The sequence below is a fragment of the Juglans microcarpa x Juglans regia genome, chromosome 6D (assembly GCF_004785595.1).
Source record: "Juglans microcarpa x Juglans regia isolate MS1-56 chromosome 6D, Jm3101_v1.0, whole genome shotgun sequence".
In the NCBI taxonomy this organism is placed as follows: domain Eukaryota; kingdom Viridiplantae; phylum Streptophyta; class Magnoliopsida; order Fagales; family Juglandaceae; genus Juglans; species Juglans microcarpa x Juglans regia.
The window spans coordinates 20,101,817-20,173,905 of record NC_054604.1 but is presented as its reverse complement, the minus strand read 5'-3'; positions in this window follow the sequence as shown (position 1 = coordinate 20,173,905).

The window sequence follows — 72,089 nt, the reverse complement described above, 5'->3', positions numbered from 1 at the left end:
ATAAAGCAAGACTGGTGGCTAAAGGTTACACACAAAAGAAAGGATTTAATTACCATGAAACTTTTAAGGCCGGTTTGGATTCAAAGATGAGATGAGATGGTTTTAGATGAAAGATGAAAGTTGAAAAAAATATTATTAGACTATTATTATTGTTTTGGGATTTGAAAAAGTTGAATTGAGATTTGAAAAAATTGAATTGTTTATTATATTTTGTGTGATAATTTGGAAAAGTTGTAATGATGAGATGAGATGAGATGTAACACTTTCTTAGGAGTCACAAACGAGGCCTTAGTCTTGTGGCCAAACTCACAACAGTTCGAATTTTTCTAGCATTGGCAGCTATTTACAATTGACACTTATATCAATTGGATGTGCATAATGCCTTTATTCATAGAAATTTGGATGAAGAAATCTACATGGATCTGTCTCCAGGTTATCAGACTCAGGGGGATTCATCACATTCTAAGGATAAGAGACTAGTTTGTAAGCTACACAAGTCTCTTTATTGGGCTTACGCAAGCCTCTTGCCAATGGTATTCAAAATTCTCCTCTTCTCTTATTTCAATTGGTTTCCAACAATCTAAGTCAGAATACTCCTTGTTTACAAGGAACGACACATCAGGATTTGTAACTCTATTAGTTATTGTGGATGACATACCTTCATTCTCAGTTTAAGGTTAAGGATCTTGGCACCTTGAAGTATTTTCTAGGCTTGGAGACTGCCATATCAGCTTCTGGTATTCATTTATGCCAAAGGAACTACAGTTTAGAAATTCTTGAACATGTTGGTCTACTTGGATGCAAACCAGCCAACAGACCAATTGAAATGAATCACAAGCTTTAGCATTCATCTTCAGATTTCTTAATTGATATCATAGGTTATTGGCGATTGATTGGAAGGTTAATTTACTTAACCATAACTCGACCAGACATTACATATGCTATTAGCACTCATAGCCAGTTCGCGGACAAGCCATCTCAGATGCACATGGTTGCAGCTCATAGGGTTCTAAGGTATCTGAATGGCTCTATAGGACAAGGCATTTTCCTCCCTCACAGTCAGCTATACACATAAAGGCCTTTAGTGATTTTGACTGCGCAGCTTGTCCAGAAACCAAAAGATCCATAATTGGTTTTTACACTTTCATTGGAGATTCCTTGATTAGTTGGAAGTTCAAGAAGTAGGCCACCATCTCTCGATTTTCTATAGAGGCAAAGCATAGGGCCTTGGCCCATACTAGTTGCGAGATTGTGTGGATAATTTATTTACTCAAGGACTTCAATATAGAACATCCTAAGCCAGCACTCTTGTATTGTGATAATCAATTAGCAATTCATTTGACCAAAAATCCAGTGTTGCACTAGAGGACTAAGCATATTGAATTGGATTGCCACTTTGTTTGGGAAAATGTGTTAGCTAAGGTCCTCACACCTGTGCACATAGCCTCTAAATTTCAACTTGCAGACATCTTCACCAAGGCTCTCCCTACTGCCACCTTCTATTTTCTATTATCCAAGCTGGGCACCTTAAACATCTATGCCCATCTTGAGAAGGAGTCACAAACTTCACTGAAGCAACCACAACCTGCAGAGACTATCCAAGAGTCAAGTCGTGCATTAGGTAGTGCACCTTGTGGAAGTGCAGCTGCTGTGATCAGGACAAAAAGAACAAAAGGCCTTGGTGGGCGCATGACATAGCAACCTCCTTGATGGAATTAGCTAGGAATGTAGTGGATAAAAGCCTGCATTTTTTTTATAGTGAGCGAAGTTGGTCTCTTTTGTTGTTTTTCCATTTTTGGCATTTATGCTTTATGTACATATCCTATATAAAAAGCTGTGTATTCTACTTATGAGGAATAAAAGTGAAACAATTTTTTTCCTTCACCATTGATCTTTGGTTTCATGCTCTCTTCTCAATCATCAAATCATTTTTCAATTCTTCAACACATGTTTGGGCCAAAAAGAACAGTATGACCTGTCTCGAATAGTGTCTTTTGTCATTTATCAAGATAATAAAAATTTTTGTAGTTTCGTGGACGTAAACATATTGTCAAACTAAGTAAATGTCTATGTTCTATGATTGATTTCTTATCTTACTTAATTTTTCTATTATTGTTTTTCACAACACTTGGCAGCTTGCAAGCAGTCCGACTCCAGCCTCACCGCCGTAGTCACCAGCGCACATTTTATATATACGAATCTTTACTTTTTTCCATTCTCGTGGATTGATTTTGTCCACTCTCATAATCCGTGCTTTTGTTTTTCATCCAGTTGCCGTGATAGACTGATATATAGTATATAATAATAAGAAACGCTATACGTCCAAATACAATTTCTACTCAATTTATTATTAAAATATTACTTTATTTTAAGTTATTTGAAAGAGAAACTATAACGTGGCGGTTGTGCATGCAGTCTCAGGTCAGCACATCAGCGTTACCTGGACAAAACACATGAACATTCAAACCACGAACAAATAATTTATTACCCAACAACTCCCAGCAAGACAAACTATTACATTGAAAGAATGACGTTCTCCTAATATTAAGTATCTTGACAGATAATAATATTTTATTATATTCTAATTATAGAGATTGATCATACAAAAATAAATAAAAATTGATGACTTGACATAATTTTTGTAATCATTTATCAAATCTTAATAAATGAAAAATAGATCAAATTAAATCATGTACTCTAATTTTTTTTCTCTATTCGAAACTAAAATATTATATCTTATCAGGAAAAAAAATAATAAATAATATTCAATTGACCTGATATGTAAGATATATAAAAAACAAGTAAAAATAGATCATGATATGGCACAATTTTAATCATCAAACCGAAATAAGGTTTATATGGGCATTACAAAATTTCTTTTAGCATATTTCAACTGTATTTACACACCCACTTGCAAGTAGCACAATTCAAATGAGTAATTCACATAAAGTAGATAAAGTTATAATGATAGTAATTATAAGAGTTAACTTTCTTACTGACTATTTATTAGGTAAAACAAGAATTTATAAATGATTATAGAAAAACCTTAAATTAGCCAAATACTTTTTAGCATTGGTATTGATTATTTTAGAATAGAATTATTATAAAATTTCGAGGAAAAAAGCTCATGTCAAAATAAACCCTCCGTCACGAACTAGAATATAAATTAAATAATAAAGTATTTTATCTCATTTTATTAATTTAAACTTTTAGAACAAGTTGTAATTTCATCTATCAGAGTAGAAAAGTCATAACTTCCCAATTTATTCTATTTCATTAAAACTCTACATATTGGATCATTTATTAAGAAGAAATTAATGTATATTTTTTGGGGAGTTATATGTGCTATATAAGAGCTGTTTACATAGCACACCGCTTAGTATGAGATCTATTACGTTCATGAAAAATGTTAAAATGTTAAGATTTTTTATATAACTTGATCATGTGATAAACTTTCACATCAATAATAAAAATAAATAAAAATAGATGACTTGACACAATTCTCATAAATCGATCAACTCTTAATAAATGAAAAATAGATAAAATTAAATGATATTCTCTAACATTTTCTCCCTTTTTGAAAATAGGTTTGCATCCTCGAACTCTAAATTATGGAAACTAAAATAGTATACCTAAGGGGAAAAAGTAATAAATAATACTCATGTGACCAAATCATTTATAAGATATAAAAAAAAAAAGCAAGTAAAAACAGATGATATGACACAATCTTAATCATCAAACCAACATAAGTTTTATATGGGCATTACAAATTTTTTATAGCTCAAAGATATAAAACGGATGTCAACATCAATAGCTTTGTGTGCAAAATGTAAACATGGTGAAATGTGTTTTTCCACTTTATAAAATGAGAATAAATCACTTTTTCAATACGTTACACTAAAACATAGAAATTGATAATTTATCAAAGAAATCGAATATAAAAGAATAGGTGATGTTTGGATGTAAGATGATTTTATGAATACAGGAATAACCTATTATTTTATATTCGATTTTTATGGGATCACAAGTCCATTTTGCTTGGAGCAATATTTAGATTAGTGTTGAGAAGTTGGAAATGTGTATTAATTATGTTTATGTGTATCAATTTTCAAATGAGAAATACTTTAGCCACAATGAGATTATACAAAACTAAACCCATAAACTGGTGTGGCTTGATACAGAACGTCAGATTGTAAAATTACTTTTATTATAAAGTAGATCTAATGGATCATATGGAGCCACATTAGTTTGTAGGTTTATTTTTGTACACTCTCTTTATATATGTAGCACTTTTCAACATAAAGTTATTTTAAGTCAATCCATTTTGTGGGTTGATATAAGTTTGTTTGTGTTAATTCAACATAATTATTTCCTTTTGAGGTGCATGATTATTTTATTATAAAGATTACTTCCTATAGTCCACAAAGTAGGCCTACCGGATTTAAAATCCCAAATGTCATGAAAATTATTTCTTAAAATCTATAAAATTTAAAACCTCAGATCATCAAAATTATTTTTAATGTATGCAAAATCCCTAAACCTCAGATTCCCTAAACTCAATCATAAAGTCTGCAGAATCTCAAACCTGGCCCTGATACTAACTATAATGCCCTGTTCCCGGAGGTCCAGAGAGTTAGTTGCTTTTATCCAAAATCATCTCTTAGAACACAAATATATATACTCGAAAAACTCCACAAAATATTAACTTATTTTCTCAATACAATTATATATTTTCTTCCACAGGGACATCAAAGAAATACCTCAACATAACAAACTAAAATCTCCATAAAGGCTTAGAAATATCCCTGTCTCAAAAATGCCCAAAACAAAAGAAAATAATAAATCTACTAAATAAGACTCTCCAATAATCATTTGTGCCCTTTGACACTTATTCCTCTGCGATCATAAAATCTTGCTTATACTTCCCACTCATGATTTCTAGTTGAACCATCAAAATTATCTGAAAAATATTGTGGAGATAAGGGGTGAGTTATTAACAATTCAGTAAGCAGATGACATATACTAGTATGTAAACATGAGCATTTACAGAGTTCAGAATGCAGAACAAAACAATTTTAGCTTCGAAATGCATAATCATAACATGATATCAAAATTATCAGAGCGAATGATCGGAAATGTTCTTATTCCAAAATATCTTTTGGCATAGCACAACTGAGCATCATCATCATGCTAGAACAAAATACCATGTTTAAGTCCCGTGGTAGGGTTGTGCATCTGCGGATAGCCAAGTAGAACATAAATCACTCTTTCACCAAAATGATGTGCACTCAAATTGTAACGCCGGTCCTTGTGGTGTGACTTTTTATAAAATGATTTTAGAAAGGACGACGGGAATTACCGTTCAATTTAAAAATTTTTACTTCCATACCCAGGGTGCAAAACTCTATGTTATAAAATAAAATATGTTTTGAGAATAAAAGAGGTTTACAGCGGAAAACACTAATCTTACAATAAAAAGTCCACTGATACAATTAAACTCTCATGCCTAGACTTCTGTGCTCTTCTCTATGGGCCATGTCCGTCCTGACGCGTACTTCAAATTCAATTCCTGTCGGGGGAGGGGCATGCATAAAAATTAAAATGAGTCGATGACTCGTAAGCATTACTTCATACAGTTAAAATATAATAACATATGTTTTCATTCATGCATTGATCATTCCATATATACTATACGTACATGCATAGTCCATTCATTTGAAAACATCACTGGACGGGATTTTTCTTTAAAAATGGGCTTTCTTTTCGTAAAACATGTCCCCCGTCAGTGCCTTCACTTCTTAAAGAATGCGATGCATTCATACATTCTTTCTTATCACTTTCATTGGCCGGTACACACTGTTATGCTCCGTGTGTTAGGGTTAGCGGTCTTTCTTCGGACCCGGACTCCGCCCATGGCCATGGGTTGGGAATCCATTTTCAGTCAGGAGGCAGTACTAGGTGCACTACCAGTACTATTTACTCGGCATTGCAATCTGCCCAGTCCTTTGGTACCCCTTTCATTCATTCATATGGCCGTTACGTATTTTCATACATTAAATGTTCAGTCCTTTTTTTCAGTTCAGTCATTTTAATCCTTTTTCAGTTCATTTCAGCTCTATCTTTTCAGTTCATTCATAGAAAAACATCGTTTAAAAGCATGAGCTTAAACATCATCTTTCATGGCATCCATAAAACATAAGTTCATAAGGACCTTTTAAAAAACTTTTTTCGCATCGTTAAAATGTTAGTTTAAAGCTCGAGGCACGAGCCTCAACATTTATTTTCTTGGGAAATACATACAATAGATACCGCGTATAGTCATTGATTCACATGAGTATAATTAATACTTTCGAATGTGTAAAAAGGGGCTGCCAAGTAGGGCCGGTACATACTAATACCTTTGAACACTTAGCGTGCTTTTCGTAAAACGTCCTTCGTGTAGCTTCGTAAGGCATCGTAAAGAGAAAGCATTTCGTTTTCTTTTTTGTATATTTTAGAAAACTTTAGAAGAGTATGAATGTAATACTTATCTGGACTCCATGCTACTATCATATCATGCAATCCATTCATGTGCGTGTCAGATGACAACCTACATGCATACACATAATCTTGACGTCATTCTCTATCTAATGCATAAACAGCTTAACTATAAATAGAGCTACACTTCACTTGGAACACTTTCCTTCTATCCCGTGCTCTTACGTGCCCTTTACTATGTTAAGACCTTCGGGGTCAACTTATGGTCACTACCTCCTCCAACTCAAGGTTTTACCTCGAGTGCTCATCCACTAAAGTGAACCTATGATTCACCTTAGGGTTAAGACACTAAGACTTTCGTCTTACTTCTCCGACTAACCCACATTCCGACGCATGATTCCAACCGACGGAATCACGCTTCCCAATCCTAGACAATACACCCGTCACTGCCTTTATGCACCTTAGCCCATACTAAATCCTCATTCCCATCCATACACGCCACACGACTCTAAGCCAACTCTGAGGCTTAAGCACCATGTAACCATGCTTAGGACAGATTACCCATTACATATGATGAATCCATCCAACACATCTGTGTCACTAGATTACACATGTACCTTACCCCTTTATTACCTAAGATCAACATATGACAGGTCGATCACATGCTCGTAGGGACAAGCTTCATACTCCGATACCAACCTTGTCTTAACCCGGCTAGCATGACTTTTCATGCTACCCGTCCCTTTTGACAATTTATCCCAACACTTAACACGACAAGACTCCATTCACAACTATGTCTTACGTCACGTCATATAGCTTGAGACTACCCTCAAGCTATACCGTGACCGTGTCACTTCACCTGACATCCCGCTACGTCATTTCTACGCTAACTCTTAACGCATCACTAGAACGGTCCCTCATGTACTCCTGTCACATCGTGACATCTCGTCACGTTCCTACTATGCCATTTATACACTAACTCCTCACCCATCACAAGCATTACTGCCAGTAACCATGTCACTTCGTGACATTCCCCAATCATGCTTCCGCTGCGCGCTCTTACACTTGTTCTGTCACTTCACACATATTTCCAGCCATAAGTCAATTACGGTGACACCTGTCACCTTAGATTACAAGCCACATATTAACTTTCTCGGGACACTATTCCACAGTTCCCGACACTACTCACCACGCTCTATGCCCATCAACTACACAACCGTCCTTATCTCTACGACACGCCACACGGTGTGTCACTGCAACACATGGAGTACACTCCACGTATACTCCCTTCACACATACTACAACCCATCACCACTACGGCATACATGTCATATGGTGCATCACTCCATCACATTGAGTATACTCCACGTGTACTCTCTTCACCCACGCTACACCTCATAGAGTACACTCCACATGTACTCTTCCCATTCCACATTATGCCAAGAGAGTATATTTTACATATACTCTCTTTATTCCACACAATGCCATGCCACCATTACAACATAGTCCACAACACTACACAGCACACTTCACAACTACTCCCAACACTTCGCATACATAGCACATCACATCACCACACTACACAGCAAACTCCACAATACTAACAACACAATCCACAACCTAACCAATCACCTAATATTTAACATAAATAACGAGGGATAGAGGGTTATACCATCGACGAGATAACCCGTGCATAACTCGCTGATCGTCATAGTCAATGACGTCAAAATGGTCGTACGTGGCAGCTAACCCACGTACAGTCGCTGTCTTGGCCATTGGAGGTGGCTAGAGATGCGGGTCTAAGCGTAGGAGGGGTGGGTCGTGGTCCTGGAGTGGTGATCTCGTGGTGGTGCCGAGGTGGCACATGTCGGAGACATGGCGACTCGTGGAGGAGTTAAGGCCGTGGGTCTAAACATGGAAATCAAAGGGAGAGCTTGGCTGGTCATGGCTAGCCATGGAGGGGCTGAGGGAGGTGCGTTGGAGTTGGTGGTGGCGTTGAGGTGGCGCCCCGGCGGCTCTATGGCAGTAGATCTAAGCCGTGAGGTGGAGAGGAGCAGTGGGAGAGTGAGAGATAGTGGGGGAGCTAGGTGGCTCGGCTGACATGGGGTGGCTAGGGGAAGTCGCCGGTGGCCAGAGGAGGCTCTGGTGGTGGTGCAGTGGCCTGGGTAGTAGCGTATGGCGGCATAAGGGCACAATATCGTAATTTTATAGTAAAGTGATGAGAGGAGTATCGTCCTCAAGGATTGGTAACTTACTTTTGACAAATATCGAAATTATACTAATCTCGACTTTATTTAGAAAAGTCAATAAGATTTTTGTAATTGCAAATTAAAATAAAATTAATTCAAAGAAAATACTCAAAGCAAAAGAAAACTGTTGTTTAAAGATCAAATCAATGAGAAAGAAAACTTCTAGGAAATCGATTTCACCTAATTCCTTACTATGCTTTACTCATCTAACTAATTGAATTTAATTCTCTCCATTTGTTAGCAAATCTCCACAAACATCCAAAAGCCTATTTCGATAGTCAATTAGAAATTATTTTTGTTCATCATTTTACACAAGAGTATGCAAATTATAAAGAAAGAAAGCAACAAGATCAATGATTTTAATACTATATAGGATCATATAAGTCTTTCGATCTCTATATTTACTTATGCTGAAATATCCAAGATCTATCCTATAATTCATTCTTTCGATAACAAATCACAGGATTAAAATCATCTAATTAATGGCCAGTTAATTAGAAGTAATAACCTCAGAATAAATTAGACAAACATAGAAGAGAATTACTTCAAATTAGAATAGAAAATCAAGCATAGTTCAGAATTAGATTATATTATTTTCCTAGAATAAAGAAAATTTAGTTCATGCTAAAAATTAAATTTTATATAAACGAATTTACCATAATTTTTTAAAAAAAAAAAATAGAAAAAAATAAACAAAAAAAATGCTCCTCACAGTCCAAGCCTCTCAATCGAAGCGTTAGTCCGTGCTCCTTCTCGGGTCTGCATCGTCTACTTCTTTTTCTTCTTCTCCTCTCTATTTCTTTTTTTTTTTTTTTTCTTCTTTCCTTTTTCGTTTCTTTTTTTTTTCTCCTGTGTTCTCTTCCTTATGAAAAGTCAAAGTTCAATTCAAATTCCCTTATCCGTGCGTCTTCCAACTTTTTCATTTTTTTTTCTTTTGAAAAGTCAAATTCAAACTGCAATTGCGCACGCGTTCCAACCTTTTGTCCCGCACGTCTGCGCAGCAACTCCCGCATAACACATTCATTCCTTCAGCTGCCTCCCTTCCGTTTCGTGCATCTTCTATACCAATTGGCCCGTATTTAATTCCAGCTTATAAAGCCAAGTCAAACTGCAGCTTTGCATATGCGAAAAAGATTCCATACGTAAATCTCTCTTGGCTTTTATTTTTCAAAGTGCCTAATTCTTCATTAAATGAAAGAGTCACCAGACAATGGGCTGCTAAAATTAAAATCTTCATTTTCTTCAAATCTGAAATAAAATTTAATGACGACAATGAAACTTAAAATCAACAAAAATAAATAAAATTAGACTAAAATTTAAAGTTAAGAAGTGATAAAACATAAGAAATTATGCAAGTAATCACTCATGGTGGTGCTCGGTGGCCGTGGGTGGCCGCGTACGGTGACGCAAGGAGGAGATAGTGGGTGAAACCCATTTCGGTTGGGGCTACCGTAGGAGGGGAGAGAGGGTGGCGTGGGTTTCACTGGTGGAGGGAAGGAGCTTGCCGGCGTGAGAGGAAGCTACCGGTGGTGGCGGTGAGACTAGGCGGCGTGTGGCGGCGCTGGGCTGGGTTGGGCAGAGGAAGAATCGGCGAGTGGGAGGGGGAGCGTGCGACGTAAGGGAGAGGGAGGAGAGAGAGAGGGAAGGGAAAAGTGAGGGAGAAGAAAGGGGGCTTGAGTATTTAATCCAGATCCTTTATCTTGGGATCTACGAGACGATCTAACGATAGGGAATTAAAACACTGATTTGAAAATGCGTAAACATTAACGTAATTAAAAGCACTAAGAGGAATTAAGGTAGAATATTATTTAAACTAAACTTTAGTTTATAAAAATAATATTCCTTCATCATTAATAAAATGATAAAGTCTTATTTAATATCTTTAAAAGAATAAACCATTTAATTAATTAGAGTTTTCAACATAATTTAAATCTCATAATATTTTGAATAGCTGAAATCATTTTAATGAATGATATTAAAATGATTTCCGACAATTATAATATTTTTGGAGCTCTTCAAGAATATTATAATTGTCTTATTTAAAATCAAACTCAGTTCAATAACACTACACCTCATATAAATATTTTCAGCGCATTTAAAACACCGGACGTACTTTAGAAATCACATAATATCTTTAGAAACATGCCACATCGAGGTTCGGCAAGCATAACGAGGCTCGCAGTAGCTAGAGAGAAGGGCAAACTGTTACATAATTTCCGTCCTCGGAATTTACTTAATGTCAGAAGGAAGGAGCGGGGTGTTACACAAATAGAGACCACTACTATCAATTGTGGCAGGGTTATATACGCCTATTATCACCTGTGGGAAGGCCGTATACCACTATTATTGCCTGTGGCAGGGCCATATTCCACTATTATTACTTGTGGCAGAGTCATATACCACTATTATCACCTGTGGTAGGGCCGTATACCACTATTATCACTGGTAGCGGGGCAGCATTAACTGAATAGAACATAAATAGAATCGGAACTAGAACAGAATCAGAAAGTCATGCCAAATGATTTTCAGATGCCGCATCATATCAACACAAAAGTATGGAATAAATTCATATCATCTTCACAAAATCAAAAACAGATTCATAGCATTTTCACTTAATCATGCAAAAGTTTTCGTATTTCATATTCGCTCCTTTATACAGAGTTTAGAAATATAATGCCAAAATAAGCTCATGTCTACACTAGTTATGACAGAAAATACTTTCTTCTTATACAAAGTTTCACGAGTAATGCAGAACACGTGACTGAGGTTGTTTTCACATTTATTTTCGAAATATATCGTGCACAGTTCTCATAAAATCAATCACAGTCCTTTCTTTTATGCAAAGTTTAGCATTAGAACCCCGCTTATCTAGACTTCTTAACTTCTTTGAATTTCCTCACACTAATGCCGATGAATATCAATCGTCAGCTATAAAATAGTCATGTAACTTGATCAAAGTTTCTAATTGAAAAACTTACTTCGTAATTGAACTTGAAATACTTAAATAACCTATTTTAATTCCTAAAAACCTAAAATTTTCATAACCCTAAATAACGTCACTGCCTCCCTCTCAATTTTTGACACTGGCAAGTTACTCTACCTCATTCACTCTCTCTCTCTCTCTCTCTCTCTCTCTCTCTCATATCTAATAGCGTCTCAATGTTGGGCTGACAACAGTGACCAACAAAGGCCATTGGAGCCAGCGTGACCCCTCCATCCTACCTAGCTCCCACACCACTCACAATGTCTCACGAAACTGCCGATAAGTCTCTCAATCCTCGTCTCCCTATCTTACTCTCTCTCTCTCTCTCTCTCTCTCAATAACTCCTTATGTCCTTGCTCAGCCCTTCATCGCAACCAATGGGGGCCACCACACCGAAAGCCCAGCGACAAGGAACCATTCAATTCGTGTTGTTCCATCACTAAGTCCAGTCAAACATTGCTTGAAGCCGCGTGAGGCACGTATCTCTTTTACTAGTGTATTTGTCGTTAACTGTTAGTACGTGGTTTGTTAATTCAGCAAACTGTTTTTGGAGGGTGTAGCGGAGTTGAGTCTATTGTTGGTTTTGTTACTATTATTGATTGATTGTTGGTAAGTTGAGGTATTGTAGGTTGGTCGCAAGGGTATCCCAATAGTGGGAGAATGATTTTGTTGGATAAGTTGCTATGGTTGTGTTGAAATGAAACAAAGAATCTAGTCATGCATGTCTCTAGTAGTCAAAAATTTAGGGTGGATGTTTTGGGCATTGAGATTGTTTGTAATTGGTTAAAGGAGCGGATTTTGGCCCTTATTGAGCTATTATTTGAGTTATAGAGTTCGGTTTGGTTGGACGTGTATTGGCATGAGTTATTAATGTTTGTGATATTTTCTAGAATAGGTCATGATACTAGTTTTGTTCGAATTTAAACCTTAGATAGTATACTGCAAAAGTCAAGTAAGTTGTACTCTTATGCTAAACTTTGACAAAAATTGAGGGAGGTTGATTTCGTGAAAAACTTGCATATTCTATTATGAAAACAACCTCAGTTATTTTCTGCACTAGTCATTGTATCTTAATTATGAAATATTACATTTTATCATGACTGGTATAAACATGAGAAATTTTTTTACTCTATTTTTCTATTGCATAAAATGTGAATATGATATATGAAGTATTTGGTCCGATTTTAGGATATTGACCTGCTCAATACTCTGTTATGATATGTTACTATATACGAAAATCCTAAGGATTATGTTCTGCTCTGATTTTGGGCCCCAACACGGGTTAAAATATTGATTTATGTCCCCACCATGAGATATAATAGTGGCCTCTCATTAACAAAACCAACAATACATTCAACTCCACTACACCTTCCAAAAATAGTCTAATTAATAAAAAAAAACCCATACTAAATATAGTTGAAATTACAAGCGCATGGGAAAAGAGGTTACCTCACCAAACTTTATGTGGTGTTTCACTAGTCATGGCTTTGGAACAACACAAATTGAATGGTGTCATGTGGTGGGCTTGTGGCACAGCAACCTCCAATCATCATGGTGGCACACGAGATATGCAAACATTGGGGAGATGAGAGAGAGAGAGAGAGAGACAAAGACGGAGAGAGAGAGAGAGTAAACAGAGAGGGAGAGGAATAGAGACATGGATCAAGGAGGCAGAGAGGTGATTGACACTTACCCCACATGCATGGAGGATGATGATGGCGGCAATGCGGTGCATAGTAATGGAAATAGTATGTTCAGTCCATACGGTGTGGTGAGGCTCATTGCGGAATGGGAGAGTTGACAGAGAGACAGATGGGTAGGGAAATAGTTATGGACATAGACGAAGGAAAAAAGATGGGTGGGGAGACCTATAGTCTTGGTGGCATGTGGCGGCACAAGGCAGACAAGAGTTGGATAGTGTAGAGAAGGGCAACAACGTGGTGTGGAGGGTGACATGAGTGGCAACAAAAATGAAAATACAAAGAATTGAGAGAGAGTGACATTGAAGAGGAGAGAAAGAGGGCATAAGAACGAGAACGATAACAAGAATGAGATGGAGGTTGAGGAGCTTACTGTTGATAAAAGGGCTACCATGGTCATGCACGACTCAGTGGAATAGTGAACAACCAGGAGGTATAGTGGGAGTGGATAGAGAGAAAGGAGAGTGAAACCAAAAGAGAGGAATCGAGAAACTGAAATACCAATGGAGAGCGACTTACTAGCAGGGGCAAGCTCATGGTGGAGCAAAGCTTGGGCAATAAGATGCAAATTTGGGAGGAGGGAGGGAGGGAGGGAGAGAGAGAGAGAGAGAACAAGAGAGGCACAGATAGATAGAGAAAGAGAGACAAACGAGATATTACTTGTGTCGAAACAAGTGTAAATTGGTGGAGGAAATGGTGGCCTATGTTATGAACTTGCCACGAGTATAAAATGGTGGCCTTTGTTATGACCTCACCATTGTTGTAAAATGGTGGCCTTTGTTTGGAGTACAATCACTTTGGTGACACAGTGATTTATGCTTTGCTTGACTATCCGCATATGCATAACCATGCCATGGGAGTTAACATGGCCCTTTTTTTAATGTTATTTCAATGATATTTATGCCTAAGGTCTTTTGTATTAATTTTTGTTATAACAAAATACTTTTGAAAGTACCACTACCTTTTTTTTAGACATATATGTTTTTGTATTTTGTAACTGGCTCATGTTTACACATTAATATAGGTTTGCTACTTATTGAATCAGTGGACTCACCCATTTGTCTCCACCATTTTAGTTTCCCTAAGAACTATGTTGGTTCTAACATTTGGAATAGATGACATGTGACATGATTAGAAGAGAAAGGTAAGATAAGTGCCAAGTTGGGTGGCACAAGTGGATTTAGGAGATTTTAGAGAACGTTTAGTGTCGAGTTTACTTTCTTTGGAAGGATTTTTTATGTATTTGATTTTGGAGGATTATTGTATCTAGGTTTTATATTTTGTAAATTTCAAGTTAAAAGGGTTCAACCCCAGGTACGAGTCATGACAGTTGGTATCAGAGTCTAGGTTTTAGATTATGCAAACTTTAAGTATGAATTTTATTAAATATGAGGTTTTAGATTCTACAGACCTTATGGAAAAAATTTTATGAAATCTAAGATTTTAGATTCTACAAACTTTGGTACATGATTTTGATAAAAATGAGGTTATTAATTAGGGCTTAGGATGAAAATGACTATGTTGGAGTATAAGTGAGTGTGTATGGATTTTGAAGACTTGAAGTTAATTTTTACCAAAGTGTGGTAAGAGTAGTCTTAGTAGGCGCCGAAATGAATTAGACTTAGCAGTGATGTATTTATGGGTCCTAGTTTTAGATATTTTGGTGTGTACAAATTATTGACTTTATGAGCCCTTTGGGAGTATCTATAGGTAGCTAGGCAAATTCCGGGGACAATTTTTACGAGGGGGAGGACTGCAATAACCTGGCCCATAGGCCCCATGCCCAGTATCATTTTCTAAATCAAAGCCCAACCCAAGACAATTCTTCTTTGATCTTATTATATGATTTTTATTATTATTATTAAAAGGGGAATTCCCTTGTTTTATTCAAGAACCTCACATTTGGCAGATGAATACCATTAATAACAAAGCACTGAAAGATCAACTTTACAAAGTGAGAACACAAACTGAAGCAAAGAAATAGAAACTAGCAACACAAACTTAAAACAGGACACCACAAGTAGAAAAAACAGATTGAACTCGTCAACGACAACGAATGGCACGGAGACCCCATTTATCAACTCTAATCAAACCACACAGCTACTTGGGCATATCTTGCATATGTTGCCACTCTGAATTACCCTCCATCGCACCATATTTTGCTAACCAATTGGCTATAGCATTTCCTTCCAAAAATATATGTGAAACTGTGTAATCCATAGTAGGAAGGATCCCTTGTAGCTCCTCCAGAAATCTTTCAAGTACCATATTCCATAGCATCCTCTCTTCAACCAAGAAATGACCACCTTCAAATCCAGCTCAATAACAACAAAGTTAAACTGTTGTTGCTTGCATTGTTTGACTCCCTACAATAATGTAGCCAATTATGCTCGATTACTCGAGCCATGTCCAAGATTAACAGAATACGCATGAAGTACATTACCCTGCATATCCTAAATGACACCACATGGCCCCAATATACCAGGATTCTCGGGGCTACTACTATTTGAATTGAGTTTAACTCAACCCTATCTTAGTTTGGACCATGAAATCAATTGAAGTGTCGACTCTGTTTTGCCTGCCATGCGTGTAGATCATCTTCTACCCCATAATCCCAAGAGAATGCAAAGCCATACTCTCTCACCCAGAGATAACAATCTCATTTTCCAACCACTAATTTTCTTGTGAACTTTACTCACCAACTCCTCCAAATCCGAAGTTTTAAGCATCCCCAAAACAATGGGGACCCCCAAATATTTGAATGGAAGTTTTAGGCCATATTCTTTTAAGAGCTCGTCTTCGAGCCATGGGAATTTTATTAGAGAAGAAGCCATTTTCTCTTTGCTAATCATTTGTCCAGACCTATCCTCATATTTAGACAAAATATTCAGTAGGCATCGAATAGATTTCCTTCCAACATTGGTAAAAATAACCACATCATCGGCATACATAAGATGAGAAATCAAGCAACTACCTCTAGCTTGTGAAAAATGTCCAAATCTCTTGACCTCCACACTTTGCTTTATAAGGCGTGAAAGAATATCCTGCAAAATAATAAACAAATAAGGGAACAAATTATCCCATTGTCTCAACCCTCTCCTGCTTTGAAAAAAACCTTTAGTCGTACCATTCATCGTAATAGAATACTAAGGTGTAGTAATGCACTCTCTAATCAATCCACAAACATGATTAGAAAAACCAAAAGAGTGAAGAACCTCCAAAAGGAAATTCCAATCAACTAGTTCATATGCCTTCGACATATCCAGTTTTAGCACAACATTTCTACCATGTGACTTCTTATGTACTGAGTGCACCATTTCATGTGTAAGGCTCATTTTCTCAAAAATGATTCTTCTCAGAATGAAAGCACCTTGCTCAAGAGAGATTATCCTTGGGAGAAGACCTATAAAACGATTCACAATCAATTTAGAGTAAATTTTATATATCACAAAACAAAGGCTTATAGGCCTGAATTTATCAAACCTCATTGGCACTTCCATCTTTAGGATTAACACAACATAAGAAGAAGTGTAGAATATAGGCAGCTTTCCTCCTTGAAAAAATTATGCAATCGCTTCCAATACATCATGTTTCACAATATCCCAACAACTTTTAAAGAATCCTGAACCAAAACAATCCGAACCTGGTGCACTATTAGAAGGAATAGAAAACAAGGCAGTATGCACATATTCAATATAGGGGGTGGCACAAATTTTTCCACATTCTTCCACTGAAGTAACTGGCAAAATAATCTGAGATAGATCCGGTAAATTCCTTTGACACTCCTTTTGCAAGAAATCTAAAATATAATTCACGGCAGTAAGATGAATATCCTTAGGCGAACTCAAATAAGTACCAACTTGTAGTCTCATATCTGAAACTCTTTTTTTTCTTTTATAAGATAAATAAGCATGGAAAAACTTTGAGTTTTGATCCCCGTCAACGCGCCATTTTAGTTTCGCCATCTGAGCAAGTTTGGTCTCCTCTCTCTGCCTCCAACTAGACAACTCCACATGTTTCTGCACAAGCTCGAGCTCAATCTCAGAGTCCCATTCATGTTGTAAATTTGAATCCAAAACTTCAATCTGATCTTCTAACTTCTGAATTTGTTTCAGTCCTCCCAAAGACACTTTTTCCATTCTCTCAAGGTCACCCTAAATTTCTTCATTTTAAAAGCCATCTTCAAAAGACCACCCCCCCCCCCCCCCCACATCCTCCTTCCAAAACATTTCCACAAAAGAGTAGAATTCTAGGTGCTCAATCCACATCTGTTGTAAACGAAAAGGAGAGGGGCCACAGGGAAAATGATTTGTTCTAAACTCAATGAGCATAGGAGAATGATCCGATGTAGTTCTCAGCATATAACAATTAGAAGCATTTGGAACAATGGACAAAAAACTAACATTCAAGAAGCATCTATCCAGTTTCGCCTAGCTCCTAGATAATCCACTATGTCCATTACACCATGAGAACCTCCTGCCCATGGACTTCATTTCAATCAGTCTACATTGGTGAATCCAAGAATTAAAATCCTTCATAGCCACTCTCGGTCGAAATCTTCCACCTTGATGTTTAGAGTAATCTCTTATGATATTAAAATCATCTGCAATGATACAAGGTTCATTGCTAAGCCTGGCTATTTAACTGCTCCCATAAAACTTTTCTTTCAGTTATAGTACACTTAACATATACAAAATGGCAAAGGAACTGATAAATGCCATCCCCTACTTGATGTGAAGTAAACTGCTCACTAATTTTAATCAATTGGACCGAAATTTCATCACGCCAAAACACCCAAATTTTTCCTGCAACCTCTTCATTTGTAATAAAATGGTCCATTTTTAACAAATGCACCAAACCATGCACCTTATCAGACAAAGCAAAAGGTTCCATCAAAGCAACTATTTTTGGTTTCATCTTAACAACCAACATTTTTAATCTACCCCTTTAAGTTCCAATACCCCTTATATTCCATGAAAGTATTGGTCCAATCATAAAGAATATTTGTTTGGTCGGGCTAGCATCCGAGACGAACACTGAACTTTTTCAAAGATTTTCTAAGCACCTCTTTTCTTAACTTCATCCCCTTTCGTTTCAGTGGCATAATCTTTATGCTTGGAAAACATCTCAACGTTTAATTCCAAATCAGGTTTAGAAATAGAATACTCCATAATTACAACCACTAAAATAGGTTCATCACCAATTTTGAAAGGACTAGCACTAGTTTCCATAGTACCCGTTACCTCCACTTCCTCACCGATTTCTGCACCCTCAAATGCAACATCACACGCCTTCTTAGTACTCTCATCTTTATGCTCATCATCATCCCTTAATAAGTCCACTATGTCATTACCTATAACCTCCAGACCCCCATTAGGCATGTCCCCATTCAAATATGGATATTTCTCCTCAGTTTCTTCAAACTAGGACTTTAGGGTATTGCTCATATTTCCATTCGCTAGGTCTGGACCAACCAAGTCCTTACCTTTCTCTACATCCTCCTTTGCAGAATTTTCATTAACTTCCTTAGTCTCAGTATCACTTAATTTCTTACGCACCCATACTTTTTTTACCATTACTCTACACCTTCACTCTACATGTGCATACATTGTGTCCTTGTAACTTGCACCGTGAACAATACGCCGGTAGGGTTTCATAGATCACTTCCTGTTTTCTACTAAATATAGACCCCGGTGTCCCAATCCAAAAATAATGAATCAATTCTTTCACAGCATCCATCTCTAGACACAAATAAGCACCATCAGTGTGTGATGCACATCTCGTTGGATTATCTCTATGAATATAACAACCAATTGATGTGGTAAGAATCCTCAAAATTTGGAGGAAGTCTTGGCAACACTTTCCAAACATGTACAAGCGACGTTTCCTCATCTTCATTAAAATTTGGTTTCCAGTGAAAGGCACGAAATGGAACACCATCCACATCACAGGCTTCACTAGAGAGAGCTTTTAGAAAATTAGATTCATTAGCCATGCGAACAAACACGTTATGAAGACGCCTCATCGTTGATACAACTGGTATTCCTTATAAACCCTAACGATTATGAATGAAAGATCTTATTGCATCCAGCGAAGGCCGCTGCCTCAGAAAATTGAGAACAAAGGACAATCGAAAAGGTTCAGCAGACCTAGCAATCTCCTCCTTAGAAAACTGAAAACAAAGTTCTCCATCAACATATTTCAGCGCACGAAAGGACATAGGCATCTCTAGCAAGGGTTGAGGCACTGTCGAGATGAGATCAACATACGAACGTCGACCTACACTGGATCAGCAGCTGCAATGCAGCCTCACGACGTAGACCTAGCAACGTTATTTTAAAAAAGAAAACCCTAATAGAGAAAAACCTTTTTTGCTTCCTCCTGTTTCAACAACAATTCCTAAATGCTACTAATCATTTACTTATTATATGATAGTATCTATTAAATATACATTTATGTTTTTGCATTATATTTGAAAACCCTTAGGCATAAGATTTTGTTATGCTTTGGTCACGGGCCCTACCAAGGGTTATAATTGTGGCCTCTATTTTGGCCTTATCACAAGTATATAATGTGGCCTCTATATCACAACCCCATCCCAGGAAGGACGGGATCCTGACTTACATGCCTTTTCTTTCTTTTTCATCATTTTCTTTTTCTAATAACATGCGATTGGTATGGACATGACATTCGTGCATTCTAAATTTTTCATTTAATAAAAGGAAACACCTAATGGACATTCTATTTGAACATTCATCCATAAGGGACTCTTAGAGTCCATCCCAAAATATGCATAACATAACCTATCATTCGTAACATAACTGTCCTTGTTAGGAAAGGTCCTAAGCGTTTGCCTCTCTCTTTGCAGTAATGCCTTGCTCCCCAGCCTTTTCATCGTTACTTGGACGTTTAAAACATTTAACACAAAATGAGTCAAATACTCAGTAAGTAGTACACCATGCAGTGAACATACTAGGCATCTATTATTTTCTTTTGAAACATGCATACATAAACATTTTCGCTATTATTGACAATGCTTTCATGCATGACTGTTTAAGGAATAAGCCATACTTTCATGCATAAACATTCTTGGGAAGTAAACCATACTTTCATGCATAAAGATGCTTTTCATGCTTTTCATCTTTTCACTTTCATAGGCCATTGCACACTGTTACGCCCCGCATGCTAGGGTTAGCGGCCCTGTGGCCAATGGATTCGCTCGTGGCCACGGGTTGGAATCCCATTCCGTTAGGGTGCAGCACTGGGTGCACTACCAGATACTACTACCCGGCATTGCCATCTGCCCATTCATTCATTTGGGTACCCATTTTCATTCACTCTTGTGGCCATTACGTATTTTCATACAATAAAACGTTCATTCATTCAGTCCTTTCTTTCTTTCATTCATTCATAGCAGTCCTTTCAGTACTTTCTTTTCAGTGCTTTTCATTTAACAATGCATTCAAGGGAAAACTTCATTTAAAGTATGAACTTAAACATTATCTTTTCATTTAACAGTACATTCATGAAGAAACATTATTTTAAAAGCATGAGCTTAAACATCATTTTTCATGGCATCCATAAAACATAAGTTCATAGGAACATTTAACGTCAGTTCATAGGGACATTTAACGTCAGTTCATCGGGACATTTAAAACACTTTCCTCACATCATTTAAAAGCATAAGTTCATAGGGGCATTTTAAAACTCATTTAAAGCATCACTTGAAGCATAAGACATGAGACATTCATTTCATTTCCTTTGCAATCAAAACATTTTCATCATCTTTCTTACTTCAATGCACATGCATTTTTATGAACAAGATACATTTTCATGCTATACTACATATAGGAATAATCAACAAGATTATTGAGAGAGCATGTATGGAAACCTCATGACTTAGAACCTACGTGCATGCATTACCTTATACACATACACACAATTATAATCGATAGGGTGCTTAACAGGGGCTATCAAGAAAGGGTTTGTACATACTATATTTATTTACCATTTTCTTTAGAAGAACATTTGCAATAAGAGAGAGAGACATTCTTTCATAAAGAGAACTTGGTGTAAGAAGTATGGTCATAGCTACTTACCTCGATGCTCCTCGATACTTCCATCGTCAATATAGATCCTATTCCAATAAATACCATAAGCGTGTTAATATTATAAAATATTATTTAGCCCTCCCTTTAAAAGAGAAAGCCACAATATTATAATCTAACGTCCCTTCTATGCTTAACATTAACCCAAATGACTACTCCTCACCTCGACTTACAAAAGAAATAACTTAAATATTAATACATGCTAGCTATCTATAGAAAGATTATTTTGAAAGCTTATATGAAAAATAACTAAGAATTCACAGGCTTCAAGCAAGGTCTCTTTGGTTCAAGCTCACTTTGAGTTATGGACACTAGGAGATAAAATCTAGAATTCTCGACAATGAGCTTTAAAATAGATTTAGGCATCTCAAGTAGGCTAACAAGCTTAGAAAACATGCCTTTTAATCAACTTGTAGTCCCTCATCATAAAAAAGGTTAGCTTATCAACCTTTTGGACTCTCGGGTTAGGTAGGATTAAACCAACGAGGGACAACATAAGTGGGCCACTTTTACATCAAGACATGGCATGACATGGGTTAGGGGTACTTGGACAGCTTTGCATATCATAACATACCAAGCACACTTAATCTCTTATATCTAAACTAACTAAGCTATAACTTATTCATATAAACAATATATTAACTAGTTTAGATAAAACCTTCCATTAAAATTAAAGTAGCATAAAGTACGGCAAGGTCATCCATTAAGAAACTTTAAAACCTTTAAATACTTAACTTATGATTTACTCACTGAATACCTTTCAAAAGCAAGATATAAAATTATAGGACCAAGTAAAACCTTTAAACCAAACCTCTAGCTTCCTAAAAATAGATTCCCAACCAAATCTCAACACAAGGCACATAATACCAACATATATAATTTAAAATCATTTTAATCATCACTTATGATTAAACCAAGTTTAATAACAACATAGTATTTTTCAAAATATAGGAATATACATAGCAAACAACTATAATACTATTCGGTTTGGGCTAAAAATAGGGCATACATATTTATTTACAATATAGGAATTTAACTACACCAAAACACAAGCTAAAACAACTTAATGAGCTTCCAAAATCACATTAAAATAAATAAGTCAAATTAGGATTTTTACCTTAAACTCTTAGCCGCTTTCAAGAGGTAAGATAGAGGACCAAATAGTGGTAAACCCGTGTGTATGAAGAGCAACAATATCACTGTTTTAAACCCCAAAACCGAAACATCATGGGTAAGAAAATAGTGAAATTCAAAACCCACAAGTAAATCACACTAGGGAATAAACCAAAAGTTTATTACCTTCAATATTTCACCACTTGGAAGATGAAATCAAGCTTTATTTCCAAGCTTTGAGGCAAATCCGAAAATGAATATGGAGAGAGTATACTCGTATGGCTTGGAGAGGATGAGAGAAAAATATTTTTCTTTGTCCCTTACTATGGAGTCACAAGCTTGAAGGAGATGAGATGGGTTTGTTTTCTTGAAGAACAAAAGGGAGGAGAAGAAGAGCTTTAGCTTGGAGGAAAAAGTGAAACTTTTTCTTTTTTTTCTTTTCTTGGGTGAGAGTCGACGGGTAGGATGATAGAATGCTTGGGATAGCTTTTATTTTATTTTCTCTTCTCTTTGTTGCCTTGGACGATGGGTAGAGGGAAAGCAAAGTCAATGGCTTCCTTAGGAAGCTCATGGGTCAAAGGGCTTGATGGCTTGCTTTAGAAGTCTATGGAAGCAAAAGCTTATTGGCTTGTCCTAGAATCTTACGGGTGAAATGGGATAAATGGTTTTAGTTGATTAGTCAAGGCTTATCTCATAGACTAAGGGATGGATGGTGCGGATTCAAGCATAGGAAGATATTTTCTCACCTACCCATCCTAAGGTAGAGAATAATTGGGCCATTTCTTAATTAAATAAAATTTAAAGGGCTTAAGAGAAAATATTTCAAAGTCTTAAAAATAATACCCTTGATTTATTTTAATAAATCGTATTTTAAAAATAAAACATACTCATCTTAAAATAAAATAATTGGAAGTAAGAAAAATATATTTATCTCAAAATATTTAACTTAAAGAATTAATAAAATGACGTAAGGACTTACGTAGTAGGACTCGGGTATGACACTCTGTTCTTACCTTATCATGGGTATAAAATGGTGGCCTCTGTTCTAACCTTGCCACGAGTGTAAAATGGTGGCCTTTGTTCTGACCTTCTCATGGGTATAAAATGGTGGCCTCTATGCTGGCCTCACGATGGGTGTAAAACTGTAGTCTCTATTTTTAGTGAAATCACTTTGGTGATAAAGTAGTTTATCTTCTGCTTGGCTATCAGCAGAATGCACAACGCTGTTATGGGGTAAACATGGCCTCGGCTCTGAGTGAAATCACTTTGGTGACACGGTGATTTATGTTCTACTTGGCATCTGCAGAAGGCATAACCCTGCCACAGGGGTAAACATGGCTTTTGTTTTGTAAGCACTCACTTTGGTGACGAAAATAATTTACGTTCTGTTTGGCTATGTATAGATGTGCATAACCCTACCGCGAGGGTAAACATGGCCTCTGTTTTGAGTATACTCACTTTGGTGAAAAAGTGATTTATGTTTTGTTTGGCTATCCATAGATATGCACAACCCTGCTAGGAGTAAGCATGACCTCTCTTTTGAGTGAACTCACTTTAGTGACAAAGTAATTTATGTTCTACTTGACTAATCGCTAATATGCACAAACTTGCTAGGGGTAAAGATGGCTATATTTATGATGTTGTTTTAGTTATGCATGCGCGTAAGGTGTTTTGTATATTATTATAATGAAATGATTCTGAAATACCATTGCCATTTTTTTGAACTCTTTTTTTTCTGTATTCTGTAACTGGCTTATGTTTAAAGACTAGTATAAGTTCATTATTTGCTGAGTTGGTGGACTCACCCATTTATCTCCACTATTATTTTTTTTAGAGGACTATGTTGATTGTGACAGTTTGAGTTGATGGCATGTGATAAGCCAATTGGAAGGCCCGTGACATGATTCAAAGAGAAATGTAAGATAAATGATGAGTGGTATAAGTGAAGAAAAAGTACAATAAGTACCGAGTATGTGACATGACATATATTATTATAAGAGAAATAATATTTACAGTTGTGAAGTGTGCAAGCAACACACAATCTCTTTGAAAAAAAGTGAATTAATACCAGACCCATTTGAAAAAAAAATTAATTTTTTAATAGTAGACTCCACTCTTTTCTTAAAACGATTGCACTATATATGCACACTCTATAAGTGGATATAACAATACTTTGTACCTTGTCATTTTCAATGACAAGAAGCACCTAGTGCTAATAACTTATGTGGTAATAGTCATTTTCAAGATTTATAGAATAAACTAAGCTTCCCTTAAAATGTTGAAAAAGTTCCTCATCAATCCAAGGGCCAAGACATTATAGTAATCTTATTATTTTCTAGAAGAGACTTATAAATATATAAAATCTAGATTCATTACAAGAAATCAGACAGTTTCCAGCAATTTAAAGATCGCCGCAAATAGTCCTTATTTGTGGCGATTTTTGTTTCCCTGCTGAAATCCAATGCAATGTATTCAAAATGTTGATGCTGAATTTACTGTTCACTTATTTACAGTGACTTTTAGACTTTTGTGGCGATTTTTGCCTTCGCAAATAAAATTTATAACTGTAGTGGCATTTTATTTATGACTAATAGCAAATTCACCACAATAGATACTTTTTGCGGAGAATTAATGCTTATTAGTAGCGAATAAAAAGCGCTAGAAATAGCCTTTTACAAAATTTATAAAAAATTGTAGAAGACTATTTCAAGCGAATCTTTAGTCGCCGGAAATGAGCAGTTCCAACAATTTTTAAAGCCATTGAAAATGAGCAGCTCAGATTTTGCAGCGACGATTGTAGGTTTTGCGGTGAGTTAATGTCGCCGCAAAAGCTAATAAAATTAAATGACCCACGTTCCCCTTCTTCTTTTCCCTCCACCCCTATCTCCCAAATCCCTCTTCTCCCTCAACCCACGCTGCTGCACACAGCCCTTCGCCAACGATCCCACCACGCCACCGCCACTTCACCTCGAAGGCCACCCCTCTTCTCCCCTAGCCCCTATGCAAAAAATTTCCTTTTCCCCGAATCTAACATCACCTTTCTCTCTCTCTCTCGGATTTCTCTATATTCCCGCCGCTAGGGGAGCCTTTTGCCACCACTCACACCTTGACACCATGGCAGTCTTCCCTCGGAGCCCCTTCTCCTCCATGCCTAGCCCAGCAACCTGAGGCCCTCTCTCTCTCTTTGTTTCTCTTTCTGCTACATCTCATAGGCACCACTCCATGGCGTCGAGCACCTCCTGGTCTCTCTCTCATCTTTATGCCTCCTCGATCCTGCTCTGCCATCACAACCACCTTGCTCTTCGTTCTTGTCGATATTTCATCTCTCCTCCACCGTCCTTTTCTCTCTCATCTCTCTATTTTGTGCTGCAAGACTGCATAATAAAGAAGATTATTATGTGTCTGTGTTGTCTGCGTTGGTGGCTTAGAGTTGTGAGGTGCTTTGTGATGGAGGTAATTGGAACTGGATTGCTACTTTAATGGATCTGGGTTATGAGCATGAAGTTGGGATTTTGTTTCAATTTTTGTGTGAATGATGTTGGTGTTATACTAACAACTCTAGGGTTTTGTTTGCTTATGGATTTTTTTGGGTTTGAGTGGGATTTTTTTTCGATTTTGATATTCAGGAGAAGTAGTGACTTCAATGGTTCTCTTGGCTCGTTTCCACCACTAAAGGATTTAACAAAGTTGAAAACACTGTGAGTTAATAATTCAGTGAGATGATTTTCTACTATAATGGGATCCTTATGGCTATTCAGTCTTATATACCGATCTAATCCAAACATTATTTCCAGGATTTTCTTTATTTATCAGAATGGTTGTGCATCCATAGTTATTCATATTATATCTTAATCATATATCATTTATGTTTTTAATTGCTTAAAAAGTATCAATGGAATTCTTTTCTTATAGTAAAAAGTAGATCATGAGCATTCCAAAATGGTATTGAGGCATTCTGGCTTTTGTTTATAGGTAATAATTACTGAAGCCATACTATATGTTTCTGCTCACTTAGCATGTAATTTTATATCTTTGCTTTTCCCCTTCACTTGGTTTGTGGAAATCTATGGTGTGTGCATATGTCTTATTTGTGTGTAGCTAAAAAAGTTTGATTAATCTATATTATAAACACATTGAATGACATAATAATTAGTTCAATAAATGGAGATATTTGGCTCAAGTAATCTGTTGTAAAGTATCTTGTTTGTTTCGATTACCTTATCCCACTTCTCATCGAACATGAGATGCATTGGATGACCTTAGAAAAAGGGGAATTCAGCCAGGTGTTGGAGCTGAAGGTGATTCAGTTGATTTATGTTGGCATAAACTAGTGCATCAACTTGTACAAAGAAATTTCATTGGTACGATTTTTTCCCCTTTTCCCATTTCTTTCTAGGCAGAAAGGGCTTAGTGGCAAAACAAATTTGGTTTTGGAAATATGTCCTAGGTTATTCAAGGTTGCCTTAGGACATCACCTTATCTTGTCATTACTCTTTCTTTTTTTCTTTTTGCATAAAGAAAGGGTCATGCAGTTGATACCTCAAGTGAATGACTCTTTCACAATTTCTTTTGCATATCCATTATGCTATGATAATTTGGATTTTCTGCTGCTTCTTGAATATCATATCAGTTGTAACAATTGTTGTTGTACTATGGGGACACTACAAGAAATCAGGCATTTTCCAGCGATTTTAAGATCGCCACAAATAGTCCTTATTTGCAAAAAGAACTATTTTTTGCGACTATTTATTAACTTTTTGCAACAATATATATCGCCGCAATTGATTTTTCTCAATCATTTAATGGTAAACGAAAATGTCATTTCCGTCGATTTTTGGGATAGTTGTGATGGACAAAAATCGCTCGAAATAGTAGTTTTTTACAACAACTTTTTCTTATCGTTGAAATTGATTAGAAATGATGCCTTAATTTTGTCAAACATGCAACGAATTATAAATCGCCGAAAATGATCAATTGCAACGATTATTAGGGGTATTTGCGATGATCTTGAGCGCTAAAAAATGCCTGATTTCTTGTAGTGGGAAAGGGTAGTGTCGGTGTTCTCATTGTGTGGTTGAGCTTAAAAATTATACTAATGATTGTGTACATTATTTCGTGTCTCTCACCATCGAAGGATTTTGGTATATTCAAATTTGTATTCATTTGATCTATTTTCTTGATTTATTGATGCTCAGTTTTATTTTTTATTTTAGTTAATTTCTTTTGATGGTAGCTTCATTGCATTCTTTTCCAATAAAAGCTAAATGCCTGTAATTAGTGTAATCCTTTATAAATTATTGTAGTTCTGTTGGCTGATAATGGGAGGCTAAGATTTATAGATAGCATCTCTAATAGATTTGTGGAGTTGACCATGGCACATAGGGGAGAAGTGAAAGCTGTAGTGACGACTATTATTGTAAGTTGCTCGATCCCCTTGGAAAAGAAGTGAAGACTGTTATTGTAAGTTCTTTTCCAAGAAGTGAAAGCTGTAGTGATGACTGTTATTGTAAGTTCCTTGATTTGTAAAATTGCTATTACTAGGAGAATAACATACTATATTATTACTTACATAATTCTCGAACATCTGGTTTACAGACGTTGTTTTTTACATCCATATGTGTGTATATATATATATATCTTTCGGTCTATCTATATACATATTTCCGGTTAGTTCTGGATATATCAAGATATACAAGAGTTCTAAAAATCTTAATACAATTGAACCATTATGTCTCTCATGTGTATAGACAAAGCAATGCCCCTGCGGATTTTTTGGCTCGGATGGGTTCTGACGGTAATAGTATGATATGGGAGGATTTCTCGATCTTTACTTTCTCACTTACTAAAAGGAATGTTGAAGATGGATAAAATGGGGCTTCCTCGTGTTAGATTTGCTTAATTTTTGTTTGATGTTGGTTTTATTTGTTTTCCTGTTATTATTGGTTTTGGTTTTGGCTATAGAGTATAGGATTTTTTTTTTTTTTTGACACTAGGGTTTTGGGTGTTTGTGTATTCCTTTTGACAATTCATCCCAACACTTAACACGACAAGACTCCATTCACAACTATGTCTTACGTCACGTCACATAGCTTGAGACTACCCCCAAGCTATACCGTGACCGTGTCACTTCACCTGACATCCCATTACGTCATTTCTACGCTAACTCTTAATGCATCACTAGAACGGTCCCTCACGTACTTCTGTCACATCGTGACATCTCGTCACGTTCCTGCTATGTCATTCCTACACTAACTCCTCACCCATCACAAGCATTACTGTCAGTAACCATGTCACTTCGTGACATTCCCCAATCATGCTTCCGCTGCGAGCTCTTACACTTGTTCTGTCACTTCACACATATTCTTAGCCATAAGTCAATTACGGTGACACCTGTCACCTTAGATTACAAACCACATCTTAACTTTCTTGGGACACTGTTCCACAGTTCCCAACACTACTCATCACGTTCTACGCCCATCAACTACACCACCGTCCTTATCTCTACGACACGCCACACGGTGTATCGCTGCACCTCATGGAGTACACTCCATGTATACTCCCTTCACACATACTGTGACCCATCACCACTACGACATACGTGTCATAGGGTGCATCACTCTATCACATGGAGTACACTCCGTATATACTCTCTTCACACACGTTACGCCACATAGAGCACACTCCGTGTAACAGCCCACAAGAAATTCATTGGTAGAATTTCTATTGACCTTAGTAACCTCGTGAAAACCTCATATGTTTTTACGAATCGACCAATCACTCAGGGTTTAGTCTGTCATCATAATCAGTGTTATCATTCACTGTGGTGCTAGATTCATGAGTTTCATTATTTGAGGTAGTTAGAAGTGTTAGAATACGTTATGGTCTACGCCATTAGACTCAGTTGATTATTTAGGATTTTAGGGCGCAATAACCTATTTTCATAATTTCGAATGGAACGGCTCTTCGAAATTGTGAAATTATTTTTAGGGGCACTTTGGGGTTGAATTTTGGTAAACGATTTTCACTATAGGTTAATATGAATATTTAAAATTTTTCAGTACTAAATTTAGTATGCATTTTTTGGAGTGAATAGTAACCTCGATAAGCGCACCTAGTGCAGTGTTTTCAAAATCACAGTGTGGAATGTCCAAATTAGGTTAAGTTTTACTTGGACACTTAGCAAGATCTTAGCCACATATAGTGAATGGTATTAGACACTTGGCACAAAGAGAAACCACTAGATAGATTTATGAAGGAAATCAAGGTGTCAGATCATGCCACCTAAGCAAAACTTTGTTTCATCTGATCAACCAAATTGTGCCAGACCAAAGATGGTTTCAACCCTAGCAAAACCATAAATGGTTGGAATCCAATTGAAACCCCAAAAGTTTGATTGAAACCAAAACCTTAAATGGTTTCCCAAACCCCAAAGTTGGCCTTTAAAGCCTTTCTAACCCGATTTCTAGCATTGTGTTTAATCACTTGATTAAATCACTTTCACATGCTATTAATTAATCAAATCCTTGTTATAACATTATTATCCAACCTTTTAAACCTTGGAAATTTGATTGGGCCAAGCAAAATTGGCTTTGGGCTTGATAGCATCTCAAACCCTAACCAAACCACCTTTAAATCCCAAATTGAAGCCCACTTGGTTAGGGCCCACCAAGGCCTACTAATTTGGCCACCTTGGCAAAGCTTCTCGAAGACGTTTCCTCCCCCACATGGCAGACCATCCACTGCCATTGGCTGCAACCCATTAGTGCCTTGATATGATGAGAAGTCCACTCCATCAACCTCCATCTCTCACAGCTGCTGCAGGCAATCCTTTCCCCTCATTACTCTCCACTTTATGTCACATAGCCAACTCTAATAAGGTCTTCCAAGCCCATAACTTCCCCCTCCTAGAGTCTAAAGTCATGCAAGATACACTTCTCTCCATTTTAGCACTTCTTTGCCCCGTTCTTAGAGAGAAACCCAAAAGCGCTCTCCCAGGCAGATTTCTGTGCCTTTTTGCATGGCCATTTTGGACCCTTTTTAAGTATTTTATCACAATGACCCCTCATAAAAGTTGTTCGTATGTGAGTCTAGTTTCAGTGAATATCTTATTGGTCTCAATCCATGCCCATTTGATCGGTCAAAAGTATTTTTAACCATGAAAAGGTCATTCTGGGTGTGAAACTGGAGAGTATGATATGTTTTGAAATTTTTGACCAAGCTAATGTACATATCTTGGTCCGAAAATTTTATGGTGTTGTTATCATGTGTTTATGAATGTTCATTGATGTTTTGTTGCATGAATAAAGCTTTTGATGATGGATTTCCTTAACTTTAGAAACTTGAAAACTGGAAGTGGAAAAACAGTTTTTGTTCTGTGAAAGTTTGAATATTTCGTGGTTTAATCTTATTCCAAAGGCTTTGATATTTTGATATGATGATCCTAAGCCTCTTATATACATGTTAGGATGTTATTTTGAAGATATTTAGTATTAGTTTTAAAGGTATGATTTTGCTATGCAAGAGGATTTTTTGGGTTAGATCCATGTTTTATGGAGTTTTAGCCATGTGATTTTAATTTTAATGGTTGGATCTTCTTTAGGACACAATTTTAAACCATGAGATGTTTTAGTTTGAAGATCACATGTGTTAAAACTATGGATCAAGAGATTGATCAAAGTTAGTGGAGAGAAAAGTTTCTGTTTTGGACTAAGTTTAAAACCAAAAACTCCAAGTGTTGTTTTGTGATTTTTGGTGGCTTTTGTTTGATGATTTAAAACATGGTTGATCTTAGAATGATGTTATGAATGTGTTAGAAGTAAGATTTTTTTTTTGGAATTCTTGGAGATTTTTTATTAAGACCAAAACTTGTGATTTAAAGGTTTACCTTTTTGTTAAAAAGTTTAGGTCTTTTTATAGAAAGTTTGGTGTTGATGATTAGCTTTTCTTAATGGATATTTTAAGTGTATTTTTAAACTTAGGATAGGAAGATCCTTGTTACAAGATTTTGGTTTAATCATGGGTTTTGAAGATGGAGGAAATTGCAACCAAAATTAAGAGAAATGACTTATGAATGTTTCGGCCATTGTGAGTTTTCCATAGTTGTGAATGATTTTAATTTTTTCTGAGTTGATATTTGAGACTTGGACAATATTTACATGAAGAATGTAAATTTTGGTAATTTTTAGAGTTAGGATGTGAAATCCTTAAGTTAGGGGTAAAATGGTCATTTTTCCACATGTAGGGGGTAAAATTGTAATTTTACTCTAAGTTGTCTCTTTTCACATTTCTTATTGTTAGTAATTAAAGTTCTAACTTTTAGAATACCCTCTTACAATTCCTCGTATTTTGCACTTTAATCTCGTAGAACGCAACGATCGAGGTAAGTTAGCTCTTAACTTACTATCAGTTTACTGTGTATGTGTGATGGGTAAGGGAACTGCAATTTATGTTCGTATATTGTTATATATGCCATGTCATCACATGTTTATCTATTACACGAATTATTCTGTCACAAAAATCTTATCTTTTATATAATATTTTTTGTCACGTGTTACAATCTGTTACAAGTATGTCACATTACGTATGCCATATGTTATATGTATATTATGTCACATAATATTCACTATTACATGTTATGTCATGTCACGAAATATTGTCTGTTACATATATGTCATGTTAGCCTACTTGAGATGCCTAAATCTATTTTAAAGCTCATTGTCGAGAATTCCAGATTTTATCTCCTAGTGTCCAAAACTCAAAGTGAGCTTGAACCAAAGAGACCTTGCTTGAAGCCTGTGAATTCTTAGCTATTTTTCATATAAGCTTTTAAAATAACCTTTCTATGGACAGCTAGCATGTCTTAATATTTAAGTTATTTCTTTTGTAAGTCGAGGTGAGGAGTAGTCATTTGGGTTAATGTTAAGCATAGAAGGGACGTTAGATTGTAATATCGTGGCTTTCTCTTTTGAAGGGTGGGCTAAAGAATATTTTATAATATTAACAAGCTTATGGTATTTATTGGAATAGGATCTATATTGATGATGGAAGTATTGAGGAGCATAGAGGTAAGTAGCTATGACCATGCTTCTTACACCAAGTTCTCTTTATGAAAGAATGTCTCTCTCTCTCTTATTGCAAATGTTCTTCTAAAGAAAAGGGTAAATGAATATAGTATGTACAAACCCTTTCTTGATAGACCCTGTTAAGCGCCCTATCGATTATAATTATTTATATGTGTATAAGGTAATGCATGCACGTAGGTTCTAAGTCATGAGGTTTCCATACATGCTCTCTCAATAAACTTATTGATTATTCCTATATGTAGTATAGCATGAAAATGTATCTTATTCATAAAAATGCATGTGCATTGAAGTAAGAAAGATGATGAAAATGTTTTGATTGCAAAGAAAAGGAAATGAATGTCTCATGTCTTATGCTTCAAGTGATGCTTTAAATGAGTTTTAAAATGCCCTTATGAACTTATGCTTTTAAATGACGTGAGGAAAGTGTTTTAAATGTCCCTATGAACTGACGTTAAATGTCCCTATGAACTGACGTTAAATGTTCCTATGAACTGATGTTTTATGGATGCCATGAAAAATGATGTTTATGCTCATGCTTTTAAAATAATGTTTCTTCATGAATGTAGTGTTAAATGAAAAGATGATGTTTAAGTTCATACTTTGAATGAAGTTTTCCGATGAATGCATTGTTAAATGAAAAGCACTGAAAGAAAGTACTGAAATGACTGCTATGAATGAATGAAAGAAATGACTAAAAGAATGAACGTTTTATTGTATGAAAATATGTAATGGCCACAAGAATGAATGAAAAGGGGTACCCAAATGAATGAATGGGCAGATGGCAATGCCGGGTAGTAGTATCTAGTAGTGCACCCAGTGCTGCACCCTAACGGAATGGGATTCCAACCCATGGCCACGGGCGAATCCATTGGCCACAGGGCCGCTAACCCTAGCACGCTGGGCGTAACATTGTGCAATGGCCTATGAAAGTGAAAAGATGAAAAACATGTTTATGCATGAAAGTATGGCTTATTCCTTAAAATGTTATGCATGAAAGTATTGTCAAGAATAGCGAAAATGTTTATGTATGCATGTTTCAAAAGAAAAGAGTAGATGCCTAGTATGTTCACTGCATGGTGTACTACTTACTGAGTATTCGATTCATTTTGTGTGTAAATGTTTTTAAACATCCAGGTAATGATGAAAAGGCTGGGGAGCAAGGCATTACTACAGAGAGAGAGGCAAACGCTTAGGACCTTCCCTAACAAGGACAGTTATGTTACGAATGATAGGTTATGTTATGTATATTTTGGGATGGACTCTGAGAGTCCCTTATGGATGAATGTTCAAATAGAATGTCCATTAGGTGTTTCCTTTTATTAAATGAAAAACTTAGAATGCACGAGTGTCATGTCCATGCCGATCGCATGTTATTAGAAAAAGAAAATGATGAAAAAGAAAGAAAAGGCAGGTAAGTTAGGATCCCGTCTTTCCTGGGATTGGGTTGTGACAACGTGAGACACATCAATTGTGACACGTAGAATATGTGGGGCCACAACAACTGTAGAGTACGTATTAACGTACTGACAGCTGGTATAGAAACATGTGTTGTGATGCAATAATCGACAGGGACACACGGCTCAAGGGGACCCGTGTAGCACTCGTATGGTCACTTTTATTAATTAAGTCTATTGAATACGATTATAAGTTCATGTATTTCATGTTCAAGTCATGTTTCACGTTATGTTATGTTGAAGTTTAAGTTGATGTCAAGTTTCAAGTTCATGTTTATGTCATGTTATGTTCACGTTATGTTATGTTCAAGTTTACATTGATGTCAAGTTTCAAGTTCATGTTTATGTCATGTTATGTTCATGTTCATGTTATGTTCAAGTTTACGTTCATGTTACGTCATGTTCATGTTCATGTTATATTTCAAGTTCATGTTTATGTTATGTTGTGCTCAGGTTCATGTTATGTTCAAGTTCATGTTCAAATTATGTATGTTCACGTTCATGCTATGTTCCAAGTCCATGTTATATTTCAAGTTCACCTTCATGCTATGTTACTAGTCCTAAGTTTTAAGTTCAAGTTCACGTTCATGCCATGTCTCGTCAAGCTAAGTTTTAGTTTCAGTTTAGATTATGTCATTTATGCCATGCTATATGTCAAGTTATGTTATGCTTATTTATGACTTTGATTATGCATTCATACTTTTACTGCCATGCATGCATCATTAACTTGTGTGGAAGTTTCCTGTTAACTTGTTGAGATTTTGTAATCAAATCTCACTGTGGTAGTCCCAACTATCATTCCCCCCGAATGGTAGATCTTGTTACAGGATCTTAAGAAGAACCAGGAATCGACCAACTAGAAATGGTCGACTAAGGGACGGTGCAACATAGCTGTAGTTGCCCTAAATTACTACTTGTATTTTGTGGAGTTCAATCTCCAACACTCTTTTGTTCACAACCATTTTGGACTGGTGTTGTGATCTTAGTTGTTTAGTATGCATTTATAAATGAAGTATGTTTTAAGTATTTGGGATATTATAAGTTTGGTGCATAGCATTGCTAAAAAAAAAAAAAAACTATCTGCTGCGAATATTGCATAATGCTAGATGCATGTTAGGAATATTACATCTTATATGTCATGAACGGGGGGCAGGTAACCTTGTGATGCACGTCCCGACGCTTCGGATGTCTGTCTGATCCCAAGCGGAATTTGGGGACGTCACACTCCTTGTGTACTCTTCCCAATCCACACTTCATAGCACAGTCCACAACACTACACAGCACAATTCCCAACTACGCCTAACACTTCACATACACAACACATCACATCTCTATACTACACAACGAACTCCACAAATACTAACAGCACAGTCCACAACCTAACCAAACAACCAACTAACATTTAACATAAATAACGAGAGATAGAGGGTTATACCATCGATGGGATAACCTATGCGTTGCTCTTTGATCGTCACAGTCGATGACATCAGAAGGGTCGTACGTGATGGCTGACCCACGACGGTGGCTAATCACTTTACATGGCGGCTGTTTAGGCATTTGGATAGCTAGGTGTGGTCTTGGAATGGCTCATGGTGACCTCGTGGTGGCGGCGAGGGGCATAACACGGCGTATCTAGCCGTGTACAGTGGCGGTTCGCCACGCACAATGGCTGTCCACCGTGCAAAGTGGCGATTTGGGCTTAGGCTAGGCTAAGGGAGGCCAAGGGAGGCTGAGGGTGGTCTTCATGGTGGCTGGGCTGGGGAGCCGTAGGTTTCCAAGGGAAACCCATGTGTCTCAAAGCATGGAAATGGAGGGGGAGCTTGGCTGGTCGTGGCTGGCCATGGAGGGGCTAAGAGAGGTGCGATGGAGCTTGTGGTGGCACCACGATGGTTGGAGGTGGCAGATCTAGGCCAAATGGGTGGAACCCGTGTGCTAGAGAGTGAGGGGGCGTGCGGTTGAGGGAGGCCAATGGGCTTCGTGGCTTAGTGGGGCTAAAACCGATGCACTGCAGCGCTAAGTCCGTCGGTGGTGGTGAAGCCGTGTGAGACCCATTTTGGGAAAGGGGCAAGAGGGAGAGAGAAAGGGAGGCTGTCGTGGCTTGGGTTCCATGGAAGGGGTTCACTGATGAGAGGGGAGGCCGTTGGTGGCGATGCGGTGACCTGGGTGGCCACGTGCGTTATAAAAAGTTCTCATAAAATAATGCTCACATATTACTGTGGTTACGCTTTACCATTGATTAGTGGGATGGAAATCACATGGGCACTTACAGTTTGAGTCACTTGTGCTACCACTTTTTCTCCCAATTTTTTTTTTTAATTTTCTTGCAGCTTTTTAGAATTAAATTCTCATAACCTGAACTACCTTTACAATTTAATATTCAAATTGACTTTGAAATATTTTGTTTGGGTCTAATAGGAAATTGCTTCTCCCACCGATGGTGACCACCGAATGCTTTTTCTTTTTTTTTTTTACTTAATTGTTAAGTAATTATTTTAAAATTAATTTATTTTTTTAAAAAATATTTAAAAAATAGTTGAAAAAAAAGAAAATAGACAAAAAAAATTTTGCATATTCAGTGATGGTTTCGGTGGACTACCTCTGTGGGAGTAGCACCGTCCGGGTCTAATATTGGGTTGGATTCTTGCTTACTAGAGTTTTGTGTGTGTATATATATAAATGTGATGCAGGTATGGCTTAGATAGTGAGAGTATTTTATCTCATCTTATTACTATAATTTTTTTAAAATTTCATACAAAATATAATAAACAATTCAACTTTTTCAAATCTCAAAATAATAATAATATTAAAAAATAATATTCTAATAATATTTTATTTATCTTTTATCTAAAACTATCTCATCTCATCTTATTATCCAAACCACACATCAATCTTTTTTAGCTGTATATTGCTCAATCTTAATTTGACTATTTTAATTAGACGAGTCAAATATATCAATCTTGATTGGACTCATTATAGATAATAAATGCATGGTGTACTGTAATTATCTGTATAATTTGTTTAATAAAGTATTTTTCGAGGGATTGACATATCAACTAGCTTTATGATTAGTGATTGCAAAAAGATATCGAATACGATGATAATGGAGTATTATTACGGAGGATACAAAATGTAAACCATACAATAACATAAGAAAACAAGCAAAAAGATAATGAGATTTGACTTTAGAGGAAATATATAGTTTTAAAACTGACGAATGAAGAGACTTACAAGTAATTGGAACTTTGGACGAAAGTCACAGCCACTACAAGAAATAAAGCTTTTATCGAGAAAAAAGTTTGTCGCTAAAAATTAAATTTTCGTCATAAATAATTTTTTGCGAGGAAAAACAATCGTCACACATTCGTCAGAAATATCTCGTCGTTGAAAGTTATTAATGACGACAAAAGCACACCATTGCAAATGATATCACATTTAGTGAAGACAATTTTGCGCAAGAAGGGTCTCATACTTGGTCCCAAAAAGTCCCCATATAACCAAAATCGTCATAAAAACTAACGCAATTGTGATGAAAGATTTGTTCCTCATTAATATTAGATAATTAATTCGTCACAGATATGAACATTATAGCGACCAAAATAATCGTCACTAATAGAAAACTATTTGTGAGGAAGTATTGTCGTCACCAAGCTAATTTTTGCCGTCAAAATTTATTTATCACAAATAATACACTAAGAAGCTGGACTCTAGCATAGGTGACGATTTAAATTTGTCGCTATTGTTTATTATTGGCGATGACTAACTCTCGTTACTACTCACCATGATTTAGAATTAGCGACAATTATTTATCATCATAAATGGTGACATGCATTTAGAATTAGTGACAAATATATTTCATCACGTATAATTGCACAATTGTTCATTCTTTATAAGTAAAAGACCAAACTATCCTCAATATTAAAAAAAATTAATAAAAAATTATAGTGCTACAACAAAATGCACAAAATTAAAGCCATAATTTAAATCTAGTACCATTGTTCATAAAAACATTCAAATAAAGTTTGTTCTTTGCAAACTAAAATGAAAATGTGAAATTGAATGTCTCTTTAGGACTCTCTATGAGTCTCTAATTGTGTCATAATTTATGAGAGGCGACGATCATATTCACTTTGGTTCTCTATTATATTGTTGATATTTGATTGCATAGATTCTGCCCTTTGCACTGACTGCTCCCATTTCTCGTTATAAACCTCCATCTCATTCTTGTATTTTTCTACTTGTTAAGTAAGTTGGATGACTTTGGATGAACGCGAAGATGATGGAATTGGCATCACATAATTTCCCAATCCTTTGGCATATCCAGATTTATGCCCCAAAACCTCATTGAAAATATCTTCTACAGTTCATGATGATCCGGCAGCATTTCTCTCATTCCATAAATCTTTCATCCTATGCTGCAAAAGCAAGAACAAGTTTTTCTTAGAAAAGTAAGTTAGTATATGTAGGCATTGTGGTTGTCCAAGTCCAATGCATAACCCAAGTAAAATAAAATCAATTAACGGTAAGAAATAAAATATCACAAAAGAAAAAACAAACATCAGTAACATCTCAAAGTTGAAATTGAGTTTTTATTTTTTTTCATTGTTGTACAATATAGTTTACAACCATGGTTAAGATAAGTAAGCAAGAGGTGTTTCTAATACATTATTTTAAATATAATCATAATAATTAATAATGCAAAAACATTCTAATTACATGGTGCCATAAAACACCAAATCTAAAAACTAATAAACAACAATGTAAATACCAAACTCTTGCACATAAAAAATAACTTCTCATATAACGTTTAAGTTACTTGTATCAGTTCATCTCTGAACTATAGTAAGCAAATAGTGAAAGATGACATATTCTAACTCTAACTCAAAATGTAACTCTATATAATAACTTAGACAAAGACAATGACAAAAAAATATATATATATATTAGATTCCTTAGACTAATGAAAGGAAAAAACTAGAAATATAACATATATATATATATATATGCTAGAGTTACGATAAAAAATCAAGGCTCAAGTTGAAGTAAGGTATTTCGTTAAGAAAAATGCATTACTTACATAATTTTCTTCGGTTGTAGGAGTCATGAAAGAGCCATCTTTCGAGTGTGTGAGTTTATAAAAATCAATCAAAGTAGTATCCTCCCCACGCCTCAACAGATTAAAAAAATTAAGAAAAAAAATCTATATTATTAAAAATCACAATGTATAAATGACAATTAAAAAATACCTTTTCTTCGAGAAGTCGAGCAAATGATTTTGATCTAGCCATGTGGTTAACTTTCAAGTTGCTTCTATTCAAAGCATTTTGATCACACAATTTCTATAAAAAAATAAACCAAAAAATGCAAGTTAATTCTATGAATAAAAACATAAAGAAAAAAAAAAGGATCTGCAAGGTCTATGAGTAGGTAACAGCTAGCCTCTTTGTCCATCCTAACTTAATATTTATTTTATTTAGAAATAGAACTTGTACCAACCAACTAGTTCTACCCTTAACATAGATACACATTCTCAAACTCCAATTCCATCACAAGCCTACTATATATACAACGCGAACCATAAACTCCAAATTTACATTATTTGTAAATAATATAGACATCAATTTACATTTATTTTCTCATGAAGTTTTTTATGCACGCTTGTTAATGACGAAATTGATACTACCTAATACAATAGCTTATGATTATATATGTGAAAAACATTAACATTACTTTAACAGTTTAAAAATTTGAGATACCTTGTATTTTGGGTTTGCCCATTGATCATACAATATCTCCCAATCAGCTTGATTCAAATCATCTGGGACATGAGCAATCGCTTCTTCTTTTGTTGAGTATTTCTTGAATATCTTGTGCAATGTATGGTGATAGTCATTGTAGCTTCTTTGTAACTTTGCTTTAATGCTCTCTTTGACTTCATCTTCACTCCAATCAAGGAGGAACTCTCCCTAAAACATAATTGAATTAAACAAATGTATTACATATTTTTTAAACCAAAAAAGGAAAATAATAAATAAGCACAACGTTTACTTATGCGGACTCAAGCGTACAATTCTTCCTTATCTATTTCAGGGATGTGCTTCCAGCTTTTGCATGTAATGGGAACAAAATGCCTAGCAATTTGATTCAGAGCACTACCGAGAGTGGTGTGCCAAGCTAAAGAGACAGGTCAAACATTCATCCCCAGGACACCCACAGGGGAATGGACAGGCAAAGGCTACAAACAAAGCATTGCTAAGAATTCTGAATAAGAAACTTACGGACAAGAAAGGGGAATGGGTAGATGAACTACTAGGACTATTATGCGCCCCTAAAACCACAATAAAGACCCCTACAAGAAAGACCCCATTCACCTTGGCATATAGGAGTGAAGCAGTACCCCCTATGGAAGTCAGCCTGTCGAGTTACTGAACTTGCCATTTTTCAGTGCCCAAGAATGATGAAACTATGGAAAAACACCTTGACCTTCTAGAGGAAGAAAGAGAGGCGACTGAAGTCAGAATGATACTCAACAAGAAAAAGAAAAAACATTATTTCAAAAAGAGAAGACAAGAAAAAGGAAAAACATTATTTCAACAAGAGAATCAAACCCGGGACATTCAAGATAAGAGACCTGGTGCTAAGAGAAAGCTCACCACAAAAGAAGAGGGCAAGCTTAAACTCCGATAGGAAGGACCAAACATGGTAGTCGCCAACCACAGGCCTAGGTCATACCGCTTGAAGGATAGCCAAGGCAAAGAACTGCAACACCCTTGCAATGCAGAACACCTGAAGAAATTTTACCCTTACTTATGTTAATTTCTTGATTTGTTAGAAATTTATTGTTGAATTCTTAATTATGTTTTCTAGTAAATAAAGCATCCGCTTAGGGCCAATGTTGACAAACCTAAGGAAAAATGGCGTGGAGGTCAATAGACCACGCGACCCTTAAACACTAATGATGAGTCCAAAGACTTGCGGTGCCAAGGAAAAAGGGTGCAGAGGTCAACAGACCATGCGACCCTTAAACACCAATGACGAGTCCAAAGACTTGCGATGCCAAGGAAAAATGGCACAGAGGTCAACAGGCCACACGATCCTTAAATACCAATGATGAGTCCCAAGACTCGCGGTGCCAAGGAAAAAGGGCGTGGAGGTCAACATACCATGTGGCCCATAAACACCTATGACAAGTCCCAAGGCTTGCGGTGCCAAGGAAAAAGGGTGTGGAGGTCAACAGACCACACAACACTTAAACACCAATGATGAGTCCCAAGACTCGTGGTGCCATGGAAAAAGGGCACGGAGGTCAACAAACCACGCACCCCTTAAACACCAATGACGAGTCCCAAGACTCATGATGCTAGGGAAAAAGGGTGCGGAGATCAATAGGCCATGCAACCCTTAAATTCTAGTGATGAGTACAAAGACTCGAGGTGCCAATGTAAAAGGGCACAGAGGTTAAAAGACCATGTGACCCTGAAACACAAACGTTGAGGACAAAAACTTGCAGTTCAAAGGAAAGTGGCGCGGAGGACAACAATAACAAGTACAAAAACAAGCCACTCGCAGAGTAAGAAGAAAGAGCCTCATGAAATCAAAGCAAAGTGTAACATGATAAAAAGCCAAAACCAGCTAAGTGTTCCTAACATACACAAGTACAAAAGACAAGTAAGAAAGTGTTCATATCATTTACAAAAAGCTATTACAAGTTCAAAAGTGGAAGACAACTATTACAGAAGGCTAAGTGCTAGGTCTGCCGGAACGTGGAGGTGGGCAAGGACTGTTAAAGGCATTGCGTAGGGTGTCCCGACCAAAGTTGTCAACAAATTGATGTGAGGCTGCATTAGGTTTAAACGTCTTCAAGTCTAAGTGCCTCAAGAGAGTACGGGAATTGGCCAACAACTGTAATTTAAGCAGCAACACGCCGCCCCCATACATATAACCAAAAGCACAGTCCCTGACACCACGCGTCGACGCCAGCTAAGGGTGAAGGCAGACAAGTTCCTCCCTCTCAACCTCCAAGTTAGACTCTAACATCTTCACCTGCTGGGTCCACTCCTTCAGTTGGGTATCCATGTGAAAACGTACTTCACTATGCTTCCTCTACTATTCGTTTGCTTCGGCACGACTTTTCCTTTATTCCTTGTGCCGTTTGGTCTGTGCCGCGCATCTCAAAGAGGTCAAGGTTAACTTACGGTTGGAATTTAGCTCCTCCTCAAGGGAGAAGAGTTCAAAGAGCACACAATCCTACTCTGACTCTAACTCCACCGAGGCAAGGGAAAGTTGATCTTTGGCAAAGTCATGCTTTGACTCCAGCAGTCCCAATGAGAAGTTGTCTTGGACCATCACCTCCCTGGCGCAATAGAGTTCATTGTGAAGGTGGCAAACCTCATCACAAGAATGTCGAAGTCACCTACCAGATAGTGCGCGTAGCCACCCACTTGCTCCAGTAGGATCTTTAACTCCGCCCTCTCGACCTTCCATTTCTCAAATTCCCTCTTGGCATTGAAAGGGAATTCCCTCTAGGAAATTCATTAGCCAACTAGCCATGCTACTCACGGCTTCATCCCTAGCAAGACAAAAGGAGGTGGAAGCACCTCCCGATCATCTGTCGCCTCAGGACTATAGCGGGGACTAAGGGAGAAAGCCTCATGAGATGCCGCCGCTGAGCCCACCCCAATCCTAAGGGCCTTACCCAAATCTTCCATTGGGCAAACAACGTCGTTGTAAGTGAGTTCCACATCCCCAGACTAACGTCCTCACTCACGACGCTGCCCAGAGGAACACCCTCCTCTAGGGGAGTGGATTCAACATCATCACCAAAGCATGAAGGAAAAGGAGAAGGGATAGAAACTTGATTACCACTACTCCCCAGGTCAAGCGGAGGAGTCTCTCCCTTGAGATAGTAATGGGCAAAGAGCAAGGAGTTGAAAACTTGCCCTCGCTCTCTTATTCAAGTTATTCTATAACAGGAGCATCGCCACCCTTGTCCTCGCCTTGGACACCAAGGCCGCCTACGGCGCCTTCTTCACCTCCCTAAGTTCCCTCGTGGGCCTCCCGGTCGGCAAGGCTAGACGAAAAGGCAGTGTCCACATCCACATTGACCTCGCCGCTTTCCTTTGGCAAATCAAAAGCTTCAAACATAGGGAACTCGAACGTCGGACTTGATTCCAAATCGACCTATTAAGGAGGGAGATCAAAATCAAAGGGGTCGCCAAGTTAGAAAGGGCTTGACTAATCATGCCCTCCAGGACGTCAAGACCTGGAGAAGCTGCGCTTGTTGGCGAACAACTAAGGGTAAAAGGCGGGGTACCCTGAGGTTGGTTACCCACGGGGGAGGCGCCAAAACCTATGCTGACAACCCCCTTCTTGGCAGCAGGAGAAGGCGTATCCATAGTAATAGGATGAGGGCACTTCATTGGGGGAGATGGCGCCACAACCTTGGGCGTAGACTCAGAGGAAGGCTTCGTTGGGGTAGATGGTGCTATGACCTTGGTTAGAAAAATGCGACCATTGACCTTCGAACGGCCAAGCATTACCAAGAAATGATCAATATTGGCAGGTGTCAAAAGAAACTCAGTCCAAATCTCGTCCTCATGTTCAGCAGCCATGGCGGTGTCCATGTCAATGCTGGATTGCTCCCGTTCAGATAAAGGGTCCAAAGCTGCCGCCAAGCCTTTCTCATCGAGAACGTTACTCCAGGAGGCTCTAATAGGGAAGTCTCGGCGTATATCCTCTGAATTGGAAAATTCCCAATCTACGCTAGAGAAAAAGAAGAAGTTCCTCGTCCATTGCTTGGCATTTGAATGGTGACTCTCAAAACAAGCCAACCACTGATTCTTAATCTGAAAGCTGCAAATGTTGTCTGGAGAGCTTCTCAAAGAATAAAACTCCAAGAACTCTTGGGTAGTTAAATCTCGGTATTCTTCCCGAGCGGGTTCCAAAACCAAAAGAAACACAATGCAATGCAAGAACAAATAAGAACCTACCACGTTTGAGAATGATGCTGCACAGGGGTTAACTATATAATATCAAGAACGTCATGTATCGGGCAACATAAAGGAAATCGCAAATCATGGGTGAGGGCATAGACAGGAAAAGCAAACTTTTCAGCAAACCCTTCTTCGTCGACGCAGCCGTAGTGAGAAAGTTCTAGGAGTATTTTGTCTAGAATCCAGTAGGTGTATGTAGATTCGCCAAGTCCCTAGCAGTAAGGGTGGAATGCCACCCAAAACCTTTGAAGCATGGGATGTCTTTCACAGAGGAAGACTCTAGGACAGAAGGGGTTTGGGATGTGTTTTGTTAGGCCCTGAGGGTGATGAAAAAGCAAAGAGAAAGGGCAAATGAGAGAGTGAAGAAGCATAGGGAAAGGAATAGCTGAGAGAGGTCAGGGTCATAGATAAAGAAGCCGAAATAATGGGGTCTTAAGAACGTAAAGAAGACAGGAAGAAATGGGGGACAAGATGAAAAATAAGGAGTAGAGAAATTACGAATAAGTGATGACTACAGATCATCATTACCTGACTAAATGACATGATTGAAAGAGAAAGTGGCGACAGTTACTAGGTAACGTACGCACCTTTCTCAAGTTTGAAATTCCAGCCTCTTGGTAAGTGAAAACGACGAGCAAAGTAACTAATGGGCCAGTGAGGTAGTCTATAGGTCTAAAACCCCCAGCGAGGAAGCCTACACGTCTCAAACCCCTTGTTTAAGTGAAGCGAGATATTTATATGTTGAAAGCAAACAAAAAAAATCCTTCATTGGTGAATTCCCCACGCTTACAAATAAGAGGAATTAATAGGGTAATTGGGGGATTTAATATTGGTCTAGCCCAAACTAGGGGCCCAAGGCCGATCATCCATAAATGGTAACTATTGGATCGAACACAGGCCCTAGCCACCCTTCTTATTAAGGCAGATAAGCCCTCATGTTATGGTTATAGATAACGTGGCAATTAGATAATTCTGATACATCATAAATAAGCCTCATAATGGTTAAGCATTGTGCAAAGTTGATCAATTTATGGTACTCATCCAATATTCTCCACGTCTACATATAAGGGCAACAGGTAACCCTCGAATCATTGGATTGAGCATTCTTGAGTTATTATCCCTCACTTATTGTTGACTTAGGTATCGGAGGTGTCACAGGCACACCGTGCCACCTACGTAACAATTTGCAAGTTAACGATCACCATCGGTGTGGGACACGACCTTTATAGTCTGTATACTTTCATCCTAATCGGGAATATCCACGTACGTAGGATGTCATGGCTAAGACAGTGTTTGAAAACTCCATGCATGTCATTATATATATGTCAAAGTTAAAGAGGCACTGAATTGGGTCCAATTCTAGTAAGTGCATACTTGAAATAGTGGTTGGTAATATAGATTTTAGCTTTAGGACTTTTAGTTGTAGAGCTCAAGTGATCAGAACTTCTACTATTAAAAAGTTATTTATTGATTGGTAATCATATGTCTAAATTAGCACTTTCAAATATGTTATATTTGTTTGGAAACAATAAAAAAAACTTCTTTTTAAGATGATCAATTCCATATGCATCATGCATGCATGGATGCAACCAGTTTCAAAAGAAAAATGATCTAATAAGCTTAACATAAAAAAATAATAAAGTGAGCACTACTATAGGCATAAGGAAAATGATAACTTTACAACTATTTTACAACTTTTTTACAACTCTACATGAAAATGAGTGAATTTTTGTAGTATTAAAATTTATTTTTAATGAAGTGACATGATCAATACTACTCTAGACAGGATAGGGTAAAAAGTAGCTAGAGTGTAAGAAAGTCCGCATGGGTAGTCAAAATGTTAAGTTTGATGACGTGAGATCACAAAGACAAAAAGTTGGAGTCAAGATTGTTTTACGAGTGCTAGAAGTCAAGATTGTTAGAGCAATCCCAATGGCTTCTTCATTCTATCCTTAGAGAAAAGGAGCTTGATGTCTCTGATGATGATCCCATGATCCCAACTGAGTTCCAACTTTCCTCCCTTTGTTGGATAGCCTTGACCACTGTGAGTGAATCACCTTCGAGTATGAATTGGTTGAGTCCCAGTTCTGCGTAGAAAGAGGTGGCTCTAAGGGTAGCCACTGCTTCCCCCAATAGAGGGTCAAGGACCAAGGATTTAGAGGAGCACAACAAGGCTGTAATGCAGCCTACTAAATCCCTAATCACCACTACTATGCCCACCCTAGACTTGCTTTTATCGAGTGCTGCATCCCAATTAACTTTGTAGAATTCTGGAGGAGGAGCAGTCCATTAAACATCAGTAGTCGCCGACTCCTTTGGCTGCTTTAGACTACCTTCTAGACAAGTGCTAATAGACTTCAACTCTGCACTAATTTGTTCGAAAATCTGAATAGGAGATGCAAAATAGGTCTCAAATATCCAAGTGTTCCTTCTGTTCCAAATCAGTTTGGAGGTGACAATCACTTCAGTGATTTCCTCATTAGAGTAATGATTCATGATGTTCTCCAATATCTCTTTGAAAGAACCATCATCAACACATGACTTTTGAATCCTTCTTGAGCACAAGTACCACACATCTTGGGTAGCTTTACAGGATCAGATAGCATGGGACACAGTTTCAGGGTGGATGAGACAGATGGGGCACAATGGAGACCCCACCACCTTTCTTTTGTGAAGATTGAGTCGAGCGGGGAGGGATTCACTGGCAGCTCTCCAAAGAAAGGATTTTATAGCATTAGGTACCCTGATGCCCCAGATTTTGTGCCAAAAACCCGATTTCTAGATTGTCCTGGATGTTTGACCCATCCTATCCTGCTTCATAACCCTTGCAAATGATAGGCACTTCTCATCGAGAACTTGCCATTTGCTGAGCATCTCCAGGTCAATAGATCACGATTCCTACAAGGACTGATAGGCAGCTTATTGATCATAGTGGCCTCATGGTCTGAGAATATTGCATAGATGAGAGGGAGGTTGCACTGCCAATTATCTTGATTGATTAGTTTAGAGACTTTGGCATCTCGCTGTAGGATACTCATAGGAGACTGGACTCAATAGGTTGAAAGACTGGGGAGCCACTTATCTTTCCAAATATTAACACTACTACCATTCCCAATTTTCTAGAGGAGGAGGCCCTTTAACAGAAAGGGCCTTGCTGACTGACATAAAGTTTTTCCACACGAAGGAAGCATTAGCTCTTTGTTTTGCTGAGAATAAATCAGATTTAGGATAGTATTTTGCTTGGAGCACTTGAGTAGCTAGAGAAGACTGGTCTTGAATGATTTTCCAGCCTTGTTTAGCAAGTAAGGCTAGGTTAAAGTGTTCAAAGTCCTTGAAACCGAAGCCTCTTGCATGCTTGGGTTTTTCCAGGGTCTGCTAGCTCATCTAGTGAATTTTGGACCTATGCTTGGGTTTTTCCAGGGTTTGCCAACTCATCTAGTGAATTTTGGACCTATGTTTCTTCTGTCCCCACCAAAAGGATTGCAAGAGTTTGTTGAGGCTTCTAAGGATAGCTTTTGGAAGCTTGAAGATACCCATGCAGTAAGTGGGAATCAACTGGAGAACTGATTTGAGAAGAATTTCCATACCTGCCTGGGATAGCATATTGGTTTTCCAGCTGGTCATCTTTGCTTTGATTATGTCCAGTACTGAGCTAAAGGCTTTTGACTTGTATCTCCCAACATAAGAAGGTAGCCCCATATACTTATCAAATGTACCAGAAGCTTTAATATCTGCTAGCTCCATATAGCATGTGTGACCTCCTGTTTAGTATTCTTGTTGAAGAAAATTGATGTTTTCTCTTGAGCCTTTGGCTAGAGACTTGCTCATAAGTGCTAAGGATTTGATGCAATCTGCTCCCCTTAGAAAGGTTGGCCTTACAGAAGACTACGCTGTCATCTGTAAAATATAAGTGATCGACATGGAAGGCACCCCGAGCTACTGGGATACCCGAGATCAAGCCCTGCTGTTCAGCCTGATTCAATAAGAAACTTAGCAATTCAGAACAAATGATAAAGAGGTAAGGGGAGAGAGGGTCTCCCTGTCTGATGCTGTAATACCCGAGTCCTACTACGTAGGTCCTTACGTCATTTTTATTAATTCTTTAAGTTAAATATTTTGAGATAAATATATTTTTATTACTTCCAATTATTTTATTTTAAGACGAGTATGCTTTATTTTTAAAATATGATTTATTAAAATAAATCAAGGATATTATTTTTAAGACTTTGAAATATTTTTCCTTATGTCCTTTAATTTTATTTATTTAGATAATGGCCCAATTAATCTCTACCATTGGATTGGTAGGTGAAAAGCATTCTTGAGGTGGATAGATCTCCACCATTCATCTTCCAAGCTTGTGTGATAAGCTTTGACCAAGCAACTAAAGCCCTTCATCCATTTCACCAGTAGGAAGCAACAAATAAAGACAAAGAAATGTCTTCATGTTCTCCTCCCAAGCTTGTATGATAAGCTTTGACCAAATCAACCAACCCCTTTTCCTTCATTGGACGAAAGCTTCCTATGTAAGCCATAGAATTTCCTTTCCTATCCCTTACACGTTGGCTTACAAGAGAAGGAACATATTCCTTCTCTCTCTTTTGCACCCATCGGTCAAAGATACACCAAAAGGCAAAATCAATTCCCTTAGTTCCATTAAACGTTGATCCTCACCCAAGAAAAAGAAATAAAATTTCATCTTCACTTTCAAGAGCTAACCGATGCACACCTTCCTCTTCTCTTCTTTTCTTTTCTTTTCATCTTCAAGAAAACAAGCTCCTTTATCTCCCTTAAGCTTGTGACTCCATAGTAATAGAAGAAGAAAAATATTTTCTTCAAAGCTTGGAACCAAAGCTTGATCTTATCTTCCAAATGATGAAATATTGAAGGTAATAAACTCTTGGTTCACTTCCTAGCATGATTTTCATATGGATTTCAAATTTCACCATTTCCTTACTCATTGATGTTTCGGTTTTGGGGTTAAAATAGTGCTATCACTTTGTTCTTCATCTACACAGGTTTATCACCAATTGGTCCTCCACTTGTGTTTTGGAAGGGGCTAAGAGCTTGAGGTAAAAATCCTAATTTGACTTATTTATTTTTAATGTGATTTTGGAAGCCCATTAAGTTGTTTTAGCTTGTGTTTTGGTGTAGTTAGATTCCTATATTGCAAATAAATATGCATGCTCTGTTTTTGGCCCAAACCTAATAGTATTATAGTTGTTTTGCTATGTATATTCCTATATTTCGAAAATACTATGCTGTTATTAAACTTGGTTTAATCATAAGTGATGATTAAAATGATTTTAAATTATATATGTTGGTATTATGTGCCATGTGTTGAGATTGGTTGGTAATCTATTCTTAGGATGCTAGAGGTTTGGTTTAAAGGTTTTACTTGGTTTTATAATTTTATATCTTGCTTTTGAAAGGTATTAAGTGAGTAAATCATAAGTTTAAGTATTTAAAGGTTTTAAAGTTTCTTATTGGGTGACTTTGCCATACTTTATGCTACTTTAATTTTAATAGGAGGTTTTATCTAAACTAATTAATATATTGCTTATGTGAATAAGTTATAGCTTAGTTAGTTTAGATATAAGAGATTAATTGTGCTTGGTATATTATGATATGCAAAGCTGTCCAAGTACCCCTAAGCCCATGTCATGCCATGCCTTGATGTAAAAATAGTCCATTTATATTGTCCCTCGTTTGGTTAAATTCTACCTAACCCAAGAATCCAAAATATTATTAAGCTAACCTTCTTATAGTGAAGGACTACAAGTTGATTAAAGGGCATGTTCCCTAAGCTTGTTTAGCTTACTTGAGGTGCTTAAATCTATTTTAAAGGCCATTGTCGAGAATTCTAGATTTTTATCTCCAAATATATCTATACCCCAAAGTGAGCTTGAACCAAAGAAACCTTACTTGAAGCCTATGAATTCTTAACTACTTTTCATGTAAGCCTTTTAAATAGTCTTTCCATGGACAACTAGCATGTCTTAATATTTAAGTTATTTCTTTTGTAAGTCGAGGTGAGGAGTAGTCATTTGGGTTAATGTTAGGCATAGAATGGACGTTAGATTGTAATATCGTGGCTTTCTCTTTTTAAAGAGAGGGCTAAAGAATATTGTATGAGTATTAACATGCTTAGTATTTATTGGAATAGGACCTATATTGATGATGGAAGTATCGAGGAGCGTAGAGGTAAGTAGCTATGACCATGCTTCTTACACCAAGTTCTCTTTATGAAAGAATGTCTCTCTCTTATTGTAAATGTTCTTCTAAAGAAAAGAGTAAATGAATATAGTATGTACAAGCCCTTCCTTGATAGCCCCTATTAAGCACCCTATCGATTATAATTGTGTGTATGTGTATACGGTAATGCATGCACGTAAGTTCTAAGTCATGAGATTTCCTTACATGCTCTCAATAAACTTATTGATTAGTCCTATATGTGGTATAGCATGAAAATGTATCATTTCCATAAAAATGCATGTGCATTAGAGTAAGAAAGATGATGAAAATGTTTTGATTGCAAAAAGGGAAGGAGATGAACGTCTCATGCCTTATGCTTTATGAGATGCTCTAAATGACGTGAAGAAAACGTTTTAAAATGCCCATATGAACTCATGTTTTAAATAATGCGAAGAAAAGCATTTTAAGATGTCCCTATGAACTGATGTTAAATTGTCCCTATGAACTTATGCTTTATGGATGCCATGAATAATGATGTTTAAGCTCATGCTTTGAAAATGATGTTTCTTCATGAATGCACTATTAAATGAAAAGATGATGTTAAGTTCATGTTTTTAAATTACGTTTTCCACGAATGAACTGTTAAATGATGAAATGGACTGAAAGGACTAACATGAATGGAAGAAAGAAAGGACTGAATGAATGAATGCTTTAATGTATGAAACTACGCAACGGCCATATGAATGAAAAGGGTACCAAATGAATGGGCAGATTGCAATGCCGGGTAAATAGTATTGGCAGTGCACCCAGTGCTGCCCCTTGACTGAAAATGGATTCCCAACCTATGGCCACAGGTGGAATCCTAGTCCAAAGGAAGACTGCTAACCCCAACAAACGGGGCGTAATAGTGTGTACCGGCCAAAGAAAGTGAAATGTAAAGTAAAGTTATTTCTAAGAAATGTTTATGCATGAAAGCTAAGAAATGTTTATGCATGAAAGTATGGCTTATTCCTTAAACTGTTATGCATGAAAGCATTGTCAAGAATTAGCGAAAATGTTTATGTATGCATGTTTCAAAAGAAAAGAATAGATACCTAGTATGTTCACTGCATGGTGTACTACTTACTGAGTATTCGACTCATTTTGTGTTAATTGTTTTAAACGTCCAGGTAATGATAAAAAGGCTGGGGAGCAAGGCATTACCGCAGAGAGAAAGGTAGACGCTCAGGACTTTCCTTAACAAAGACAGTTATGTTACGAATGATAGGTTATGTTATGTACATTTTGGGATGGACTCTGATAGTCCCTTATGGATGAATGTTCAAATAGAATGTCCATTAGGTGTTCTCTTTTATTAAATGAAAAATTTAGAATGCACGAGTGTCATGTCCATGCCGATCGCATATTATTAGAAAAAAAAATGATGAAAAAAGAAAGAAAAGAAAGAAAAGGCATGTAAGTCAAGATCCCGTCCTTCCTAGGATGGGGTTGTGACAGATGCCCCTAGTAGGTTTGAAAGTCTTTTGAGGAATGTTATTCACTAAGATGGAATAGCTAACAGTGCTAACACACTGCATCACCACATCAACCCACTTGTTGTCAAAGCCCATTCTGATCATAACTGCCTACGAGAACCCCCATTCCACTCGATCATAGGCTTTGCTCATATCGAGTTTAAGTGCCATGTAACCATTATGCCTTCCTTTAAGTCTATTTTGCATACAATGCAAGAAATCATCAGCCACTACAACATTGTCTGAAATCAACCTTCATGGAACAAAGGCACTTTGAGTGGGAGAGATAAGATTTGGCAAGATAGACTTTAGACGATTGCATAGACTAATGGGTCTGTAGTCTGTGACTGATTGGGGGGATTTCTTCTTTTGTATATGTGAGATGAAGGCCTGGTTTATGTCCTTGAATCCCACCTTTGTGTTGAGAATCTCAATTACTGCAACAACCACCTCCTTTCCAATTGTGGCCCAATGATGGTGGTAAAACACATCTGGGAACCCATCTAGACCAGGGGAACCTAGAGGGTTCATCTCTAGAATAGCTCTTTCAACCTCCTCTTTAGAATAGGCTCTTGTTAATGAGAGGTTCATCTTTTTAGTGATTGAAGGTTGAAAAGAGTTAAGGACATCAGGAATACGCAACGAGTTAAAGGTAGAATATAGGTCCTGGTAGAAGGCTTGGAAAGTCTGGGCAATCTTCTCTTAATTAGAAGTTGGAGAGCCATCCTCACTGATAATGCTTTTTATGGAGTTGACCTGTCTTCTTTGATTTGCACACTTGTGGAAACACTTTGTAACGCCGCAAACCCGGGTGGCTTGGAGAATTACTACCTGTGACTTGTAAACACATTTCCCGACACAACTAAAATAAATCTCCAACAAAACTTTATTATCAAAACTCAAACTCAAGTCTTCTAAATAAACACCTTGAGAACTCCATAAAACCAATATTGCAACAGAACAAAAAAATAAACCAAGGAGTCCACAATCTCCTAGTAGTCATAACAAACCAAACTGATAACTTAACGTGTCTTACTAATCCAAGATAAAATTAAATCTAAGAGACATTAAATCTAAAGGACATCAGAATTCCTTCTCTTAACAACCCCTCCTCGGCTTAATCATGCTCACCAAACTAAACCCGGTCCTCAGTTGGACTATCCACATCATCTGAAAATATTATGAAGATAGGGGTGAGTTATCAACAACTCAGTAAGCAAGAGACATATGCTAGCGTGCAAATATGAGCATTTACAAAGTGCAATATGCAGAACAAAATATTTTACAAGGTTATCTTGAAGAACAAAAACATACTTTCTAAATGTAACAGAGAGATGGTTTTAAGACAAGTAAAACCCGTAATACTTTGGCATAACATAAACTGAGTATCATCATCACATCAAAACAGAGCATCACACAGAGCAGAGACTGTGTTTCACCCCCGTGGTAGGGTTGTGCTAACCCCGGTGGCCAAACCAGACAGAGACAGAGGTGAATCTTTCTTTTATTCTTCTCGGAGCCCCGAGTGTGCACACAGGAAAGACCACAATAAAACCACTTCGTTTCCAAAGTGAGTGCACTCAGAGACAGAGAAGTAGGTACCAACCCAAACAGAGCAGAGCATAATAGAGCAGAGCAGAGACAGAGTCAGATACAAAATCAGTACACCATGCAAAAGGTTTTCAGATGCCATATCAAAATAAAACAGAGTACCAAAACATAATCAGATCATTTTCACATACTGAAAACAAAAGTCAGAGCATCTTTCTAAATCAATGCACAATTTTTCAGATTCTCAATATCGCTCTTTCTCAAATTTCAGAGACAACATGACAAAATTTAGCTCATGTCTATACAATGCATGTCAAAAAATATTTTATATTTTTCATACAGATTTCATGAGTAGTGCAAATAAGCGACCGAGGTTGATTTTTCCCAAGTTCTCATTTCATCACAAATTATAAAATGTTTTCAGAAAGTCAACCTCAGTATTAATAACTCGTTTAAGGCCTAGCATAGGAATCCCGCTTACCTGGACTTCTTAGTTTTTCAAAAATTTCCTCAAAAGTGCCGAACAAATATTAATCTTCACCTATAAGATAATCATGTAATTCCCATAAATTTCTAGTCAATCACATATTTCAATGTTTAAGCCTAAGCTTCTAAAATGACCTATTTTAATTCCTCAAAACTTAAAAATTCTCATAACCTCAAAATAGCATCAATTTCCAAAACCATCAATATCCTCTTAATCGAATTCGTACCGAAGAAGAATTTAATCAAACAAGTATTATGATAATTGCGGAACTCAATAAAAAGTAATATTTAAAATATCTAAAATACCAACAAAATATTATAAATTAATAGAATACTCTGATTACTTTAAAAAATCTTATAAAATACGTTATGAAGAACTCCACTCTTAAAATAGATTTACTTGTTTTAGTTAACAATATTATTAATATACTATCTACACAAAAATAATATTTTATGAGACTTAAAATAAAAAAACCCATTTAATCATAAATTCAAAAAGAACCTTCGAAAACATATATCTGGAAATTCACTAAGGTTAAACTGGTAAGTACCCAACCATTAGGTTAAAACTTTCCATATATATCATATATATATATATATATAAATATATATAAATACACCTTATGAACAAAAACTAGCGATAATCATAAACAAACATATGAATACAAGAAGTGCAGCGGCGGCAGGGACTCACCGAGAAGGTAACGTGCGACGGCGCAGGGTGCGATGGGAGGTGGTGAACTCGGTGGCTATGCACTGGATGAGAGAGAGAGAGAGAGAGAGAGAGAGAGATGAGAAAGAGTGAACACAGTGGGAGAAAGAGATAGAGAAGCAGTGGAACGTTCGGCGATGGTTCACCGTGAGGGACAAGGCGGAACTAAGGCGGCTCGAGGCTGATAGCAAAATGATGACTGGTGGATTCTGTTGCTCTTCTAATCGACGACACTAAATTTCCTTACCGTGGCTGGTGGAAAAGAAATGAGTTGGTCGGGACAAGGCTGTCATTGCTCTGTTTCAGGGAGGAGGAACAGAGGACAACGGCTGGGTTATCCGTTGGCTTGAGGATGACCTTGTGGCTCTCTTAACAGGTGGCTGCGATGGCTGAGGAGTGGGTTATCATGGTGGTGGTGCAGGGAAGTGCTGCGGTGCCTGAGCAGTGGGCTACAGTGCAAGAGGTTTCATGGAGGATCTTGGCAAGGAGTTCTTATTCGAAGCAATGGCTGGCAGCAAGGGTCCTCTCACTTTACGGTGACTTGAAAATTTTCGTACTTGGAGTGGCAGTGACTACTTGAAGGTGGTGCGGCGGTAGTTTCCATGGTGAAGATGGGCATGGGTGCGGAAAGGCTAAGCGAGATGGAGGGGAGAAAACAGAGACAACATGGTGGTCGTAGTTCTTTCGTGGGGCTGGGCAAGGCTGTGATCTACCCTTCTGTGATGGTGTGCAACATTGGATGTGGAGGAGCCATGGCTGTAGAGGAGCAGTAGGCTAGGAGAAGGCTGCGACAACCCTAGCTATAGGTTGAAGATCATTTATGTCTAACGTGCACGAGTTCTATATTATAAAGGGACGGTTGCAGTGAAAATAGAGTGGAGACGTGCGTGAAGTTACCGTGTGAATATATAGGTGCTTGAAACAAAAAAACAAAACAAAACTGTAAAGCTGAGGAGAAATAGAGCGTAAGTGCATGAGGGTGCAATCGTGCGTGGCGGATGATACTGGCGAAAATATCATAAACTCATAGTTGGTTTTAATGGTTTAAAAGAAACGGGTGTGGGCTTGGGTCTTGGTCCCTTTCTTGAATCATCGATTACGACTCAGTTTCTAAAAATAATTTAACTAGCCCAAAAATATATATAAAAAAATCGGGCTTGATTGGGTCTGGGTGTTACACACTTGGTATTCCTATCACCCTCCTTGAGCCATCTTTGTTTGGCCCTTTGATGCCATTTCATCTCTTCTTCCTCAAGGTAATCATCCACTTCTTTTTGTAGTAGTCTAATTTGGTCACTGAATTGACCAGTGTTGGAGTCTTGCAAGGATCTTTAGTCTTTCTCTTTTTTGTGAGATGAGCCTTCTTCGGTCTCGATAGGCATCCCTGCTCCATACCTTTAGTTTGTCTCTGCAAATATTCAAACCTTCTCTTGTGACATCAACCTTAGAATCGTGAAGAGACCTTGCAGCCAAGCAAAATTAATTATCTCATCACAACCCTCTTTCCTCCCCTAGGCAGCTTTATACCTGAACACTTTCTGTTTAGGAGCAGGATTAGGATCATAATTCGAGTAGGAAATGCAAATGGGTTATGATCTGAGCATTGGACAGGTAGGACAGGAACCTGGTTGTTCTCAAATTACAAGAACCCTATCCAGTCTTACTTTTGTGAAATCAACACACTCCCTCTTATCACACCAAGTGAATTTAGACACTATGAAACCAAGGTCCATTAGTTCACAGTCCAATAATGCTATTCCGAAATCCTCCATTTGTTTAAATGGTCTAGTACAGGCACCAAATTGTTCATCTTGAGTGAGCATTTCATTGAAGTCCCCCATGCGTATCTAGGGAACTTGGCTATTAGGCTTAAGGAGACTAAGTAGATCCCAACTTTCCTTTCTCCTTGCAGCCATTGGTTGACCATAGAAACCTATGACAATTCATCTCTCGTCCATTGCAGCGGAGAGTATGGACAGAGAAATGTGACTTTGTGAGTAAGAGTCCAAAACAGCATCCACCTTCTTCTTCCAAAGGAAGGCAAGACCCCCACTCCTTCCAAGACAGTTAATGACAAAGCTGTGTTCATAGTTCAGTTTGTTTCTGAAGGCTTCAATTGTCTCTCTTTTACACTTAGTTTCAATTAGGAAAATTACATTCGGGCTCTTATCCTTCACCATTAAGTGAAGTTCACAAACTGACCGAGGGTTTCCAAGCCTTCGACAGTTCCATGCTAAGTGTTTCATGGTGACTAGCAGGGCTGATGCACAACCTCTTCCATTCTAGCTTGCTTGGCTCTCTTCCTAGTTAAAATGGGCCTATGTAACCCTTCTCCAAGCCTCCTCGTCTGTTTCAATTTATCAACATCCCTCATGCGTAAGTTAGGGGAAGCAAGATGGGCCTTAATTTGAAGCCCATTAGCCCTTCTCTTCCAGCTAGGCCCACTCTTCTTATTGTCAACCTTGACAGGTTTGATGGGAGAGTTAAAGGAAGGAGAACTGACCTATTTGTCATCTTGGATAGGACATTTTGCAAGGATAGTTACTGGAGACAAGAAAGGGATGTTGTTAGGTGAGGCCACCCTAGAGGCAAAAAGGTCCTCAGTATGCATATCAATCAAGTGAGGGGAGGTCTCAAGGCTATCAGAGCTTGCTTGAAATGGTACGACTGATTGACCTTGGAACCAAGTATGTTTCCCTTTCCATTTATAGGCCCCCTCACCTGATAATTGTTAGAGCTCCCGATATCAACTTGCTCAGAAGCAGCAGCAGGGGTCCCCTTCTCAACATTTCCATCCCAACATCATCGTACTTGTTGGCCTCCTACTTGTTTTGGTGCCAATCCTCTGAAACTTCAAAATGTTCCCTCCTTTTCTGAACGTCTGGGAGTTTTTCGACTAAGAGCTAGCCCTAAGCCATGAGCCATACTGAGTAGGTGTTCCTTCTCGTTATTTACCACCCAAATGAGGTCTTGGACATGTTGAGCCAGCGTGCTTGATGACCCCACACTAGAAGCAGAACATTGGCAACCTCTCATACTTAAATAGAATCTAGAAATGTTGATCCCCCATGTCAAGGAATCGTCCTCTAGCTAGAGGTTTTGAGATGTCAATTATGACTTTCACTCTTAGGAAACTTCCCCAAGCCATTCCATTAGCATCGACATCCATTGATAGCATAGTGCCCATGGTTGCACCCAACCTCTCTCCTATAGTCTTGTTCATGCCAGCGAAAGGGAAGTCATGGAGCTGTAGCCAGAAGGGTGACTTTGTGAAGAAAATTTATTTGGGAGCCATGCAGCCTTCGCACTCCTGTATGCACACTAGAAACCTCTCAAAGGACCAGGGATGCCCCAAGAGGACCCTGGCCTTCTCGGGAACACTTTGAAACTCTAATAAAAATTTATTTAAGCCAAGTTCCTTGAATATAACTTGGCCCTACACTTTCCAGACCTTACTCATAGTAGCACGAAATGCACCCTTATTAACCTCCTTCTCTGCAACTACAAGAACAATCAAACATTTCTTGCTTTTCTTAATGGATAGTAAGACTTCCTCCTTCGGGATGAGGACTTCTTGTTTCTCCTCCTCAGTAAGGCTGAGACCCTCAAAGAGGCTAGATAGTTCCTCCGCCATGACTAAGATGCCACAAAAAAGCAAACTACTATCCCTTCAGACTAGAGCCTAAGAAAGAAAATCTCTAAGTTCTGAAGAACTATAGAGAGAAAACCATCCCACAGAGAGAGGGGACCCATAAAATTGCCCTATTAATTTATATACTAACAAATATAAACGATTCTTCAATAATAATACTTGCAGTTTGAGCAAAAGAGTGCATGTTGCTTCGGCTGCTGAGTGTTACATGACACAACACGGTGTTACAGAGGAAGAAGCGGTCCATGAATTGAGGAAATAGGTGACAGATGCATGGAAGGATATAAACAAAGAATGCCTCTACCCAACCGAAGTCCCCATGCCAATTCTCATGTGAGTTCTCAACCTTGCACGTGTCATTGATGTCGTGTACAAGGACGAAGATGGCTACGTACTGGAATTGTGCTCAAAGATTTTTGTAGTGTCTTTAATGGTGGATCATGTGCCCTTATAATTAGCTGCATTGACTTTTGCATCAGTGGCTATCGATCACAAGGAATAATTGATAGGATTACGTTTACGTGTTAATAAAGAAAAAGAAAATGCCCTTGTAGAATAAATTAATAAGTTTAGCAAATTGCTCAACACATGCATCTAAATATATAAGGTCAAGGCCGGGAGACCATAGAAAATACGAAACATTTCTTGTTCTCTTTTTTCTTATTTTGATGACATGACAATTTTAGTGGCTGTTCAAATTGAAGTTAATGTCTGAATAAAGTGATCCATTCGAGTTGCAAATATATTATTATGGCTTTACTACTTATCATCCCACACACCACACACTGCATTTATTTTTATTTTTTATTTTTTATTTTTGAATTGGTTTTATTAATCTTCTTAAACTAATTGAGTTTTTCTACTCATCATCCATACACCACACATTTAGTAAGGGAAAAAAAATTTAAAATTTAAAAAATTATGTTTAGTGTGGAGATGATGAGTAAAATTTTTCTATTATTATTAGTTTCTAATTTTTAATTTGTAGCAATAACTTGTATAAAAATTGATCCTTCTCTTGAAAAATTTATGATATGGCTCGATTCAGGCTTAAGCCTGGGGCAAGGAAAGACTAACCATGAAGCGGCTTCATCTCTCTAGGCTCTCACTAAGGGATAATTTGGGCAGTGGAGTATTTACTATTCATTATTTTATTATTACTTTTTACATACTTTTTATTACTATTTACTACTATTCAATATTCTATCATTACTTTTTCACTACTATTTATAAAATATCTGAGATCACCTTACTATCCAAATCCAACCTAAATCTTCATTGATGTTCATTTATATTTTGTTAGCATGGTTTGAATACATTTTTGTTACATTGTGATTCGGGCCAATCAATCCGAAAGGCCCAGACCCGATCAATCCGAAAGGCCCAATGTGGCCGACCCGACTAAAGTCAGGTTGATCAGGTCATGGGTTTAATACACCATATATCGGCTGCCGTTTTCCAATAGCCACCTGTAGGATGAACAATCTATTGGAATCTGCTCCAAATATGCCACCAAAGCAATACAACTCAGCTGCCCAGGTCACGGATGATCACAGCTCCTCAACATCTTCTCGGCTGAAATTAGGGACCACAAAATCTTCTAGAATAAATGCAAATGAGTTGAAATTCTGTTAGAATATTTGTACCTTCCTTGTTAGGATTTGATTTCCTTATTTCCATGCTTTTGTACATTGCTATATAAAGATATACTCTGCTGTAATGAATAAGAAAATACATACAGAAATACACAGAAGCAATTTTGCCTGCTCTTTTCTCAACCTTCCTCTTGAAAATTCAATCTTTGTTATGGTATCAGAAAGCTAGTTAAATGGCAACCATTAACCTGAACCCCAAGGACCCTTCTAACCCCTATTTTCTCAATCCCAACGATGGCCCTGGCACACTACTCACAAGTCATCTTTTGACTGTCGATAATTATCACTCTTGGGCTTGTACCATTCGCAACTCTCTGCGTATCAAGAAGAAACTAGGGTTCATCAATGGAACACTCTCTCAACCATTTGATTCTAATAACTCGTTAGAACCATGGCTTCAATGCAATGACATGGTTGTAACTTGGATACAAAATGCTATGTCCTTGGAAATCAAGAACAGTGTTGTGTATTTTGAAACTGCTCTCGATCTTTGGCTTGAGTTAGAACAACGTTTTGCACAAAACAATGGTCCTTGGCTCTATGAGTTGAAACAATCTATCAATGCTCTCTCTCAAGGAGACGACTCAGTTAGCCTCTATTTTTGAAAATTGAAGAGCTTGCTTGATGAGCTCGTGAATTTTGAAACCATACCAACATGCACATGTGGTGCTATGAAAACTGTCATTGCCCAGTAGCAATGTGACTGGATGATGAAGTTTCTCTTGGGACTTCATGATTCTTTCACTAACATCAAGGCCGAAATTATTTTACTTAAACCACCACCAAGTTTAAGTGAAGTATATGCCCTTGTCTAGCAAGAAGAAAAGCGTAAACAACTTTCCAATCCTCCCATCCTCTCTAATTCACTTGCCTTTGAAACCAGAAACCATTTTACCTACAACAAAGACCCCACAAAACAATCTAGTTTTCCAAAAAGAGACAGACCTTTTTGCACTCATTGCAAAATTTCAGGCCATTTTTTGGAAAAATGTTTTAAAGCCAATCCTAATTTGGAAAAACCTATTTGGACTCACTGTAATCTTGCTGGACACACTGTTGACAGGTGCTACAAGCTACATGGCTACCCACCAGGCCACAAGCTTCACAATCGGACCAAGCTCACGGATTCATTTGCTAACCAAATTAGTATCTCTGACCAAGAGCAAATCACTAATGGTCCAAAGCATGTTTTAACTCAAGAGCAATATCACAATCTACTTGCTTTTCTACAATCTCAAATCCCAACACCTTCCACTAATCAAGTATCTACTGATCCATCATCTTTAGCCATATCTGGTATTCCCTTATGTCTCTTGGCTTTTAATCCATCTTCTCTGTCTTCACAAATTCCATGGATTATATACACAGGTGCAACAGATCACATGATCTGTTGCACCTCCCTTTACACCTCAAAACCAACCAAAATTTCTTTCTATGTTAAATTACTAAATGGTAACCAAGCACATGTCACTCATCGGGGCATGGTTCAGCTCACCCCTACCATTATTCTGAAAAATGTTCTCTGCATCCCTTCATTTACTTTTAATCTTCTTTCAGCTAGAAAGTTAACTCAGGACATGAAGTGTTGTTTCATATTTTTCACCAATGAGTGTTTTGTGCAAGACCTTTCCTCTTGGAGCACAATTGGGAAGGGTGAGGCTCACAATGGCTTATACCATTTACAGTTGACAGCAGTACCTGCTCAAGCCCTTGCTACCACCTCCTCTGACTTACCTTTCCATTTTAATTTAGCTTCTAGCCCTCATTCTGAACACATTTTATGGCATTGTAGAATGGGACATCCCTCTGATTCCTGCCTTTTATTATTAGAAAAAGACTTATCAAAACAACAATCCATGAATGAAATTTCTCCATGCGATGCTTGTCATTTATCAAAGCAGCACCGTTTAGCATTTCCAATTAGTCAAACATGAGCACAACAACCTTTGATATAATCCATTGTGACATATGGGGACCTTGTTCTCATATGGGGTATGATGGATCCAAATACTTTCTTACAATCGTTGATGACTTCACAAGATCAACATGGCTTTATTTAATGAAAAACAAATCACAAACACGATCATTCCTGCAATCTTTTTGCTCTCTCGTAGAGACACGGTTTCAAAAAAAAGTCCAAAACATTCGGTCAGACAATGGTGTGGAATTTGCCATGACAAATTTCTATATGGAAAAAGGTATAATCCATCAGAAAAGTTGCGTTGAAAGTCCCCAACGAAAGGGGATTGTAGAACGCAAACACCAACACATCTTGAACATTGCTTGAGCATTACATTTTCAATCTGGAATTCCCATTCCATATTGGAACGATTGTGTTATGACTGCCACTTATCTAATTAATCGGACCCCTTCTCCCAATCTCCAAAATCAAACACCATACCAACTTTTATTCAAAGTAAAACCATCATATAGCCACCTAAAAGTCTTTGGTTGCCTGTGCTATGCCTCCACTTTGACAACTCATCGCCGCAAGTTTGACCCCCGTGCCAGAAAATGCATCCTTCTTGGTTACTCGTTTGGAGTAAAAGGTTATAAATTATTGGCTTTACAAACCAAATCTGTTTTTAACTCTTGTGATGTTATTTTCTATGAACAAGTTTTCGCATACAAGACTGACATTTCCATTCACAATCCCCTCATCACTCTCGGCCTCAACACTACACCTCCAACAGATATTACCTCCTCAACTCACCAACCAGAAATCAATCCTCTCGGCTTAGACTCTATCCATCCACAGATATTCCTTCACCAATTCATCAACCAGAAATTACCCCTCACGGTTTAGACTCTATTCCTCCACTAGATATCACTTCCCCACCTTAGTAACCCCTTCCTCAATCACCTATATCCACCTCTTCTTCTTCTCACATTTTCCAAACACACCAAACAGCTCCTTGACGATCTGAAAGACCTAAGAAACAACCCTTTTACCTGCAGGATTACTACTGTCAACAAGCTGGTGGGTCTTCCCCTTCACTGATCGGCTCCCAAGAAGAAGGTACTTCACATATGTCATTTCACATGAAAAATTATCACCCTAACATGCCATTTTTTCTGCTTCCATCATTAAACAATCTGAACCAACATCATATAAACAAGCTGTGCAATCCTCTGAGTGGCGCAAAGCAATGGACAGTGAAATTGTTGCTCTTGAATTAAACAATACTTGGGACATTATTGATCTTCCTCAAGGAAAACGACTATTGGATCCAAGTGGGTTTACAAAATAAAATACCATGCGGATGGCACCATTGAAAGACACAAGGCACATCCCGTTGCCAAATGACACACACAACAAGAAGGAATTGACTATCATGAAAATTTTTTCCTCATTCCCAAGCTCGTGACTGTCAAAACTCTCTTGGCTATTGCTGCTATTAAAGGCTGGGTTCTTCATTAATTTGATGTTCACAATGCCTTCTTACATGGAGAATTAGAAGAAGGGGTTTACATGAAACTCCATCTAGGATACTTGGTTAAAGAGAAAGACAAAGTGTGCAAGCTGAAAAGAAGTCTATATGGCCTTAAACAGGCTTCTCGTCAGTGGTATGCTAAATTCTCATCATCCTTACTTAGCTTTGGTCTTATTCAATCTAGAGCTGATTATAGTCTTTTCACCAAGCAATCTGGACATTCTTTCCTTGCACTAGTCGTATATGTTGATGACATATTCGTGGCCTCTAATGATCCTCAAGCTGTTTCAGCCCTCAAGAGTTTTTTGCACACCAAATTCAAGATTAAAGATCTCGGCACACTAAAGTATTTCTTAGGTCTGGAAGTGGTGAGAAATTCCACTGGTATTCATCTCTATCAGCGTAAATATGGACTTGATATATTGCATGATTCTGGTTTCATTGGTTACAAACCAAGCACAACACCCATGGACTCTAATCTCAAGCTCTCAAAAGATGGAGGTACTCTGCTTGACGACCCAAGCCTATATAGGAGACTTATTGCCAGAGTCCTTTACTTGACCATTACAAGGCCGAACTTAACTTGCTCAACTCATTTGGTTAGCCAATACATGGCAGCCCTTCGTCTTCCCCATCTTCAAGCAGCATATAAGGTGCTAGAATATGTCAAGAATTCTCCAGCATAAGGTCTGTTTTTCGCTACATCCCCTTCTTGTCATCTCACAGCATATTGTGATTCGGATTGGGCTTTTTGCCCCGATACAAGAAGATCCACCACTGGTTATTGCGTATTTCTTGGTCAATCTCTCATTTCCTGGAAATCCAAGAAGCAAACTACCATTTATCGAAGCTCTGCCGAAGTTGAATATCGATCAATGGCAGCTGCCTCATGTGAGATTGTATGCCTTAAATATCTTCTTGCTGCTCTCAAAGTTATGCACTCCCAGCCTGCTACTTTATATTGTGACAGACAATCTGCCTTGCACATTGCAGCTATTCCCATTTTTCACGAACGTACCAAGCATATTGAATTAGACTGCCATTTGATTGGTGACAAAATTCAAGAAGGGATCATTTCTACTGCTTATACTCCTTTAAGATCACAGTTGGCTGACTTACTCACCAAAGCACTTCCATCTCCATTATTGTCCCCTCTCTTCTGCTCAAGATGGGAGTTCTCACTGTCCACTCTCCATCTTACGCGGGGGGGGGGGGGGGGGGGTTGTTGAAATCGGCTCAAAATATGCCACCAAAGCAATACAACTCAACTGCCCAAGTCACGAATGATCACAACTCCTCAACATCTTCTCAGCTGAACTTAGGGACCACATAATCTTCTAGAATAAATGCAAATGAGCTGTAATTCTGTTAGAATATTTGTACCTTCTTTGTTAGGATTTGATTTCCTTATTTCCACGCTTTTGTACATTGCTATATAAAGATATACTCTATTGTAATGAATAAGAAAATACATACAAAAATACACAGAAGCAATTTTGCCTGTTCTTTTCTCAACCTTCCTCTTGAAAATTCAATCTCTGTTACAATCCTCTATTTTGTTGCTCAAAAACAGAGCACAGCCAAAGGAAAACACTACCCCAGTCCACGGTAATCACACCTCTCTCCAAACACGAAACCTCTAAATGTTTCTCCCAAGTACTCTAAATTTTTTTGTTGAGGAGTTCGAAAGTGGGTATGGGAATAATACTCTTCATCAAGGGGTGCAAGAGAGTGGTAGTGGCGCAAGGCTCTTGCTTCCTACAGAGGATTTGAAATAGATCCCAACAACAAGCGAATTTGAGCAGAACTGAGGGCAAGGAGATGATTCTAATGGGTTTTCTTCCACTCTACGAGTGACCTGTTTTTTTTTTTTTTCTTTTTTTTGAATTAATCAAAACTAACAGATCTATACTATATGGGTTTCATTCCTTTTCTCATGTTATTATTATTACTATTATTATTTTTTCATAAATTTCCCCCTTTATTTTATTTTCAGACAATGATGGTTCCTGGAGTTTGGAACGGCTTCATTCACTCCTCTTTGATCTGTCTTCAAGAAAGGGCATTTTTTTTTCCTTTACTTACTTTGTGGCCGATTTTCGATCCGTCTCTATGTTTTTTGGGATCACTCTAATCTTGTTCTGGGTATGCTTTACTTTTTTTTTTTTAACATAAAAGTTGTGATCCCCAATGTGTATGGCGGAATGAACGAGGACAAGAAGAACGGGTTCGACTTGACCCGAATTTTAGGGTCGAGTCAGGTCAAGCAGCTTTTTATCAAGTTTCCCTGTGGGTCGGGGTAGACTCAAATTTGGTTAAGGTGGTTCGGTGTGTAGGCCTAGTTGTGATCCTGACATGAAATCTTGAATCCACTTTTTGCAAACTTTTAATCTTTTAGCTTACGTTTAGATGCTGAGATGATTTCAGATAATATGCAAATAGTAATGAATAGTAGTAAAATAATAGTGAATAATTTGTAAATAGTAATAAACTGTTTATGCATAGTAGTGGGGCAATCTCAAACTATCTTACCATACCAAGCACAGCCTTAGCATATTTTTAGCTTGTTCACTTCGGCCAACTAAGGACTTTTTATTGCCCATAAGCTCCAAATTTATTAGTAAGAAATTTTGCATATATAGTTTTAAATCTTAAATTTGTTATTATCCCTTCTAGTTAGGTCTGATTTGATTAATATGATTAAATTATCTATTGCATTGATAATATATTGATATTTGAATGTATTTATATCTTCTTCTACGCCAATTCTCCCGAGTAGTCTTGCCTCGTGGTGGACGTAGACATTGTAGTACTGAAGTACCATAAAATTGTCTTATTTTCTCTCAACCATTTCTTTCTCTTTTAATTATCTTTGGATCATAAACTCACGGACTAAAATCAAAATTCCTACAATCCATTTTGTTAAATAAAGCACTACAAGAAAACTGCTTATTTGCGACCAGTTAATTCCAGCGAAATGACTATTTGTAACTAAAATTGGTTGTGAATAGTCTTTTAGTCGCAATAAATTGGTCACAAAAGTCCGTTTTTCTTGTAGTGAAGGACTCCTAAATATTATATATATAAGCGGTGCAAGCTTGTCAACATTCCTCTCAAAGTCTCCTACTCCTAGTCAATCCAATCATAACCTAGAACTGCAAGTCATTGAATACGTACACAAGTGGTTCCATAACCAAATGGCGTGGAATATGTATATATATATATATACACACACATACATATATATATATATATACTAGTAAGGGCGCATGTGCACTGCACGTGTACCTTCTAAAAAATAGAAACCTATATTTGACAGTGTTTTGTAATTTGGTATCATTTAAATTAATTTAACGTATATACCACAATCAATTTGAAAGCTACCGAGAAGTTTGCGCGGAAAAATGAGGAATTGTATAGATGAGAAGACGAAAAAGAGGAATGAAAGTGTTTCTAGAAAGTAGAGACCAAATAAGTACAAAATGGATAAACTTAAAAATGTAAAAAGACAACAAACGCAGGTGGTTTGGATTATAAAGATAAGATAAAAGATATTTGCAATCGTAAATTATGCAACCGTTGCGTAATCATTTTAAAAAAAAGTAAATAAAACATGAGACCCACAAAAGATTACGTGGCATTTACATACTTCAAAGTTGTATGTAGAATTACTATAAAGATAATTTTATTTCATCTCAACTCATCTCATTTAATCCTTATAATTTTCTTAAATTCTCATACAAAATTCAATAAACATTTCAACTTTTTCAAATTTCAAAACAAGAACAATATTAAAAAATAATATTCTAGCATTATTTTATTTAAATATTAACTTTCATCTCAACTAATTTCATCACAACTCAATATCCAACCTATCGAAAAAAAAAAACTCAGTATCCAAACGCAAATGAAAGAGCAAAGAGAATCGGATTTGATGAGAAAAACAAGAAAAAAAAAAAGTAATTGACGAAAACACTGTTCATCCCTATTTATTTCCAAGTAAGGATCTACTTAGAAATAGATCTCATTTTAAAATTTTCAAATAACGGTCTATTTAGAAATAAATCTCATTCCAAAATTTTCATATCATCTCATCCCATCTTTTTGTCAAACATAATTAAAATACAAAATTTTCAAAATAATCGTTATAACTTTTTCAAAATTTCAAACAAAAAATAAAAAACAATTCACTTTTTTAAATCTTAAAATAAAAAATATATTGTAATAAAATTTTAATTTTATAATATTTTTTATTTAATCCTTTCTCTTTTTTTATTACTATTTATAAAATTTTATCTCATCACACTCTACCTTAAATATTTATATTCAAGAAAGAAAATCCAGCAAAAATTCTTATTTACATGTATCTTAGTATGTTATGTGCGAGTTCAAAAAATTTAAAATCTTTGATTTGACTTGCTGTCCAATTCAACGTTCTAGTCATCATTAAAGTATACTTCCATGCAGGAAACAATACACTAGATCACAGCAGAACATGCGACCCCCTTTAGCCACGCGGCAAACTGGCCTACGTGCGTACATTTACACGTCTCGAGATCCTTGAACTTCTAAACAGAATCACTTTTTTCTAGTTTCTAGAAGAAACTTCTCGCTGCAGTGGAGTGGCAGCCTGACGGTGCGACATATGACCCAAATCCATCTTCTCAAAATACCCCTCGTCTTTGTCTGCTATTACTCACCTTGACACACAACACTTTTTTTCTTCGTTTTTTTCTTTTCACTTTTTTTTTTTTATTATTTTTTTAATTATTAAAGAGTTAGGACCACATATCCAATAGTGATCCCTCTCTAATTTTATTAATAGACCTTCACTTATAGCGAAAATATACCGTGATTACATCATCAGCTTCTGGGAGTTTACATAAAACCAAAACCCAGCATGCAAAAAAGGACCAACCAAACCCAAAAAAACCTCAACAACTGCCAGATAAACATAAAAAAACACTAAACAATTCTTAAAGTAGGCAAACCACACCGATCCAGTTGCAAAATTCCTTTAAGCATATGAGGAATATTTCCTTCAGTAATTTCTTTAGAGCTTCCACTACTACCTAGTCTCGCAAGCCAATCTGCTGCAGAATTTCCTTTTCGAAAAACATGTTGATACCGCACATTCATCCCAGCGAGAAGATATTTGATTTCTTTCCAAAAATCCTCCAAATACCAAACATTACATCGACCTTCTTTAAGCCAGTTAACAATCAAAAGTGAGTCCAACTCAAGAATAACATTATTAATACCATATAACTTACAACGTCGCAAGCCAAACAACAACGCCATCAACTCAGTGCGATTATTAGAACCAATGCCAATATATGCAGCAAACACAAACTGAGTAATGCCCTCATGATTATGTAACACACCTCCTGCACCATGTTCACCAGGATTATTAAGACTACTGTCATCCACATTTAACTTAAATCATCCCCGATTTGGCTTATGCCAAGAAATTGCATGAACCTGTTTTGGACAGGCTTGAATAATCGGCAACTGTAGCTCTTGCAGAATATTCAAATCCTGCTTATTCCACCAGTCAGAAAGTCTCAATCCACTACCAACCCAACCAATCCAGTATTTAACAGACCTCCATAAAGCATCAAAATGCTCCCGACGACCTCCATTCGAGCAAAGCACCTCCATGACCGGATTTGACACTCAACACGTGGCCTCAATCCATAGCCATAAGGAACAAACACGTACCCTCATCAGAACTATCCGTAATTGGAACCTCTTATGAAACTAGATTGGAAGACCCATTTCGTAAACCTAAAACCAACCACACCTTCGCAGCGTCAGAGAGACAGAAGGTAAAAACTCTCTGCGTAAGGGTCCAGTACGTTTCCATGGTGAAAGTGGACGGTCTCCTCTTCTGCTCACCCCAACCTCCAGCTTCCACAAACAGCAATGTCAGCCATCACATGTCCACACTCCATTCATATTCGCAGCATGCATGCACCTCCTTCCTCCAAAAGCCAACCACCGAGAGCCAACACCTGCAGGAAAAACCCAATAGGCCTTTGTTTTTATCACATATATGCACATATATTTTTACAGTATTGCCAATTTTGCACATGCATTACAAGTTTCGATCTTCTACACCTGCATGAATTTTGTTCAGTTGAACAATTTCTTTTATACCTACTCCTTTCCATTTTCTTTTCTTCGTCATGCATGTCTATTCTGTTATTAATTTACCAAAATATTTTTTAGATGTAATTATTGAGTTTGAAAGTATGGAAGTGCAAAATATTTGGCAACTCGGTTTAGATGTAATTTTTTTTTGGTAGCTGTAATTTCTATTTTTATGTTATTATTTCTACTTGTAATTGTTTTTAACTGCAATTTCTTCTATCTTTGTCATGTGTATGTCAATTCTGTTATGAATTTACGTTATTATATTTTAGATTGTAAATATTAGGTCTAAAATTATCGAAGCTAAAATTTTTTAACATGCGTGTGTATGAACTATTTTATGAAAGCATAGAGAAATTCATATTTAACTAAGAACAAAAGTAAATGGAAGCATATCAAGTTGATTATATTTCATCAAAGCATAGAAAATTTCATATTTAACTGAGAAAAAAAAATGAAAACATACCGAGTTGATTTCGAAATTTACAAATGAACTGGTAGATTTCACAAACTTCAGCCTCTGAACATTTGCGTAAATTTGATCTACAACTCAAATATGTATGGATGAACACTGCGATTTTTGCATTCACCTACATGGGAAAAAAACAAGAATATTCACATCTATGAAAAGAAGAAAGAACTTTTTTTCTCTTTTTGTTGTTATTAGTCGTATAGTTCTTGATTTATTTTTTTTCCTAGAGAACTTAACAAATCTTCGTAGATCTTAACAGGTATTCTCTAAATCTCAACAATTTTGTTTTTCTTTTATTTTTTTTCATTGTGCTTTATTTTTTTTTTATAAAAAATTTCGTTGTCCCTTGATATCCTTTTTTAATAGATCTATATATTATCTTTTGTCTTTTGTTTATAGTGGATTTTTTTATTTATTTCTAATAATTAACTATTGCATATAAATAAAGAACTGAATAAATAGTCTGAAATATTCGATCCAGAAGAATCAGCATAAAAAAAAATACCTATGAAAGCCAAGAGCTGAGAGGCAAATTTAGAGCCAAATTTGAGAATGTTAAAACAACGGGAGGACTGAATTTATATAAAGCGGCAAGTGGTGGAATTGGTGGGAAAAAAAAATCGAAAACGGATAACAAAATATCGAAATTCGAAACCCTCTCCCTTCTCTCTAAACTCCCCCAAACTTCAGAATCGGCTAGAGGGGGTGGGAGTTTCAGCTCTTTCCCCCTCACTTCCCTTTGCCTTTTTTCAGTTTTTTGTTTTGTTTGTATTTTAGGCGTTTTTTTCAAGTCTAATAACGAAAAACACAGCTCTCGGTCCCAACAGCTCTCGTACTCCTCCCTGGGAGGACAGAGGGGGCTCTTCAGTTCTATTTTTTCATAGTGCTTTCTCTTTTAGGAGAGAGTTATTGAGAAGATAAGACAATGTCCGCCACAATGTGTGCGGAGATGCCCCAGAGCAGATGCGTAGTTTGACTTATAGTCTGGATTTTTCATGTATTGATAAGTCACAGTTGTAATTTCGGTTCATTCACTGATATGAAGTTTGCTTCCATAGAAAAAAAACAAAAGACCGAAATTCGAGAAAACGATAACAAAAGCATGGGCAAAAGAGTAAAAAAGATGAAAATTACTGACCTTAGGCAAGCGGAGGAAAACGAAAAATAAAAATTAATTCGAATCTGACAACAGTTGGTGCAAGCGGTGATAAAAAAGATAAGAACTGGACAAAAAATTTGTCAGAACTGAACAAAAGTTGGAGGCTACGGAAAATAGGAAAAAAAATTTTAAAATTTGATAAGATGAAAGGGAAGGAACTCGAGAAGGTGATGGAAAACGGTAGAAGAAAAATTTAGAATATGATAAAATGAAAACATAGGAATTCGAGAAGAACAAAAGTAAGGACAAAAAGGACAAAATCATAAATTCATTAACTAGGAAAAAAAATTGCCAGAAGCGAGGAAAAAACAGAACGTAGTGGAAGTCGGACAGAGCAGGAAAATGATTAGAAATGGAGGACTATAATTGAAAAAAAAAATTGAATAGAATTCGAGAAAAAATTGGCAGAACCAAGGAAATGACCAAAACGTAGTAGAATTCAAGAACAGAACGGACAAATGAATCGAAAATGGAGGAAAAAAATTGAAAATAAAATTTCTAAATAAGTGGCAGACAATACCGATATTTATTCAAAATAGCAGGGGTAAAAATGGAAAAAAATGAACCAAGACATACTTATTGGCGCTTATTATATATAAGATAAGATATTATATATATATATTATATTCCCATGTATGTGCTACTTTATGTTTTATTTTTCTCCATCTTCTTGAGCATCATCAATCCCTTTCCTCTTCGTTAGGGATGTAATTGATCCAGTCAAGTCAATCCATGGGAGGATTTTTGGACCGGATCGAAAATTTCGGTCCACTCATTTTTCACCTTGAGACCAGACCAATTACACGTATAGATCGGACCAGATTGTTATCTATCAGTCCAGTCAATCCAATCTAGTCCAGGCCAACGAAAAATGGGCCAACATATAAAAAAAAGCCCAAAATCATCTTATAATGTTTGTTTCGGCCCAACTTACAAAAAAACCCAACAATTTTC